The sequence below is a fragment of the Schistocerca serialis genome, chromosome 8 (genome assembly GCF_023864345.2).
Source record: "Schistocerca serialis cubense isolate TAMUIC-IGC-003099 chromosome 8, iqSchSeri2.2, whole genome shotgun sequence".
NCBI classification, from domain to species: domain Eukaryota; kingdom Metazoa; phylum Arthropoda; class Insecta; order Orthoptera; family Acrididae; genus Schistocerca; species Schistocerca serialis.
This window is the reverse complement of record NC_064645.1, coordinates 74,039,916-74,112,004: the sequence shown is the minus strand read 5'-3', so window position 1 is coordinate 74,112,004 and position 72,089 is coordinate 74,039,916.

Below are 72,089 nucleotides of genomic sequence, written 5' to 3'. Positions count from 1 at the left end.
GTTTTAAATTCAACCCAAGGCCTGTGGAGACGGTCTGTTCATAAAGAAGTTTAAGACATTACCATCGCTCTTCACCTACCCGGTCAAATGTCAGCGACGAAAGACTCTTCGACAGACCGTATTCGAGACAACTACCTTCATGTCATTAAGCCTTGACCTGCGTTATGTACAAGGATGCCCATCACATCTGCATGAGACATATTTTTATCTGTAAAACGAAATGTGCTGGGCGGTACCGAAGAGAAAGGTAGGGACGCTTCTTTTACGGTCGCCATCTAACGTTAGAATCGTAAAGCGCGGAAGTGTTGATACGTCGACGGCGACGGCGATGTCAAGGCGTGGCCGCCGCCACCCTGGCGGATCTATCAGCGCCGCCGAGGACATTTGTGGCCGCGTAAAACAGGGCCGGGCGGCGGCAGTTGGCGGCACCGAGTGGGGGCGGCGCTTCTTGCAGCAGCGGCAGCGGCGGCGGCGGCGGCGGGGCGAAGGCGTCCCATTCTGCGGCGCGCGCCGCGAGCCGACGTTAATTTATCAGAGCAATAATTCTCCAAGGAGGCCGACTTTATTCGCCTCGCGGGAAGGCAGGCCGGCGGACGGGCGGCGTCATTAATTACGTCGGGCGGTGATAAGCCGGTGTGACGGCGACGCGGCGCGTGTTTTATGCAGCGGGCGGCGCGGCGCGGCGCGGCCTCCCCAGGCGTCCGGCTGTCGCGGCGTTTGTTGTGAGCGTGTTTTATGCAGTGCGGCGGGCGGGCGGAGTCCGCTGCGGCGCCGCGCGGCGCCGGGCCGGCCTTCCGGAGCGTCCGCCTCCGGTGCGTTGTCTCACCCACTGCCACCCGGACTACTGCCTTATCAGCCGCTGTGGGTCGCCTGCTGTCTTCCTGAGTGCAGAGATTTTACACATCCTCATCTAGCACTTAATTAATATCCCACCCTTATAGTGTAGCCCCGAGACCTATGCAAGGATTAGACAGGATACAGTAGAGTCCCGATAGTTCGAGGTGAACGGGACCGGAACCTCCTCGAACTATCGAAAACTAGGACTATCGAAATTTAAATGGGAAAAAGAAATACAGGGTGTTACAAAAAGGTACGGCCATACTTTCAGGAAACATTCCTCACACACAAAGAAAGAAAATATGTTATGTGGACATGTTAGAGCTCATTTTATTACTTCTCTTCAAATCACATTACTCATGGAATGGAAACACACAGTAACAGAACATACCAGCGTCACTTCAAACACTTGGTTACGGGAAATGTTCAAAATGTCCTCCGTTAGCGAGGATACATGCATCCACCCTCCGTCGCATGGAAGCCCTGATGCTCTGGTACAGCCCTGGAGAATGGCGTATCGTATCACAGCCGTCCACAATACGAGCACGAAGAGTCTTTACATTTGGTACCGGGGTTGCGTAGACAAGAGCTTTCAAATGCCCCCATAAATAAAGGTCAAGAGAGTTGAGGTAGCCGGCTGGAGTTGCCTAGCGGTTCTAGGCGCTACAGTCTTGAGTTTTGTGAGTAAAACATTGTTTTCCAGATTTTTGTTAAGCTGGAAGAGAACACATTTGTTTAGGTCCGAGTATCCTGTTCTAAGGGTACTATGGGTATGTGGGAGCACTTGTTAATGCTCATTCCGTTGGCGGAAATAGCTATCTGCTCCCGGAAACGACAGTTGCGTGGTGGAATGCTCGGGGTCACTAGCAGGATTTAAATATCTTGCAAGTCTTCTGCATACCTTTACAGTTACTCGCACCCCATAAACAGTTCCATGCTCGCACAACCTGACAAAGGAACGTATGCTTTATCGTGTGTTGCCTTCGACCTTTTCGATGTACTACCCCTCTGTCTTGAGATTAGCGTAAGAGGAAAGGTGATTCAAGAAATTGTGACATTTTGCAATAAGCAATAGGCAATAATTAAAAAAAACACACAGTTCGTGGCTCACCTAACGAATAAGTTCATATTTAAAAATGATTCTAACGTTCTATTTCTGTTTAATGTATAGCTTAATTCCTCCGTATAGGAGGACGTAATTAAATGGGTTCCATCAAAAGATAACTTCTACCCACTTCCGGATGGATAAAGCATGAATGTGTGCTTGTTCTCGACATGGAGCTAACCATTTCGAATCCTATTCGTGGGAAGAGAGAAGGGAGGTGGGGGGGGGAGGGGGGGGGGGAGGGGGGGTAGCGGTTACAGCGTCAATATGTTACCGGCACGGGAAAGAGCATTGATGAAATATAGTTTTGGTCACCTACAGTTTACATCAACCCAAATACCTCCACACAATTCCAACAGGTAAAAGTAAACGTATCAGTCACATAGATGTGACCACCACATGCAATAACCGCTCACAGTTAGGAGAAGTCATCACTAGCTGTAGAGGGTGTATAACGGGTGTGGTGAGGAGGGGGCCGGAGGGGAGGGGGGGGGTTAGAAACAGTGTAGTCGTTATTATCGTAATGCGGAAACGGAGTTATTTATCTGATGTCGAAAAAGGCATGATCATTATTGGCCTTTGGGCCAAGAGGCGGTGGTACTTCCGAATTTAACCACTCGCCTACTTCCACCCCTTATGCCTCTTCACACCCTGGCAATCTTCTGATTAAATTACACAGTGGTTGATCGTCCTCATCCGCTAAATCTTCAGTCTCTGTGTCTGGCATACTTTCCCGTAGAATTTTCCTCCATGACTTAGAAATTGTGTCTGACTTTATTTCGCTCCAAGATTCGCTAATCCAGTACACGACGTCCTTCAAAGTCACTTTCTTCAAAGCTCCTACAATGCTTTCGTTGTCTTTGGAATGCAGGACTGACTTCGCCGTTGATTTTTTTTTAGACATTCCAGAGCGCCCTGAATGAGACAGGTAAGGTTTGGTGGGAAAAACAAGGTGCGGATACCGTCGCACTGCAGTTCTCCTGCACTTGGATGTGAGGACGCATTACCCACGAGCAAAATTGCTTTGCATGGAAGTCCCCTTTTTTTAAAAAATTCTTGCAGTCAGGTACAAATGACTTAAAAAACCAGCTCTTGAAGATTTCCTGATTCATCCAGGCATTATTCTGATGTGTATAGACAACCGGAAGAGCTGAGATGGATACATTCTTGAATGCTCTTGGTTTGGCAGACTTCCCAATCACAATTAGTTTTAGTTTGTGGTTTCCAGTTGCATTTGAAGCTACCATAACTGTGAGCCACTCTTTGCTTTTTTTGTGCCCAGGGGCACTTTTTTCTTTACAAGAAGCAAGTGTTCTCGCTGGTAACATTATAAAATTTAGCCCAGTTTCTTCATAGTTATATATTTCTTCATTAGACAAATTTTCGTCAGTTATGATTTTTTTAAACTCGGCGATAAATTTTGAAACGGCCTGAGCGTCACCAGAGAGTTTTTCTCCGTTTACGCCTAGTTGACGCACTCCATACCTCTTCTTCCACTAGTCGAGCCAGCCCACACTAGCGGCGAAATTGTCATGCCGGCCGTTGTGGCCGAGCGGATCTGGGCGCGTCAGTTTGGAACCGCGCTGCTGCTGCAGTCACAGGTTCGAATCCTGCCTCGGGCATGGATGTTTGTGATATCCTTAGGTTAGTTAGGTTTAAGTAGTTCTAAGTCTAGGGGACTGATGACCTCAGATGTTAAGTCTAATAGTCCTTAGAGCCATTCTGAAATTGTCGTCTCCTTTCTGCAGATGGTTTCTGAAAAACAAAGCTTTTTCTTGCAAGATTGGGCCAGAAATCGGAGCACCCTTCTGTCTCTGTTGAGTTAACCACATGAACAATGCCTCATTTGTTTTTTCGAAGTCTGACATCTTTATACTTCTTCGACTGAGAAATTCGTGTGAGCATTTCTGTGAAGAAAACTGTTCCAATTTAAGTCGGTTTCTTCGCCAGCCACCAGCAGTAACTACACCGACGCCATATTCGACAGCAAGTTTTTTATTGTTTCTCCTTTGTGAAGTCGTCTTAGTGCTTCTAATTTTAGATGCAAAGGCAGAAATTTCCTCTTTTTTGTTACAGCACTCATCTTTGTAAAGTCTACAACGGAACACACAGTCAACAAACAAAACGACGCACAACACTGCCCAGTACAGGTACTGGGAACTTTAGCAGCGTATGAACTCCCCAGTTTTGATCGGTAGCAGCCGGCAGCAGTCGGGGTATTTCGCGCCATACTGACAACACACGTTCGTGCAACAGGGCAGCGAGCTAATCGTCGGTGTTGATTACATTGTTGTCTGCTTTGTCACTGAGCTGTAGTCTCCCTATCTATCTTTTGCAATGATGTTTTCATTATTTATCATGTCAGTAAAAAAAAAGAAACTAGATCGTTGCAACCTTTTTTTTTTTTTAAAAAAAAGAGGCTTGGATTATTGGAAACTCTAACTATCGCGAATCGAAGTATCGAGAATCTACTGTAATACACTGGCGAGCAAAACTAAAGACGAAAGTAATTTTCGCATGACGTTTCACGCCCAAGAAACATTAGCTCGATGGAATCTACGAGGCGTGTTTTTTAAGTAAGTACCATTTTGAAATTAAAAAAAAGACATGCTAAGATATCTCAGTAATTTTATTTTTACATGAAAGCCTGTACCTTAATCGACTTTTCTACATAATTTCCGTCAATATTGAGGCACTTGTAATAATGTTGTACCAGTTTTTGAATACTCTCCTCACAGAAGTCTGCCGACTGACTTGTTAACCACTGTATCACAGAAAAGAAGTATTGCTTATGGAATTTCTGCCTCGTAATGAGGCAATCAGTGCAGCAGCTTATTGTAAGATATTGCACAATCTGCGCCGTTCAATTCTGAACAAAAGACGTGGCAAGTTGAGCAAGGGCATCGTTTTGCTACAAGACAATGGCCGTCCGCATGTGGCGAATCAGACCGAAGATCTCATCTTATCTTTTCGATGGGAAACTCTAGCTCATCCTCCGTACAGCCCCGATCTTGCGCCAGTGACTACCATCTGTTCCTGCACTTGAAGAAACACCTGGGCAGTCAGCGCCTTCAAGACGACGACGGAGTCAAAACAGTGGTGATGCAGTGGTTGAAAAGTCAGGCGGCAAACTTCTATGAGGAGGGTATTCAAAAACTGGTACAGCGTTATGACAAGTGCCTGAATATTGACGGAAATTATGTAGAGAAGTATATTAAGGTACAGACTTTCATGTAAAAATAAAATTATTGAGATATCTTAGAAAGTCTTTTTTAATTTCAAAACAGTACTTACTTAAAAAAAAACACGCCTGGGTCAACATACAGGGTGACCCACCTGACACTACTGTTGTCTTTTACACAATCCGAGGTTTATTCCTGGCTTTCAAAACCACGCACGAGACACAATGAATTGAGAAAAGTCTTGCGACAGCTGTGTTCACACATACAGATGCTGCCGGTGCATCGGCGGAGCACTCACGTGATTAACGTGAAAGGGTTTCCGAAGTGATTATGGCTGCACGACGGGAAATAACAGACTTTGGGCGCGGAATGGTGGGTAGGATATTGATGTATGGGACGTTCCGTTTTCGATATCGTTAGGGAATTCTACATACCGAGATCCGCAGTGTCAAGAGCGTGCCGAGAACACCAAACTTCAGGCATTGCCTCTCACCACGGGCAACGCAGTGGCCGATGGCCTTCACTTAACGACAAAAAACAGCAGTGTTTAAACAGAGTCGTGAGTGCTAACAGACAAGCAACTCTGCGCGAAATAACCGCAGAACGAAGAACATGTCCGTTAGGTCAGTGCGGTGAAATTTAGAGTTAACGGACTATGGTAGCGGACGATCCACGCGAGTGCCTTTGCTGCGGCGCCTCTCCTGGACTCGTGCCGACTCTAGACGACTGGAAAACCGTGACCTGGTCAGAACTGATGGTGGGGTTCAGGCGTGGCGCACACCCCACGAAGACGCGGACTCAGTTTATCAATAATGCACTGAGCTGGTGGTGGCTCCACAATAGAGAGGGCAGTGTTTAAATGGATCAGTGACTGGAAGTGCTTGTGTTCGTCTACGTGGAGACCATTTGCTGCCATTCATGGGCTTCATGTCTCGAAACAGCCGTGGAATTTTTATGCATGACCATGCGCCGATTCAGCGAGCCACATCTGTTCGTGATTGCTTTGAAGAACGTTCTGGGAAGTTCGATCGAATGATTTGGCCACCCAAATCGCCCAACTGGAATCCCATTGAACATTTGAGGAACATAATTGTCAGGACAGTTCGTGCCAAAATCATGCACTCACAACATTTTCGCAATAATTTACGGCCTTACGGACACCTCGGCTCACTACTTCCACAGAGGACTTGTAGAGACCATCCCATGTCAAGCCACTGCACTACGCCGGGCAAAAGGAGGACCGCCACCATATTGCGAGGTATTCCATGACTTTTCTCATCTCATTCTAATCATATTCTCTCGTTCGCTACGCGAAGACTATTAATCCCACAGCAAAACGAACAGTTAAATTTTCTACCGGGATACGTTTTCACTAGAGTCGGCAGTTTTCAAGTTACTGCAGAAAATCATACAAAGTGAACTTAAAACACCCCCACCCCCACCCTCTCACACTCATCCCCCAACGGATATGATTTCTAGTATGTTGTTCATGGCACACCCCACCGCCACTGTACAAGTATTTGAGATTGCGCGAATTATTTCCCATATTCGACTTTTCTGGTCTTCATTAAATGACCTTATTACGTCAGCGGCTTAGTCGAGCACTTACAAATTGTAAAATTGACGTTTATACAAATTTTACGTAACAACTTGTAAATTTTTTGGGGGCATAAAAGAAACAATTACATCGCTTTATTCGTCAAGCTTTCTGACTACGAAACTACTGTGCTTGAGAGGGTTAAGCGTGGATCGAGCTGTCGACATAATTAATTTTAGCGTAACATTTACGAAAGTCGTTTTTATATCATTACCCACACGAGCACGTTTAAATTATTAATGTTAACAAATAGCCGACTATGCTGATGGCGTAACAGCCCCGTCAATAGAGGCCAAAAATGTCCAACATTGCGAATAGCTCGTCTGGCCGAAATTTTTATATAGTGACAGGAGGGAAGCCGAACAATATACTAGAAATACTGACCAGTTGAAGAATGAGTGTAAAGGATGGAGATGCATTTGCACTACACTATTGTTGACTTTTCTTGAATAACTCGAAAATTGTTGCCTCCAACGAAAACATACCCCAGTATAAAAATTAACTACATTAAATTTCATACAAAAAGGTCCTATTCATTTTCTCTGTGGGACTATTAATTTACGTGTAGCGAGGGAAAGAATATGAAAATTTCGTGAGTTATTTTGGAAGGCAAGAAATAACACTGTGGATTCCATGAAACGACAGCCGTAAGGGCAGTTGACCCACTCTCTACACAGAAAGAAATCCTGCAACATAGTACACAAGGTAACCAAGGAAATAGTCAATGAGACGAACATAAATGACATTATTATTCATAGACAATAATTACATGAAATAATCGTGATTTATCCCCTGGAAATGACAAAAGCGGGACAGGTTTGTTAAAAGAGTATGTGTTAGTGCGTTCCATTCCTTCATTAGCGCGATTGACAACTTACGGATAGTCCTTGGTGCATGTTGGACATGCTGCAGCACGCCTCCCTAGCGCACCTACCACGTCTTAGATGGGATTTAAGCCGGGGGAACTGTCAGGGCAGCTTATTTTGCAAATATCCTCTCGTCCAACGTGCACTGTTCGATGCGGTAGCGCATTACCATCCATAGAAATGAAGTCACAGCCGAAGTACTCTGGAGACAATAAGGTTGACCACTGATGTTTGGAGGTTAGTAAGCTGATACAACATTATGTCTCCCCACGCTGTTACGCATCCCTACCCCATAACATCAAGACCAGAAAAACCATCATGCCATGTACTGTGCGGTTGGTCCCGGCGGAGGTTCGAGTCCTCCCTCGGGCATGAGTGTGTGTGTGTTTGTCCTTAGAATAATTTAGGTTAAGTAGTGTGTAAGCTTAGGGACTGATGACCTTAGCAGTTAAGTCCCATAAGATTTCACACATTTGAACATTTGAAAACCGTTATGCACCAGAACGCTGGTAGTACACTCATGTGGCGAGAGGTGGTAACATGTAACGCACCCAGGAACACTGTCGGACGTGATGATTTTGGTTGGCCTGTACCGGCCTTCAAATCTCTGAACACGGTACGCTCACGGGTCAACGTTATTGTGTAATTGTGATTCTTCTCAACGTGCTTCTCTTCAGGAGTGAATTGTGTCATGACTTCATTTTCATAGATGACAGTGCGCAGGTGGAGGAGCCCGAGAAACGAGAAGATATTCGGTGGATGGACTCTATTTCCCGTTACCCCACTCAGAGTCCATCGAGCAAGTGTGGGATAAGTTGAGGAGAGTTAGAATTATATTAAAACGTTCAGCTGCTGACGCACGTTGATATATATCAACGGGGACAGATGAAAATGTGGCCCCGACCGGAACTCGAAACCGGAATCTCCCGCTTACATGGCAGACGTTCTGTCCATCTGAGCCAATGACGGCACAGAGGATAGTGCGATTGCAGGGACTATCTCGCGCACGCCTCCCGCGAGACCCACATTCTCATCTTGTATATCCACACACTACGTTCGTAGTGTCCCACCCCAACACACTCATTACTCGTGGAAGACATTCTTACCAAGTCCCGCAAAAGTTCGGGGAATATGTGTGCATTTGCACAGAAGAAGAAGGTCATGGCCAATATAGCCAGAACTATATATTTATATGGATATGGTGTCTGTTCTTTCGGACATGACCGAAAGAACAGACACCACATCCATATAGGTATGAAGTTGAGAAGTTCTGCAGCACGTCCACATGTACAAACGACCAGCCAGCAGCTGTCAAACTCACTGGTGGTGAAATGGAACGCCCTACCACGACGGCTCCTTACTAACCTTGTGTTCAGAATGGGAGCAAATTGGAAAGCGTGAAATGTTTGCTGTGGTGATCGCATACGCTGTTTACAGCATTCTCCCAACGTTCTGCAACATCCAGGGGGTAACTCAGGATGTTTCCAGTGTCATTATAGTTTATGAATAACAATGACACTTATGTTCACCTCTTTAAGTATTTGTTTCGGTTACCTTAACGTATTACAGTCTAGCAGTTCTTTGTATGTAGGGTTCAATTTTCATCGCGCTTTGTTACCTGGCACTGGCACGCCATGCAAAAGTCATTTTCTGAACTGGGTTGTTTTGGATATCAGCCTCACGCAAACACAATTAGTTTCTTTTTATATTTACCCAGACATGTTTCGACACCAATGTGTCATCTTCTGTGGGTCAAATTTTTATTTTTTAAAATTACATCCCTAACTGAATTGTATCATTATACATCGATTTTAGACCTCGCTTTCGCCGTTTTTTTTATTTTTGTTTGTTTGTTGGCAGCATGTCATCTGCAAATTTTTTCGTCCTGTTTCGTGTCTTAATCATCTGCTATTTAGAGCATTGTTTTCACTCAGTTTCTCACAAATTTTCGCTCACTACTTCACCTCACATGCACTTACACAAACTGTGGCGAAATGTGATCAGAGCAGACACTTTTGAAAACACACTCTGTCACACTGAGTGTGTTGTCAGAAGTGTCTGCTCAGATCACATTTCACCACATTTTGTGTGAGTGCATATGAGGTGAAGTAGTGAGCGAAAAGTTGTGAAAAACTGCGTGAAAACAATGCTCTAAATAGCAGTTAATTGAGACACCAACCAGGGACACGAAACAGGACGAAAAATTTTGCAGATGACATGCTGTAAAAAAAAAAAAAGAAAAAAAAAGAAAAAGACTAAAGTGAGCTTTAAAATCGATGTATAATAATACAATTCAGTTATCTATGTAATTTTAAGAAATAAAAATTTAATCCGCGGAAGATGACACAATGGTTTCGAAACATGTCTGGGTAAATATCAAAATAAACCAATTGTGTTTCCATAAAGCTGATTTCCTAAACAACACAGTTTTTAAGTCGCAAACACGGAAGAACGAAAAGATGAGCTTCAAACCTTTGTAAAATGAGAAAAGTCATTTTCGTCCTTACGTTTTGCGTATCAACGTATTTACAGCCAAATGGAATGGAATGCTGTATGGCTATATGTGACTTATAGGAAAGGTGTAACGGCGTGAAGTCAAGCGCCGGCACGCATGTTGGGAACGATAGAGACGAGATGGCTGTGAGATCACCCAGCCGCAAGCTGTTCGGACCTCCCTCCAGGACGAAAACGCTATAGCAGCGGTCCCTATGTGAAGAGGACAAAGCGCCGCGACCGACGGGTCACGGTTCAGATAAATATCAGTTTCAAGACCAGCTACTTTGATACCAGCGTCAACGTTTGGCACTTCGATAGCAGTTCCGGGAAGATTTTTGTCAGTTAGAGATCAGCAGTCACTGCAAAGACTGATTATATTGTATGTCGCCCTTTGCTTGTGACACTTCTGTGTAATTGCCAATGTCAAGTATTGCATTTGATTAATTGTAATAAAACTCATTAACAGGAGTTGTTTGATTGTTTGTCTAGCAAACCGAGTATGCAGGCTTCCTAGACACTAGAAAAGGATGGGAACATTTTAGGTTAGTTGCTACCGTAACTGTTAATAACATCAACTGAAAGTACTGGTTTTCTGTTGATATTCACAATTTGTCGTATTTACACAGCGTATTTCCAACGTTTAAACATCAATCATTTGGTGAATTTATATGAATTAATAAGACATGAATGTGTCGAGTATATGACATTGGTAATTGCAGCGTGTTTGCTCCACGTCTACACGCAGCTCATTCTAACCCACGTGCTGCTTCCCTGGGCTGGCAGATCTGGCTCATAGCACCCAGTCACTTCACCGTCTTTCCTCGGATGAAGAAAACATTGTGTGACAGGCATGTCATGAGTGACGACGAGGTGATTTTCTCCTTGGAACGTTTCCTCAACCGTCAAAATGTAGCCATATACGCACAGAATATTTTTCTGATCCTTTGTCAGTGCCAAAAATGTGTTGCATTAAATAGTGAAGATGTAGAGAAAGACTAAATACGATTGTTTGGCTTCATGTTAGCTTGATCTATGACAAGACGATAACTACTGTTAGAGGGAGTAGCAGACGGCAAAACAGAGATTGGAATTTATTCAAAATAAATCGAGAACTTTCGGTGTAAGTGCTACTCTTCAGCGCAGATGCTGGCATAGCAGAGGTAGTAGTTGCATGCCATATGATCTACAAGATTACTGCTGCCAGTTACAATTAATTTAATATCTACTACACGATTCAAATGTCTCCATGTCCATTATCACATGAATTTACGTGAATTAATAAGACATATTCATCTTTTGTGCATGACTTTCACAATAATAAGGTTCCGGGGTCAACTGACGTAAAGTTTTAATTGTCAGCTCGAAATAAATCAAGATGTAACGGTGAACCGTGTTAACGCTTTTAGTGCTACTCCTCGTACCCACACTTCAACGTGACACTTTTCCCCACCCACGCAGGATTAGGAGGACACCTTCGATGTGGAATTCTACAGTTTGGATATTAAGGAAACGCTCCAACGTGAAAATCGTCTCATCGTCATTATGGACACCCTTTCCTTGCAATGGTTTCTTCAATCGAAGAGAGACAAAGTGGCACTGGTTGTAACCGTAAGAGGACATGTAGAATGGGAGAGGTTTAAAAATGGCTCTGAGCACTATGTGACTTCACTTCTGAGGTCATCAGTCGCCTAGAACTTAGAATTAATTAAACCTAACTAACCTAAGGACATCACACACATCCATGCCCGAGGCAAGATACGAACCTGCGACCGTAGCGGTCACGCGGTTTCAGACTGAAGCGCCTTTAACCGCACGGCCACACCGGCCGGCAATGGGAGAGGGGGAAAGTGTCTTTCTCCTGTGTGGAATCACCTGGGCAGTTCTTGTAGACATGAGTATTACCTTGGATGACTTCCCTAGTCCACAGATCGTGGTCGTGCGGTAACGTTCTCGCTTCCCGCGCCCGGGTTCCCGGGTTCGATTCTCAGCGGGGTTAGGGATTCTCTCTGCCTTGTGATGACTGGGTGTTGTGTGATGTCCTTAGGTTAGTTAGGTTTCAGTTGATCTAAGTTCTAGGGGACTAATGACCATAGATGTTAAGTCCCATAGTGCTCAGAGCCATTTGAGCCATTTTTTTTTTTATATAACTTCCCTTGACAGCCTCCCGTAACATCTTCAAGACAGATCGGTAGTATGCTTGTGTAACGATTTGTCCCTTAGGAGTATGGGGACCTAACATCTGAGGTCATCAGTCCCCTAGAACTTGGAACTACTTAAACCTAACTAACCTAAGGACATCACACACATCCAAGCCCGAGGCAGGATTCGAACCTGTGACAATCAAAAAACACAGTTGCTGTGCCCTACGACGGTAGTGTCCTCGTCTTCTATGACGGTGTTTGTACGGCTTGTTTTGATTCTCCCTCCCGGAGTCATAGTGCTACACCCAGCACTAGTCCATGATGATAAGGAGGTTAAAGAAGTCATCTGTGTAGGCCGGACAGAGTGGCAACATTTTCGCTGCTGTCTCATTTCGGCGGGTTTTTTGCTGAGAGCAGTCGTAGAATCAGGAGGTCCGAGACTGTTTCCATTTGTTTGGTTGAGATTAAAGGGACCAGACTGCTGTTTCCATTTGGTTTTTAGCGCTATATGCCAGAAACGTTATTAGGACAGCCTGTGGCAACACAGTGCTCTGTAGTAAAGGATTGGCTCGGCTGTCGTAGGTTCGTGTGACGCGTATGTTTAGTGCACTGATAGTCCACGGTCCTGGGTCCTGGTAATGTGACCAATACAGGAGATGCCATTGCTGCAAGAAATACGATAGACATCCGCCTTACGCATACCAAGATCATCCTTAACGGAGCGTAGAAGAATCTTAATCTTAGATGGAGGTTGGAAAACACATTTCACATCACATTTCCGGAAAACATCACCTATAGTTTTGGAAATCCACCTTCGGTAATGCAGATAGGCCGAAGTCCTTGGCAGCAATTCGTCACTAACATCACTCTCCCGGTGCACGGTTCGTCGATAGCGCAACGCACGTCTGGTATGTCTTTCACTATGTCCATTCCGACGGAAAGTGACCGTAAGGTGGTTAACTCAGACTCACGGTCTGAAATGACCTGACCTCGTGAACCAAGGTACGAACTACCCCTTCACGCTGAACCAGGTGGTGACAGATGTCAGCCTGTAGGTATGGGTAAGTGAGTGTAGCCTTCCTACAAACAGCATATCCAAATGTGTCGTCAACCTTTTTCTTGACCATCCCTTTATTCAGGTGGATTCAAATTCAGATGTTCTAAAAATTCGTCCAAAATCGCACTGCCATGAAGCCAAACAACGAAACTATCGTCTAAAAATCTGAATAAAACACGTAGTTTTCAAAGCCACCGCTTCCAACGCACGTTTCCCGAACTCTTCCATAAACAAATTTGCAATAACAGATGACAACGGACTTCCCATCGCAACCTCATCTGTCTGCTCATAGTATTCGTCACTGAATAAAAAGGGGCAACCGATTCGTTAACAACACGAAACCTAGCCTCAATTACCCGTAACGAATGAGACAGGGGACCGCGAATGAAGAGAGTGACCGCATCAAAAGCCGTGTCTTATAAAAAAGATATTTGAATGTCAGGTTCGTCCTAACTCATTACCTCTAATCGACGTAAGACATCGGCCTAGTTCTTAATGTGATGTTCACACCGACCAATTACTGGATTCAACAGAGAAGCAAGGTGTTGTGCTACACGATATGTCGGAGCACCAATGTCACTGACTACCCCAGTTTCTCTGCAAACCGAGGTTTTAAATTCACTTGCTCAGCGCTTAATTCCTGCAGTTTTGCCTTGAAAAAGACGGGTTGGTTACTTGTGGAAATGTCAGCCGTCGTTGACGACATCACCTGGCGGTTTCTCGCAAGTTATCTGAACAGTGTACAGTCCGGGAGAAACTCAGGCCCACAGTGATTAAAACGGATCCGTGATTGATCTTCACCTTTTTACACCGTCACCTCGATGACACATATCTTTGTGCATCAGGGTTGCTACTTCCATTCCGATTACCGATTGTTCACAAAGAGATAGCCTACAACTTAATTCTTCGTCTTTCAGGTTTGACTACAACATAACCACTGTCTTGTCTGATGGTATGTTCTTGCCAGAGGTTTATATCAGCTGATAATACACTGTTCCACCGTTGCTCCCTTTAATACAGACAGAACGAACTGTAACACGATGCTCTAGTTTGGTAACGGGTTGTGCCATTTCATTTTAGCTCCTGAAGCGTCGAACTTCAGGGGTTGGATAAACACACGGAAACACCACGAGTATTGCAGTCTTGAGCATAAAAGCGGATGCTTGAAACTTCTTTATTTAAATGAGTGTGTCTGTACTTAAATTGCAGAATGACTGAGAAGATGAAACTTCTACGTTATTTGATTCTGAAACAGCTGAGTAAATCTGAACGTACTGAGCCTACTTTATCTTTCCTTTTTCTTATCATGTCAACATTGACCCACAATATTCTAGCGCAATGCAATCTGATTGCTCAAAAAAATAACAACCTGACTTCAAATAATTAATTCAAAAGAATGGCCGTGACTTAAAAGAAATCTTAAGAATAATCTATACATTTCATTAGCCACTTACCTCACGAAAATCTTCATTACGCGAACTACTGCAATACAACGAGTGTCAATACTGCCAGCTAAATAAAAGGTTCTAACTACTACAGCCACTAAGTACTAGTAGGCATGTGGTTAGCGAAGGAAAGATTTTGTTGCAAAGAAATTAATATATTTTTCACCTTAATAATGTGACATCCAGTTCAAACACGAATATAAATCGTCATTGACGTCTAGTACAAAAGTAATATGAATAATATTGAATAATGAATTGGATACGAATAAAATTGAATAATGAATAATATTGAATCTCCAAGTCGAACATGTATAGATCGTTAGCCTAAGCTAACACTTCAGACCTCTACCCGCCATCAATGCTGACTTCTCTCATCTAACACCAATCACTGCTGGTTGTTCACCTCCAACTGCCCAACAGTACTTCCATCACTGCTGGCGACTAACTTCCACATGCCCAACACTACTGGCGATTAACTTCCAACAACGAGTCCAGCCAGCCACAGACTCTCTTACAACGAAAGCGCAGTCAGAGATCCAATGCAAAGCGCTACACAGTGTTGCCAATACAGAAGCAGCCCACTTACACGCTATCCAGGCGTGCAAGTGGCGCTAATATATCTGACCACGAACGGCACCTGTGCAGTGCCCTCAGTAGGTTGCAACTATCAGTTGTGGTAAGAATAGTTTTCTGTGTAGTTGTGAGTGAATTATGCCGGAGCTAGGTGAATCCGAGCGTGAGCAAATTGATGGTGCTCGTATGATGGATGCTTCCGTAACCAAAGGAGACGAAATGTTTGGTATTTCAAGAGGCACCGCATCGAAAATTTATACTGCATATAGTGAATGTTGGAAGTCATCATCCGCAAAGTCACAACGCGGACGAAAGTGTGTATTAAGCCATCGTAACGCACGGTCACTGAAGCGGTTTGAGACGGAAAATAAGCGGACAACAGCTGTAAAAGTAACTGCAGAAATGAGTGTTGTACTCGCGAACCCTGTCAGCACCAAAACAACACGAACTGAACTCCATAACCATGGAATCGCAGGCCTATTGAAACTCCGAACGACTGGGCTCCTGTTCATGGAGCTCACACCGTCCAAGTGGTTTGGTGAGCACGAGGATGAGCTGTCTCGTCACCACCAGAGTCGCCATAGCACAATACTCTTGAGCCTCTGTGGCCTACACTGTGTGATCGCTATTCATCTCCATCATCGTTACCTGAGCTTGTCACCATTTTACAGGAAGAATGGTGTGACACTCGATCGAAAACCGTACAGCACCTGCACCTGTGTATTCCGAGACGACTGGAAGCTGTTCCGAATGCCAACGCGTTTCGTACATCGTATGAGGCAAGGTAATGTGTCCTGTTTTTGGTGTTCACATCTTCTTGTGCACCCACTGTACATTAATGTTGCGCAGGGATTTCAGTGTGTTGCAAGACTACAATTTCTTACATACAAACAAAAAAAAAAAAAATTAATTAAGCAATTTTACCTTTTGTAATTAAAATTTTGTGACTACCTCTCGTACAGGATGAACATCAACTCTACCAGCCGCAAGGCAATTTCTGACTAGTTACACATAAGGGAGCGGTGGTCTCTGGCAATTGGTTGAAGAGTAACAACGGTTATTACCATTATTTCAGAGCAAATATTTTCACGCTAGCGCAAAAGCGTTTAGCACGCAATCACAATGAAGTACCCTATGTGTTCAAAAGCCACTGGACATTGCCATAAACATACTTTTTTCATATTAGGTGCATTGTGCTGCCACCTACTGCCAGATAATATCAGCGACCCCAGTAGTCATTATACATCGTGAGGGAGCAGAATGGGGGTCTCCGCGGAAATCACGGACTTCCAATGTGGTCAGCTGATTGGGTATCACATGTGTCATACGTCTGTACACGAGATTTCCACACTCCTAAATATCCCTAGGTCCACTGTTTCCGATGTGACAGTGAAGTGGAAACGTAAAGGGACACTTACAGCACGAAAGCGTACAGGCCAACCTCGTCTGTTGACCGACAGAGACCGCCGACAGTTGAAGACGGTCGTAATGTGTAATAGGCAGATATCTGTCCAGATCATCACACAGGAAGTACTATGAGAGTTACGCGGGAGGTGCGAAAACTTATATTTCATGGTCGCGCCACTGCTCGTCATCCACACATCACGCCGGTAAATGCCAAACGACACTTCCCTTGGTGTAAGGAGCGTAAACACTGGACGATTGAACAGTGTGTAAGTAGGCTGTTTATGTTTTCTCTATGTAAGTAGGCTGTTTATGTTTTCTTATTGGCAACGTTACGTAGCGCTCAATATGAAAATCACTGGCTGTGCTGTGTGCAGTCTGTGGCTGCTTTGCATTGTTGTAATACTCGCCATTGTAGTGTCAGGCAGCTGGCTGTGAACAGCGCGTAGCGTTGCGCAGTTGGAGGTGAGCCGCCAGCAGTGGTGGATGTGGGGAGAGAGATGGCGGAGTTTTGTAATTTGTCATGAACTGATATATATATTATGACTTGTGATGATATTAAGGTAAATACATTGTTTGCTCTCTATTAATATCTTTCATTTGCTAACTATCCCTATCAGTAGTTAATGCCTTCAGTAGTTTGAATCTTTTATTTAGCTGGCAGTAGTGGCGCTCGCTGTATTGCAGTAGCTTGAGCAGCGAAGATTTTTGTGAGGTAAGTGATTTGTGAAAGGTATAGTTTAATGTTAGTCAGGGCCATTCTTTTGTAGGGAATTTTGAAAGTCAGATTGCGTTGCGCTAACAAAAACATTGTGTGTCAGTTTAAGCACAGTCTTTTGTAATTGTTCAAAAAGGGGACGTTTCAAGTGGAAAAGCGTTGTATGGAGTGACGAATACGGTACACGATGTGGAGATCCGATGGCAGGGTATGGGTGTAGCGAGTGATGGGTGAACGTCCTCTGCCAGCGTGTGTAGTGTCAACAGTAAAATTCGGAGGCGGTGGTGTTATGATGTGGTACTGTTTTTCATGGAAAGGGCTTGCACTACTTGTTGTTTTGCGTGGCACTATCACAGCACAGGCCTACACATACTTTAAGCACCTTCTTGCTTCCTATATGTGAAGTCGGGGATGGCGATTGCACCTTTCAACACTATCGAGCACCTGTTTATAATCCATAGCCTGTGGCGGAGTGGTTACACAACACTAACATAACTATAATGGACTGGCCTGCACAGAGTCCTGACCTGAATCGTATACTTCCACTATCCCAGGAATACGTTCCATCAGATGCTGGAAAGTTTCTTGTGGAATGGCAACCCATTCTTCAAGGAGTGCTGCACTGAGGAGAGGTATCGATAGCGGTCGGTGAGGCTTGGCACAAAGTCGGTGTTGCAAAACATCCAAAAGCTGCATAAAGTATCTTTGGAATGTTTTGTAACGCCGACTTTGTGACAGGCCTCACCGACCGACATCGATACCTCTCCTCAGTGCAGCACTCCGTGAAGAATGTGCTGCGATTCCCCAAGAAAGTTTCCAGCACCTGATAGAACGTGTGCCTGCGAGAGTGGAAGCTGTCATCAAGGCTAAGGGTGGGTCAACACCATATTTAATTCCAACATTACCGATGGAGGGTGCCACGAACTTGTAAGTCATTTTCAGCCAGGTGTCCGGACACTTTTGATCACACACTGTATAACAGAAAACAGAGAGTAACGCAGTAGCCCTCGTACAAAACAAACAACTCTGTGATTTAATATCACAGCGGGAACAGTTGAGCATAGCGTCATTGTGGCACTTTTTCGTTACATTTAACGAACACCAAACATGAGGTGCATATCGGCCAATTCTCCATTAGTAAACCGTCCCATAGCTTTAGCGCACAATTAGCACTTATATGAATGAGTGGTGTCTGCTCTTTCTATCTTCGCTGCGGATGCACAAACACGTCCGATTTCCTGTGGGAATCTCAGAGGAGCGAACATGGAGTCAATGGACAGGGACTGCCGATAGGTGGCGCTTGATGGGAAAGTGCATCGGCTGGGAGGCGTGCCGGGGTAGTCCGCACAGTTGAGATAACGCTTCGTCCCGGATGGCACAGTGGTTAACGCACCTGCCTAGTAAGTAGGAGATCCCGTGTTCGAGACTCGGTGCGGTACACGTTTTCACTCGTCGCCGCTTATTGGGCATAATGTCCCGCTGCAGCTGACAGCAGTGATCCCCTTCGATTTACAGTTAACAGTATCGGCGCAATATACACTGTCGGCAAAATAAACTCAAAAAAGAGCTTAATAGTACTGAATTCGAAGAGTGAAGAGGGTGTTATATTTATCGTCAAAAGGTACCGCTAGTGATTGTAACAAGTTCCTTGTCAAATAGGACACACAGTGCATATCGCCGGTATTTGCGCTGTCGTGGAGACGAATATGGGACTACGAAGTGGAACGAACTTGTTCACGAGCAATACGAGAGCAAGAGTATTTTACAATAAAATACTCAGAAAATATTGGTGAAAAACATTCGAAATTTTGTTGGTTGATTTCGAATTCACTATCACCCCGATCACTCTTCTTTGCAATTTCTGTGGCATCCAGGTGGCCTGGATACTAGTTTTGGTACCAATGACAAACTTTCACTGCGAAGAGATTTTTTTTGTATGTGTGTTTCGTGAGAGGTCTTTCGAATAGATACCACTGCGGTAATCGTTAACGGCTTTACGCATTGAGTTTCTGAGAGTCAGGCGCGCTTTGCCTAGTATCTTTCTATGTGTAGCACTGTGCTTTGTTTCACACCTATTTCGCTGTACTCGTTGTTTCTTTAGTATTGGTCTTACATAATGAACCATTGTACTCTGTATGTATCTGTACGAAGTTTAGCCAACTGTTGTTCTAAACTTGAGGTGCTGTTCCACTAAATGGTTGTCAGCTTAGATTTACTCAGTTTGATAAGATAGGACAGTCTATTTGTTTACTTCAGAAAACATGCACGCTTTTCCAGTTGTTTCAATTATACTTTGTAGTAGTTTGTACGTTATTAATCATTCTTGCTACTACTCCCTCAGATATCTTGATAACTATTACAACGTGGACATGCTCAAAGAGGTGACATCTGTTTAATGTCATTAGACGTCTTGAGAGCTCATCCGAATTATTCGTTCTCTTTCTTCGGACAAAACATTTAGTGAAGTTTTGCAGACTGTCTTGACACGCAAACCGCTTGCATAACGTTAACTATCTCAACCGATAGTTGGATGACTAAAGACTCCTCCAGCAATAATAGTATGACTGGGAAAAAAATTTGTGATAAGGTCTTACGGGACCAAACTGCTTAGATCATCGGTCCCTAAGCCTACACACTACTTAATCTAACTTAAACTAAATTACGCTATGGACGACACACACATCCATGCAGTATGACTAGGGAACAAACAAACTAATTAATAGAGGTACACTTTAAATTTTTAGATTATGTGTCTGGTAGTCGATAGTAGGACCCAACTGTACCTTCATGATACCTCCCCCCCCCCTCTCCGCCCTTGGTACAGAGCACGTAGACGGTGCGTCGTCTAATTTAAAAGCATCTAATTCATCTTCCTATCCAGTGCAGTTCATCTCGTCAGCGATATTTGACACTGCTAACAAGGGAACCTCCCCATCGCACCCCCCTCAGATTTAGTTATAAGTTGGCACAGTGGATAGACCTTGAAAAACTGAACACAGATCAATCGAAAAAACCGGAAGAAGTTGTGTGGAACCATGAAAAAACTTAGTAAAATATACAAACTGAGTAGTCCATGCCAAGATAGGCAACATCAAGGACAGTCGGTGTCACGGAGCGCCGTGGTCTGGTGGTTAGCGAGAGCAGCTACCAAACGAGAGGTCCTAGGTTCCAGTCATCCCCGCGTGAAAATTTTAAATTTTAAATTTCAGTTTATGTGACAAACTCTTATGTTTTCATCACTTTTTTCGAAGTGATTATCACATCCACAAGAAAACCTAAATCGGACAAGGTAGAAGAATCATTTTACCCATTCGCTAAGTGTACAAGTTAGGTGGGTCGACAACATATTCCTGTCATGTGACGCACATGCCGTCACCAATGTCGTATAGAATATATCAGATGTTTTCCTGTGGAGGAATCAGTTGAACTATGACCTTGCGATCAAATGTTTTCCGTTCCCATTGAAAAGGCACGTCCTTTCGTCTACTAACCGCACGGTTTTGCGGTGTGGTCGCAAAACACAGACACTAAACTTCTTACAGTGAACAGAGACGTCAATGAACGAACGGACAGATCATAACTTTGCGAAAATAAAGAAAGTAAAATTTTGAGAAGAGGCACGACTAGAACCGAGGACCTCTCATACCGCAGCTACTCACGCTAACCACCAGACCACGGCGCTCCGTGACACCGACTGTCCTTGATGTTGCCTATCTTCGCATGGACTACTGAGTTTGTATATTTTACTAATTTTTTTCATAGTTCCACACAACTTCTTCCTGTTTTCTCGATTGATCTGTGTCCAGTTTTTCAAGGCCTATCCACTGTGCCAACTTATAACTAAATCCGAGGGGGGGGGGGGGGGTGCAATGGGGAGGTTCCCTTGTAAGTATAAATATCATTATGAGGTGAATTTCATATTATTAATAATTATTAACTTGAATATTATTAATACAGGGTTTTTCAAAATGAATATACGCGTTTTACGGCTTTATAGCATTTATTACGCTCAACTCACAATTGTAAATAATAGACAAAATGAAAGAGCAACTCAAACCGTTTTGTCTGTATACCTGTGCACAAAGGGAAGAGTATGAAACGACCGACAGTGACTGAAGAACGTGTTGAACGAGTGAGAGTCTTTCACACGTAGCCCCAAGAAATCATTTCGGAAGTCTCGTCGTGAATTACCAGCTTCAGTGGAGACTTTCTTATCTTTATGTGTCATAACAGGTAAAATAAATGCATAAATAAATAAATAAATAAATAACCATGGCCTGTGTCTCAGGTGGAAGAAATTGAACAACACAACATTATTTGAGGGCAAAATGGTGTGCCACCTCACTGGCATAACTCAGTATGCGACTGGTTAAACGACTTGTAGCCGATTGCTGGATTCGCCGCAAGGGGCCGGATGACAGAGCATTTTATGCATAACCTCCACGTACACATAGGATCTGACGCGATTACGTGTATGTGCCTCACATACCAGTCGATATATCCGACATTAGAAACAGTGTTATTGCAACAGTTACTCCTGACACATTGATCAAGGTTTCGGAGCAACTCGCCCATCGACTCGCTGTGTGATCGGTGTTCACACTGAATGATTGTAAGGAAAACTGTTTGTCTTTCTCTTTCATTAGGTGTATTATTTATAATTGCAAGGTGAATGTAATATGTGCTACAAAGCCTTAAAACTCGTATATTTTCAATTTGAAACACCCATTATATTAATATTGTATACTCTCTCGTGTATATATAAAATACTCCTTTTTGCTTTCGCAGCACTGTTGTTATTCCTTAGCTGAACAGTAGATACTCCTTCTTGCTTTCGCAGCACTGTTGTTTTTCCTTAGCTTAACTGTAGATCTTCAACTCCTGCTGTTTTATTTTTCGAGTCACTGTTTACATCAAGACTAAGCAGTGTGACATGAGACGCCACTATTTCGTCAGTATCACTGTGGCTTCACGCTCTGTTCAGTGTTACAAATCAACTGATACTTCTCCTTTGCAAGACTATTCGTATCAAAATTTGACCCAAAGTGTTGTAACTTGTGTGATCGTAAACTGAGCTTACAGCCCAATCGTGAAGGAACACCCATCCTCTATCTAAATACCTAGTTGTTCGGCACGTACTTAATCCAAACTTTCCTCTTTATTGTTCCTCTTCTTTTTACAACGCTTTCGGCGATAGTAGTTGGACCACTCTTTTTCTTATTGCAATAATATACTTTCCATATTTGTTGTAATTTTTTACAGGCGGCATGCACAGTGGCGAATTCCCTATTCTTCATTTCTAGGTCATTAGTGGTTAGTCCCCGTTTACCTGATATCGCGTGTTATCTAAAAGTAAAACCATACGCACCTCTTCTGCTTATCTCATGTTCCTTGATAGCCACTGTCTGTATGACCAAGTAATTACCCCTGGGATCTTATCAGAATCTATTGTTTGTTTTCCTCAAACACACCGGGGGCTTCACACTAATGCATGTAGCCAGTGGGACCCACTTCTGGCTCCCTTAATAGTGTTACTTTTCCATTTCTACATTACTGTAATAGTCTGCAGTCTTATGTCTGTGGTCACTCACTTAAGATATGCACACATGATATTAAGAAAAAAGCTTTTCTGGTATTTAATTCAAATATACCTAGCGAGCATGACAAATCATTACATCATTTTTAACTGATGTTGCATTTGACTTTTCTCTTTCAGTTTCTTATGACTTTCTTGCAGTGATTTCAGTAAACATTTTTCTGCACTACCTCATTACAGTATATTTCTAATGACCGTAACTATAGTTACTTATAATGGACTCTAAACCTATTATAGTAGATACTTCATTATGAAAGATGTTTCAGGTTTAGGGATACATTTACCTGTTAGGTTTAGAAAGTACTGAACACCCCAATAAATTACAACAGGCAACTTCGGTTCATTTTTTATTATTTTGAAACCTAAATTTGCCTTTTTTATGTATATGTCTCTAACTGGCATGTTCTCCGAAGAATATCGTTTGTCTTCTGTATTAAAATGTAGTAAACACATATTGCAATTAAGCTTGATTGTTTTATGTTTTGTACTCTGCATAGATAGCCGTCTTACCGATTTCAACGATAGAGAGATATTTATGTTATTAAAACATGAGGAATTTTTATGCCTAACTTTAGTTTCTTTTGAGACTTATAATGCATACACAATGTATTTATGACCGAAGGGATGTATATCCTCTGATATCGCAATTTTTTGTTTAAATTTAAAAATACATTACTTACGGTTTGGTATGCTAAGTGTTCCAATTTTTCGTCAACATTAAAGCAAACGTTTTTATACTCGGATTTCACAGCTCTCTGAGGATCCGTAGGCCTCTCACATCATACAGATGCAACAGTACAAATGCCAACGCGCTCTAACTCTCCGGTAGTTTCATATCAGAGAGAATTCTGTGGGTTAGACCGCCGGACTTGACAGGTCGGCAGCCACGCATCTATCTGCAGAGGTCACAGACAATCAGAAGGATGGCGCTATTGAATAGTTGAAGCGTAGAGAGAGAATGTCACCTGATGGCCAGCGGAAGACTCCAGTCCTGCCGATCAGCTGATCACAAAGCAGTAGCAATTTAGTTCAGAGACGTGGGCTTACGGAGAAAAACTTCTAACAAATACGTTGCCTATTAGTCAATTTTGGCGTGTGTCTGGTAAAATTTAGTGTGAAAATGATTGGTAAATCACTATTAATGCAAGAAGAATAAATTACTTGCTCTGAATGGCTGTTACATGCTACGATGTGCCAGCTGAGGAAGACTCACCTTTCGGTGTTACACACGTTCGTAGCTGATCTGAAAGGACAGACTTGGAAGAAGTACGGATATACTGTTTTCTGTGTGAGACGAGTATTATTGTTCTCTTAGCCAGAGCTATGTAACATATTCGAAGTGTAATTACGTGTTCTTATGGTCTGAGAGTGGTTTTCGTTTGTACCAGTGCGCAGTATTAAGTACAAGTCTATTTATGAAGTAGCGATAAGCTTAAGGAGTTTCAATATTTTCCTGCGTATAGGCCATCTGAGGACCACGTTCTAGTTTCTGTTATTCATTCGATGTACTTTTCTTTTCTTCCAGTACGCTTCCATCTATTCGATATGTTTCTTCTTTCTGTCTTCATACCATTTTGAACCAGTGTGGTTAGCTACCCTGCCTTTGAATCCTTCCCTTTTCAATACTTTTTCCCGAAAGAGTTCTCTGTTGGTTATATCTTTTGTTTTTATATTCTTTACTTTTCAATTCTTTTTTTACTTCGTTGGCCTGGATTGTTCTGGACTTCTTATCCACAAATATTTGAAAATCATCTTAGTTAATCTACTATCTTGCATTCGGAATATATGTCCACAAAACATGAGTCTCCTTTTTCTCATTACGTTTGAAATATTTTCGATATTTTGGTGTATTTCAGCATTACTTCGTAATTTCCAATCTCCTGCTGTGTTTAGTGATCCTAATATTACCCTCATAATTCGCCTTTCCAGTGCTTCTAATTTATGTAAATTATAGTTTAATGCCAGACATTCGTTTGCATGTAGGCATTCTGGCTTCACTACTTTGTTGTTATACCACATTTTTACATTTTTGGAGAGGTACTTTTTACTGTCGGGGTCTTTGATGATACCATATGCCTCTCCTTCTTATGCAACCTTTGTTGCAGAGTTTTCCAAAACATTTTCTTAAATTCTACATCGATTATAGATATCTGACCTTTTTACCCACTCCATTTGTCCAACATCTGCTTTCAAGAATCTTAGAGAATCCTTACGTTTGTTATAAATTTCGTTTTTTGTGCAGTAATTCTTAAGCCAGTTCTGCTATTTTATTTGTGTTATAGCAGATGCCACATCTCGGAATGTATATCAAAATCATTTGCAAATGCAAGACGGGTGATTTGGATATTTTTGCTTACTCTTACTAACCTCATAGGCGAGATATTAAGTGAAATAAGTTTTTCGTTCAAAACTCTCACATTTTTCTCTAACACACTATAAAAAGAGTTGATGATAGGCCGCCACCTTCTCGTACACCTGTTTTCATTTTGACAGGCTGTGAATTTTAGTTAACAGACTCTATCTGTAAGTGTTTTACGGATTAGGTTTGCCAGTTTAGACCCCGCTAATAACGGTCTCAAGCCCGGGGCCCCAACTAGCAAGTGACGGGGAAGGAGGAGGGGGAGGAGTGACAACATCGTTAAAAAGCCTGGCTCTATCTGGCTCCGGATGGTACTATCCTGTGAGTACCCCTGCCTGGGGCTACAGATGAAACCCGGCCTACGGTCTCGAAGGTGAAAGAGGAAGTCTGGCTTAATTCCGAACGGTGGAGTAAACGGAAGAGCCTAGTGGAGTGAAACACGAAAAAGGAGTTAAGTTTCAGACTAACTTATCTTGAAATTCAATTCCTTACTTTTTATGAAATACAGTTTCAATTGCAGTTTTAATTTATTATATATCTGACTTGAGTTCCTTAACTCTATAGGGACCCCTAGTATCTGTTGGATAATTACTTCCTCCGTGCTCTTAGTTCGCCATCCTCGCTGTGTGGACATCCAATTACACATGGGCCAAAGAATGATAGTGTTAAGAACCCGACCGTTCTCCATAGCTAGCACTTGCAATGCTCATTATGAATTAACAGTACGATAGCTACAAATGATGATTCTGCAGCTGGATTTACAGCGAATACCAAAGCAGTTAAACTAGAGGATTACAGACGGCGACACATTAACAACAATTGCAGTGGGAATGGAATAAATTAATTTTAATCGAACATTGGCAAGTTAAATTTCGCAGCCGGAATCCAAAACAGGTAACGTGAAATTCTCGTTTGGTGAAAACGGGCGCTACAAGCGATGAATTGAAAACCATCTGCTTTACTGTGAATTAGCAGAAATTCTAATTAGCACTTGTTTTACACATCCTGAAAAATATATTTTGCGGGAGATTAAGTGAACTTATATGTAGGTGCATGGTGTTTCCTCCGATTCTATTTTTGGATTAATAAAGTGATTCTCAATGATAGTGCGTCGCTTCTACGTGTTATCTGCATTCTTGAAACTACTGAAAGAAAAGTGTAATCATTTGTATTATATCTTAACGGTGTTTTTTTATTGAAATGCTATGTTTCTCATGTTACGTTATCAAAATTAATAATTGAGACATCATTTTAAATATTTCGTTCACCACTAATGAGCAAAAGTATGCACACAGTTTCAAGGTGTTATTCTCGCTAAAAAAATTTATTTTGATAATACTGTTATAGAAACAATGTGTTGCAGTGTTTGGATTCTTTATGCAAGCGTAGTCTATAACGCGATTTCGGTCATACACGTTGATGTAAAAGCTGTAGAAGGTGCCGTCTATTGACAATTTAATTTTACTTTTATGTTTGGGGTTGGTTACATTCTTCATTTAATCGTTTAAGTACTACAAGAATTACTGAATTACGTCAGAGTTAATCGTCACGACGGAGTGCCTCCAACCAGAGGGCGTTTCTCGTCATTCGAACATATCAGAGACCGTAGAAGAAATGCCACACACAGTTACGAACAAAGATAACTTCGTGAATCTTCAGGTTTTCGCTTCCGAGCGGGGTAGCCGCGACTTGCCACGGTTCGCGCGGCTTCCCCCGTCGGAGGTTCGAGTCCTCCCTCGGGCATGGGTGTGTGTGTTGTCCTTAGCGTAAGTTAGTTTAAGTTACATTAAGTAGTGTGTAAGCCTAGGTACCGATGACCTCAGCAGTATGGTCTCATAGGAACTTACCAAAAATTTTCAATTTCCATGTTTTGGCTGGGCAGTGACTGGCCCATTAAATTTCGGGTGTACAGCCGTCTAAATTCCACTTTGTGTACTAATCTCCCTCTCCCCCTCCCCCCTCCTTCATAATTGTCCACATTATTCTTTCATGAAATTTGAGAAGAGGAAAGGTTACAAAAGACTTTCTAGTTTACTTGGCTTCTCATGTAGAGTTGGCTCCAGTTCTTCTTGTCTAGGGATCTCATTCTTCCAGCTGAAAATCTCATATATATTAGGTCCTCACGATTTGACAGGTCTAATTAAATTTGAAGACTATTGTCCCAGAATTTTTGTTATTACGTAGATATATTTCCTCACATATTAGTATGTCATTCAGTCTTTTGATTTTTCACATTACAAAGCTGAAATTACATTGTTCGCACAAATTACAAAAACACATCCGATTATATCAGAGGCATCCTTACGACTCTTGCACTCTGCGGTAATATCCATATTCCAAAAGGTTTACAGTTTTTCTTAACAAATCAGTTTCTACTAGTTTCTGTTTCATTATTATTTTCGATTATTATTTCATAAATGAATCCAGAAATAAACATTGTAACCAAAACAGTACTGCGTAATTAATAATACGAATTTTAAGTGTGCCAATAATTCGTAATTTCAAATGTTTCTAAAGAAATAATTTTAACAGTACATTCAGAACTAGTACTTATCGATTATAACGTCGAGAGTAAAACATTTTATAAAGTAATTCATTTTCATAAATTTTAGCTTGAAATATAACATATTGTGTGTAAAATCATATAAAAGTTTTCAGAAAAGCACTTGAGATAATATTGTCTTGTCCAAAACTGAAAAATAATACTGGTATCGACAACTACTGTTGAGGAATAATATTTCTAGAGGAGGATATCCCGTGACAGTTATATTCCGGCTACATACAGCGCAGTCAGGTTCAGGGTTTCAGGGTAAACTGAAAGACGGACGCTCCAGCTATTCTTTTTTCTTTGTGTGTGTGGGTGAGTGTGTGTGTGTGTGTGTGTGTGTGTGTGTGTGCGTGCGTGCGTGCGTGTGAGTGGATGGTTGTGACGAAGTGCCACAAACTTAGTGACTGGAGTTCCTTTGTGGATGATCGAAGCGTAGCTCTCTCGTCATTGCAATCTTGATAAGGGCTTCGTGTCTTCTGGCCCTTGAAGCGTGTAGGTGAAAGGTGAGGTGGGTAGTTACCGTGGGACTAGCTACTGATTCAAAGTACTCCAGGTGTTATGACATCTACATCTACATATATACTCCGCAATCCACCATACGGTGCGTGGCGGAGGGTACCTAGTACAACAACTAGCATCTTCTCTCCCTGTTCCACTCCCAAACAGAACGAGGGAAAAATGACAGCCTATATGCCTCTGTACGAGCCCTAATCTCTCTTATCTTCGTGGTATTTCCACGAAATTTAAGTTGGCGGCAGTAAAATTGTACTGCAGTCAGCCTCAAATGCTGATTCTCTAAATTTCCTCAGTAGCGATTCAAGAAAAGAACACCTCCTTTCCTCTAGAGACTGCCACCCGAGTTCCTGAAGCATTTCCGTAACACTCCCGTGATGATCAAACCTACCAGTAAAAAATGTAGCTGCCCACCTCTGAATTGCTTCTATGTCCTCCCTCAATCCGACCTGATAGGGAACCCAAACGCTCGAGCAGTCGAGCAGTCGTATTAGTGTTTTATAAGCGGTCTCCTTTACAGATGAACCACATCTTCCCAAAATTCTACCAATGAACCGAAGACGACTATCCGTCTTCCCCACAATTGCCATTAAATGCTTGTCCCACTTCTTATCGCTCTGCAATGTTACGGCCAAATATTTAATCGACGTGACTGTGTCAAGCGCTACACAACTAATGGAGTATTCAAATATTACCGGATTCTGTTACCTATTCATCTGCATTAATTTACATTTATCTATATCTAGAGTTAGCTGCCATTCTTGACACAAATCACAAATTGGGTCCAAGTCATCTTGTATCCTCCTACAGTCACTCAACGACGACACCTTTCCGTACACCACAGTATCATCGGCAAACAGCCGCACATTGCTATTCACCCTATCCAAAAGATCATTTATGTAGATGGAAAATAACAGCGGACCTACCACACTTCCCTGGGGAACCCCAGATGATACCCTCACCTCCGATGAACACTCACCATCGAGGACAACGTACCGGGTTCTATTACTTAAGATGTCTTCGAGCCACTCACATACTTGGGAATTAATCCTGTACCTTAGTTAGGAGTCTGAAGTGGGGCACCGAGTCAAACGCTTTCCGGAAGTCAAGGCATGTGGCATCCGTCTGATACCCTTCATCTGTGGTTCGCAACATAGCATGTGGAAAAGGGGCGAGTTGCGTTTCGCAGGAGCGATGCTTTCTAAAGCCGTGCTGATGCATGGACAGCAACTTCTCTGTCTCAAGGAAATTCATTATATTCGAACTGAGAATATGTTCAAGAATCCTGCAACAAACCGATGTTAAGGATATTGGTCTGTAATTTTGAGGATCCGTCCTTCTACCCTTCTTATATACAGGCGTGACCTGCCCTTTTATCCAGTCGCTGGGAACTTTGCGTTGGGCAAGAGATTTGCGATGAATGCAAGCTAAGTAAGGAGCCAATGCAGTAGAGAACTCTTTGTAAAACCGAATGGAAACCCATCAGGACCTGGCGATTTATTTATTTTCGACCCATTCAGATGCTTCACAACCCCAGGGATGTCTATCACTATGTCATCCATACGGGAATCTGTACGAGGCTCAAACGGCGGTATGTTTGTACGATCCTCCTGCGTGACGGATTTCTCAAATGCTAAATATAAAATTTCAAATTTCGTTTTGCTTTCTTCCGTTGCCAGGCCAGACTGGTCAGTGAGTGACTGGATAGATGCCTTCGACGCGCTTACCGATTTTACGTAAGACCAGAATTTCCTTGGGTTTTCGGAAAGATCTTTGCTGAGGTATGTCGGTGGTAGTGGTTGAATGCTTCGCGCATCGCTTTTTTCAAAGCAGCACGAATCTCTACTAACTTTTGCCTGTTCTCATTCTCCTGATGTTACTTGTACCGCGAGTGCAACTGCCTTTGCTTCCTGATAAGTCTCCGAATTGTGCTGTTAAACCACGGTGGGTCTTTCCCGTCCGTAACCCCCATATTCGGCACTTACTTTTCCAATAAGTGATTTACAATGTGTTTAAAATTTGCCCATAAATCTTCTACGTCCATCGTACCGAAAGTAAATGAAGTCGATTCATTTACTAAGTGGGATGCTAACAACTACTTATCTTCTCTTCCTAGTAAGAATACTCTCCTAGCCTTCGTGACCGACTTTTTAACTTTCGTAACCATAGTCGTAATGACAACATCATGATCACTAATCCCTGTCTCAACACTGACACCGTCGATGAGGTCTGGTCTGTTCGTGGCTACCAGATCTAAAATATTTCCATTACGCGTGGCTGTCGATTTAGCTGCTCAAGACAGTTTTCGGATAATGTGTTCAAAAGTAATTCACACGGCAGCTTGTCTGTACCACCTGTAATGAATGCATAGACATCCCAGTCTATACTAGGTAGGTTGAACTCGCCTCCGACTAATATAGCATGATCCGGGTACTTCTGCGATACAGAATGTAGACTGCCTTTGAATGATTCTAGAACTGTCACGGTGGAACCTGGTGGCCTGTAATAACACCCCACAATTAACTTTATTTCTCCTAGCACTGTTAAACGTGTCCAGATGGCTTCACAATCACACTCTACTTCGACCTCAGTAGACACAATATTTTTGTCAACTGCAATGAAGACACCACGTCCTACGGTGTCTAATCTGTCTCTCTGATACACGTTCCAACCCTTACTAAAAATTTCAAAACTTCCTATCTCAGGGTTCAGCCAGGTCTCAGTCCCGAGATTAATTTTCGCGCCACACGCTTCATGGAGGGCAGTAAATTCAGGAACTTTATTCCGAACACTCTGAAAATTTACTGCTAATATCTTGATAGCTGAAGTGTCTTTACACTGAGCGTCCTGATTTCCCTGCCTGCACTTCGACTGGTGAGTGTTCATCAGCACACCTCGCACTACTGCCTAGCCTAAAAAACCTCCATGTGCACGCCACAAGTATTCTGCTAACCGAGTAGCCGCTCCTTTGTGTAGTGCACCCCTGACCTATCTAGGGGGTGTCCTACAATTCACCACCCAACAGCGCAAGTCTAGAAATCTGCAGCCAAGACCGTTACAGAGTCGACGAAGCCTCTGGTTGAGACCCTCCACTCGGCTCCAAACCAAAGGACCCCGAACAACTCTGGGAACGATGCTGCAAATAGAGAGCTCTGCTTGCACCTCGCGTGCGAGGCCAGCGGTCTTCACCAAATCCGCCAGCCGCCTGTACGAACTGAGGATCGCCTCAGAACCCAAGCGACAGGCACTATTGGTGCTGACGTGAGCATCTACTTGCAGACGACTGCACCCCGTACGGTCGATAGGCGCAGGCAAGGCCACCTCCACATCTTGGATGAGGCCGCCCGGCAGACAAACCGAGTGCACGTTGGATTTATTTCCAGTCCTGTACGCTATTTCCGTAAGGGGCTCCATCACCCGCCTAACATTGGAGCTCCCAATAAACAGCAACCCTTTGCTCCTGTGTGCGTGCTCGGGCCCTGCTGATGGAGCGGCAACCTGCCCACTGACAGGATGAACGGGCGAGGCCAGCCGGCCAGCCTCCACATTGGCCCTCCGTCTCGAGCGACGCGAACGCGTTGCAGTCCGCCACTCACCCTGAGGTGAGGGCTTCCCCAAAGCGTCGGGTACACTAGAAGGTGCCTCGGCGGCTGAGTCAGAAGACGCAGCAAGCGACACCTGGGGTATCTCAAGCCACGCGCCAGACCCTCCGCCGTCGCTGCACCTCGAGGCAGCAGCCTGAAGGCGGCTGACCGTGGCCAAAAACACGCTCAGGTACTCGCGAATCGTAGTCAGTTCCTCCTGCGCCAGCACACCCTATCCATCCTACTGCTAATATCTAATGAATGCGAATTTATACTCTACGGCTATCAATAAGCAATATTACTCCTCTCAAATACGAGAATACGCACGGATTTTATGTATTTAAATATGCAAGCGTACAAACACTCGGAAAGAAATTAAGAATCAAACTACAAAACAAATATAAAAGCTAAATATGCGACTCGCTACTGCACTGCTGCTGCACTGATACTTTCCCAGCGGCTGCGACATGGGTCGTAGGGCTTTTATTTTTTCGATGAGCTTGTGTTTGCGTTGATAATGGCTTACTGGATGGTTGGTTAGATAAGCTCTTCATGTGCGTCATGGTTGGCCACCTGGGTGCCCCAAGAATGAGTCGAAGACATCGATTTTGGAAAGTCTGGGTGGTACTCAAATTAGAGGAGCTGATTGGCCCCCTGGTTGAACAACCACATAAAATAGCTTGGAAGACTGTGTAAGGTGGCAGAATAATGGTCAGATTCGCACGTTACGTGAGACCTTTACAAATCGCAATGAGAAAGTGAAGACGACACCTAACATGAATCGACATTTATGAGAACATTTGCCTATCAATATGTAATGCAAAAAGGGATGGTAGTCAACTGACGGTAATTAACATACCATTATTATACAATGCATGTCTTGGAGCAGAAGGCAGAACAGGGAATGCGAGTCGAGTCGCTTTTAGTTTTGAAAAGCCAGCTCCACAACAGTGTAGCGAAACCGCGGTGCAGGAGTTACGCCGGCGACCACTTAAAGGGGTGTCAGGAAACACGACAGCGACCCCAGGCAAGGTGATCCAAGCTGTAGGGCCGCTTGTAGCGAGGACATCGGTACAAGGGCAGAGAAGAAGCTTTAGAAAACTGTGTTTCGGAATTCCAACGGGAGACGAACAAAAGCAAGTGACGCATTTTCATCCAGCGAGTGCGACACACGGAAAGATCAATGTACTTTAGGCGTCTAGAACGGGTACAAAACGCTCGACTGGCGGGAACTCACTAGGAAGGAAAGAACTACTGAAGTTTTGACACAGTTTGATAGAAGGGACGTTGCGATTGGAAGAGGGTGTTTCTACAAAATGAGAGGAACGCTCCTATTGACCGAAAAAAGCCGTGACGTGAAAAAGGAACTCAAGTGGAGGGAGGTAGTTCTGCCACGAGTAGGACAAGAGAGAAATGTAGTGTGGAGACTCTTCTCTGAACTGGCGTCAAGTGCAGAACGGAGCGCTTAACGCTCTGTACGACGCAGAGAAGAAATTAGTGTGGACACAGCGTTCACAGTGGCTGCACTCCAGCTATAATTAACTGTATCAACGTTTAGCTCCAACTGTGGAGAAACGAACCAGCCAAATTAGTTAACTGTTCTTGCGAGAACTGAGAGGGCACTATAATATGGACGCTGCTCCAACCATGAGCGTGTATATCGCCACATAATAAGACTACGGCTGATTACATGTTTTCTCGCATAACGAGAAACATAGGGAAAGTTTCTGCTGGAAAGTTCAACAAAGTCCAGATTAGTTTTGTAGGAATTTAAGTGGGAGAGAGCGGCCTTGCAGACAGCAGCACGTCACAGCTTGAGGTAAATATCGCGTGCAGAGGTGTAAACATTGTTGGTTCACCCGCTTGCGTCCACTGTAAACTCAAGCGGCCTTGGGTAATCATGCGCTCAAATTTGTCAGTTGACTAACCACTCACTGTAGACTTGATTGTCATTCTAAATAGTACCGAACTTTCAACCGGAATCGGACGATTTTCGTAGTACTGACCAACATCATAACGTATGTGAAGGAGCAATTTTGTAAAGAAACGTCCAATTAATTCATATTATTGTGCTTAGGATTAATGTAAAGAAACTTCCAATGAAACTTTCCAAATATTGTTCTTAAGATTATTGTTCTCTCAGAGAGTTAATATTTAACATTGTTCTACATAAACTTATTTCACTTTTTGATGAAGGAAAGTTGCGTTATCCATTGCTCTGTTTTTATGTTGCCGAGTTGAAAACTGTGTTAAAAGCTGTAATTTGTTGAAAAAAATTGCGACATTAAACTTGTCATTTCACCTCACACAGTTGTCCTCAATTCAAGAATAAGCAAGCACAAAGAAAACCCCACACCCTTACAATATCACAGACCACAGTAACTCACAGTAGCATGCCCCGAGTAATTTGTCTGTCTTTATTTATTAACTTGGTGACGGTACTTAACTGAATATGAATGTTTCCGGGGTGCGTGCACATATGCAACGCATTCGGCTTGACACAGTGCAACAGCGAACACTTCGGCCTAGTGGTTCGTTGACTGCTGGATGGGATTGCAATCTGAGCAGTACGTCGGAGTGTGCTGGAGTCGGGAGCGCCTTTCCACGTTGTCTGCTCTCTTTTGAGGGGAAACATTTGTCACTTGTAGAAAGCTAGGGCCTTAAGAAGCAAACTCTAACCTCGGGTAGGTCCTCTCTGAATTTCTCGAACCCGATCGCGACTCTATGGTCGTTGGTAGGAGAATGTGCAGCTGGCATAAAGATGAGTGACGTCAGACCGCACTGAAATGAATGCTTTTTGGTAGTTGGTGGAGAGTTTCACGTTGTCATTTGTGAAGACACGCTATTTTTGTTGAGATTTTTTGCTTGGGGGGGGAGGGGGGGCGGGGTGTCAGGTTCGTAAGTTTGCGACTGGCGACAGGCAACTTTTGACGGCAATGAATAGGTTGGGCATGAGTGAGCACCGCAAGAGGAGCACTGTAGTGTCCTGATAAAGATGGGGGTAAGATTAAAGACTGAAACGTCCCCTTAGAAAAATTATACATAACTGTGCTTAAGCTGAGACACAATATTTTTAGCGCAACGCAATCTGACTTTCAATAATCCCTACAAAAGAATGGCCCTGACTAACATTAACCTATACCTTTCACAAATCACTTACCTCACAAAAATCTTCGTTCTCGAACTACTGCAATACAGTGAGCGCCACTACTGCCAGATAAGATTTTGATAGAGAACAAACAATGTATTTACCTTAATAGTGTTCAAAAGTCATAATATATATACCAGTTCATGACATCCAGTCTTACAAATGTACTGTCTCTGATGGACACACGTCCAGATCATCCGCTCTCAAAACTCAGCCATTTCTCTCCCCACATCCACCACTGCTGGCGGCTCATCTCCAACTGCGCAACGCTATGCGCTGTTAACATCCAGCTGCCCAACACTACAATAGCCAACAACAATGCAAACCAGCCACAGACTGCACACAGCACAGCGAGTGATTTTCATACAGAGCGCTACGTAGCGTTACCAATAAAAAAACCTAAAAGGCTACTTACATAGCCCCCCATGCTCCCCACACAAAATTTTAGAAATTGTTTTGGGCAATGGCCAATAATGATTTGATAAAATTTTTCATAATTACAATAACAAAGCTATCAAATGCACACACTTATTGATACAATGTTGGTCAAAAGCAAAAATTTTCTCACAGTCCATAAATACAGTCCTGATCATTCGTCACAGTAAAACTGCAGTGTCTTTTTTTTTTCTCAAAGTCTGAGCAGTAAAAGAGAGTGCACACGGAAGTAATGGATTTCCATGCAGTCTTAAAGAAGCAGTGTTGTCCTTCCAACGAAAAGACAGTGCTGACTCTTGACATGCAGACAGGTAATGGGCCACAACAGAACAAACCCACAGCAGAGTCAGTCGAAGTTTTGAAGAATATTGGTAGGTAGGTCATCACAGAGCAGACTCACTGTAGTCCTGGTAGAGAGTAGGCTATTGGTGGGCCACCAGAGGTGCAGATCCACTGCAGTCCTTGTAGAAATAATGGTGTTGGTGAGTCATCAAAGGTGTAGACCCACTGTAGTCCTTGTAGAGATGGCTAGCAGCCATCCGTTGCGGCTGTGCAGGTGCACAATTACCGTAGAAGAGTCATGTGGACAATATAGCAAGTCCATGAGACACCACTTGTGCACTAAAATATTTTTTTTGAAATGTCCTTAGAATCAGCAATGCTGTTATCCAGTCCCTTGCTGAATTATTAACACACGTGCAAACATTATTAGTAGCTACATCTCACATATTGTCCATATACTATGACCAACAGGAATGTGTGCAGTGAAATGTAACTTACAAGTTACTTAATTTGATGAACTGGTGTCAATTACAATTTTATAACATAAGAACACAATAACAAAGGTACAAAATACATCATTAAGAAATGTAACAAACAGATAACATTTGTAGTAATAGGGACTTTACAGAAGAATAGAAATAAACATATACATCAGTGTTACAGGAATTACGACATTAAATACATAAAAGATGAGAATAACTTTTGAAACATCAACTTCAACATGAGCATTAAAACAAAACAAAATAAATACTGTCTAAACATCTTTACAAAGTAAATAACATATTATCAGAAAAATTCTACAAAGTAACTCTCATCAGATAAACACATAAAGACAGGAAGAACACAAATACCCATGGGTACACAAACACACAGTGAGATAACACAAGGTGAGGATGGGGTTTGTTTTACTGCAGTACTTTGCAAACAAAACTTTCTTTACTTCTCGGAGATCTCCCTTCATTCTTCACTATTTCCAAAAAGTCCTATCTATACCTGCTTTCTGTACTTTTTTCGTATAACTTCTCAATGCATTTCTTCCAATTAATCGCAACTCATTCTCTTATATAGTCTAGCCCCTCTTAAGCTAGCTTAAATCTACTGAGCTCTGATGCATAAAGTAAGGGACGAGGCAATGCAGCAGCACAAAACAATTAATACAAACAGCAATGACACAAAAAATGCAAATTGGCAAAGCAAGCAGCAGTATATCCAAATTAGCAAAGTAAATCTAATATTACAACTAATATAAGGCAATGTGCAACAAACAAGAACAATAAATCAGTAGTAAATCTGGCTTAACAGAGTAATACAAAGTGAAATTTAGTAGCACTATGCCCGGAAAACAGCAGCAGCAAATGCAATAACTAATATCTAAACATGACAAAGCTGAAGCAGAAAAAATAGTACACTAAAGACAACAATGAAGATAAGGAAAATGTCTATTCACATTTTAATATCTATGTCATTAAAGTGGTGCACCACAACTTATTCTACTGTAAAAATTACCAAGTACTTGAAAAGAAAGTTATGTATGCAGTTAGTCCCTTCTTATCGTTCTTTCCTTTCCAAGTGCTCCTTTCTTTAGAAGAATGTGGATCATAAAATTATTATCTAACAGATCTGTTGACAGAAAGTGTTCACATTAGCAAATGCATTTAATTTTATTTTAGAAAACCAATGATGCAACACACCTGGAAAACAGATATCAAATAAAATAAGCAACTATGTACAGAGTAAAGCATAAAAATATCATTCAGTAGTCATGAAGCATTTCATAAGTTAGTAGAAATAATCTCAATTCTCGTAGAAAGACACTTGTCATAATCAGGTATGCAGATGTACGAATATTTCCCATCAATTCATAAGCATTCCAGTAAGTAGCACAAAGTACGACTAATCATATGTTTCGAAGTAATGAGCGTGTCGATGCTTTATACAAAGGAATGTCAATAGCGAGGTTAATGGCCTTTTTTTTTCTCCACCTAATGGCTGCTTCTCCAGGCGGCTGGCACAGCTGGCCGCTCAGGACGCATTACGTCAAGGTCACTTGGCTTTCTTACCGAAATATTTACGACAGCAGTTTGTGCTACAGTGACAGTCTCATATAAAAAATTTCACAGGTCGAGAATTTGCGTTACAAATGTGTAGAAACAAAATCCTATAAAAATAACAGTGTCCAAAAAATTTTCGACAGCATTGTAATACATTCACGCATGTACACACATTTCGTAATTCTCAAAGTACGATTCTTGGTTTCCAACATCTTTTTCCACAAATCAGAGTCCCTAACCACTACTCATTATTCCTTACCTTATTATACATATAGATATTCATTGGCATTTCTTCAATATTTCATCATAAGAAATACGTAGCATAATCCAATTCCTCAAATACGGTAGCATCATCTTATTGATCATAAACATACCTCAACAGCATAATACACATCGTCGTCATAATAATATCATACCATCTCAGTCATTCTCAAAATCATCATAGCTTCCTCCAATAATTTCAAAACCTAAAAAAATTCTCTTCTCATTTCAATAGTGTCATCTACCTCAAACGTACTTTAAAATCATGAGCCCATACCAAATACATCATTCAAAGCTCTCATAGTATCACAATGGTTCCGAAAAAATATGAACAGTTCACTAAGTACAGACGAAATACAATTTCATAAGTGTAAAGTTACCCAATTGTGTAATAGGGTAAATATCTGTTACTGATGTAGTAAAAAAAAAATATTTGTTTCTCTATTAAATAATCAGATAGCTGTGTAATTCTGTGTTAGAGGAATATGGTACCGATGTGTAAAGTTGTATAAGGAAATACCATATTAGCTAGGGCTCCTTGTGCTTGCCAAACACATGGTACACAAAGTAAGCGTGTATCCCCTGAGGATTAATGTTATTATACCCTCAGGTGTTACAGATAACAGAAATGGAATGAAATGTATCACGGAAAACTTTCTTTGTCATTCAAAGATCTTTAAAAATAAATGTTTTAAGTACAAAATTAATCACTCAAATACGTGTACTGCCGCGCTAAATTGTGCGTCTTGTTGTAACATAATATCTGTCATAACTTGAGGGAAAAAAATGTGCCAAGTGTCGTAATAATCGTCGTCCATAAGCAAAGTTCTGTAGAAGTCAATGTACTTACCTCGTAATAAACGAAGTGAATTGCTATGCGTGTAGATATCGTAGTTGTTATGCTTATTGCCGTGATGAAGTAAGTACTGTACTGTAAGGTATTGTTGTGCTACAGAAAAGGCTGTCTCATTGTAGCTATACCACAAAAGTTACTACTAAAACATGTTTTACTTTCCAGAAGAATTCAGAAAAACTGTGCAGATATAAAACAGATACAGCGCAAAAGCAATAATATAAATCGTGACACTAATTAGTAGCGGCGTGATATAATCGTGTAGCTGTCAAATAAACTAACCACTGTGTCATCTGATATCTCTCAGGAAGTACTTTAAATCCAGAATGTATTTTCAAGTAAACCAAAATGTTGCATTAAAATCTCATTAGCAGTACCGGTACATGTTCTAAGTACGTGAGCCTTATGGTCGTTACGTGATCGTGCAACTAACAAGCAAGAATGTACAGACACAATAACACTGTGTCGTCTGTTCACTATAACAATGCATTCGTAATTTCTGTTTAAATAAGTTCTCTTAGTTCTTGACTGGATATTTAACTTCAAACATTGTTGCATGTTAACAGTTTCTAAGCCTGACAAAGCACACTAGTAACTTGAAGTGATAACTTGTATGGCAAAGACAAAGTTAAAAAGCAGATTATCTCTCAATAAACGGTTTTACATGTGAAATGCGGTGCAATCCTTTACTCTTCTTAGTATGCAGAGTTTCAACTTCAACGCAGTTATCATATGGTATACGTTGGATTCTGTAAGGTACATTGTAAATCAGAAAGAATTTGTGACTCAAGTGTTTCTTCTTATGTGACAATGAATGAGCTATAATGAGAGCTTTCTGACCAATATACACTCCTGGAAATTGAAATAAGAACACCGTGAATTCATTGTCCCAGGAAGGGGAAACTTTATTGACACATTCCTGGGGTCAGATACATCACATGATCACACTGACAGAACCACAGGCACATAGACACAGGCAACAGAGCATGCACAATGTCGGCACTAGTACAGTGTATGTCCACCTTTCGCAGCAATGCAGGCTGCTATTCTCCCATGGAGACGATCGTAAAGATGCTGGATGTAGTCCTGTGGAACGGCTTGCCATGCCATTTCCACCTGGCGCCTCAGTTGGACCAGCGTTCGTGCCGGACGTGCAGACCGCGTGAGACGACGCTTCATCCAGTCCCAAACATGCTCAATGGGGGACAGATCCGGAGATCTAGCTGGCCAGGGTAGTTGACTTACACCTTCCAGAGCACGTTGGGTGGCACGGGATACATGCGGACGTGCATTGTCCTGTTGGAACAGCAAGTTCCCTTGCCGGTCTAGGAATGGTGGAACGAGGGGTTCGATGACGGTTTGGATGTACCGTGCACTATTCAGTGTCCCCTCGACGATCACCAGTGGTGTACGGCCAGTGTAGGAGATCGCTCCCCACACCAAGATGCCGGGTGTTGGCCCTGCGTGCCTCGGTCGTATGCAGTCCTGATTGTGGCGCTCACCTGCACGGCGCCAAACACGCATACGACCATCATTGGCATCAAGGCAGAAGCGACTCTCATCGCTGAAGATGACACGTCTCCATTCGTCCCTCCATTCACGCCTGTCGCGACACCACTGGAGGCGGGCTGCACGATGTTGGGGCGTGAGCGGAAGACGGCCTAACGGTGTGCGGGACCGTAGCCCAGCTTCATGGAGACGGTTGCGAATGGTCCTCGCCGATACCCCAGGAGCAACAGTGTCCCTACTTTGCTGGGAAGTGGCGGTGCGGTCCCCTACGGCACTGCGTAGGATCCTACGGTCTTGGCGTGCATCCGTGCGTCGTTGCGGTCCGGTCCCAGGTCGACGGGCACGTGCACCTTCCGCCGACCACTGGCGACAACATCGATGTACTGTGGAGACCCCACACCCCACGTGTTGAGCAATTCGGCGGTACGTCCACCCGGCCTCCCGCATGCCCACTATACGCCCTCGCTCAAAGTCCGTCAACTGCACATACGGTTCACGTCCACGCTGTCGCAGCATGCTACCAGTGTTAAAGACTGCGATGGAGCTCCGTATGCCACGGCAAACTGGCTGACACTGACGGCGGCGGTGCACAAATGCTGCGCAGCTAGCGCCATTCGACGGCCAACACCGCGGTTCCTGGTGTGTCCGCTGTGCCGTGCGTGTGATCATTGCTTGTACAGCCCTCTCGCAGTGTCCGGAGCAAGTATGGTGAGTCTGACACACCGGTGTCAATGTGTTCTTTTTTCCATTTCCAGGAGTGTATAATGTCTTTGCATTTGCTTTACCGTGTAGTTTTCTCCTTTTGTCTGCTGCAGATTTTATATTTTTAATAGCCAAATCAATTATGTCTTTGTGTCGAAGTTTACGTGTATTCGGGAAAGGTACAAGCTCTCTGATTCTGTTCGGTGGTTCTTCATTCTTCAGTACAAGAAAATGTGGTAAAGCAGTGGAGTCATGAGGCATTTCATTCAGCACGTTTTGAAATAGGTGTAAATATCTGTCCCAATGCTGATGCTTTCTGTGACAATAAAGTCTGCAAAGCTTATTGATTTCTTTCATAATCCGTTCAGACGGGTTACAATGTGGTGAGTACAATGAAATAAAAACAGGTTTGATTTTATGGTTCCGAAGCATGCGTGACGAAACAGCAGATCTGAATTGCGATCCGTTATCTGAAATGACTTATCTAACGTGTCCACCTTCACGTAAGACATTTTTAACAAAGGTGCTGGATACAGACCGTCCAGTGGCTTTACGTAACGGAGTGAAAGAAACAAATTTTCAAGTAAGTTCAACAGCGACTAGAATGTACGAAAATCCATTCGATGTTCTGACAAGGGGTCCCAAGAGATCAACAGCAGCAAATCCTTTTAATTTAGAAGGAATGATAGGAAACAACAGAGCACGATGTGAGATAGTAGATGGTTTCGCCTTTTGACAAACTTTACAAATAGACAAGACTCTTCGAATTCACTTTTCCATATTGTTAAAATAACAAGTCGTTCGAAGAATATGATAACATTTTCGTGGACCAAAATGTGCGTAGCTGAAATGAATGTACCAAATGAGCTTATTAACAAAATCGTCTGAAATGCATAGTTCAAATGGTTCAAATGGCTCTGAGCACTATGCGACTCAACTTCTGAGGTCATCAGTCACCTAGAACTTAGAACTAATTAAACCTAACTAACCTAAGGACATCACACACATCCACGCCCGAGGCAGGATTCGAACCTGCGACCGTAGCGGTCACGCAGTTCCAGACTGAAGCGCCTTTAACCGCACGGCCACACCGGCCGGCCGAAATGCATAGTACCCATAGGTTGTCATGAACAGTGCAGCGTTTGAAGAGTATGTTGTTTCTTACCAGATAATAATGCCGAATCTGAGTGTGCGTCTTTTCATGCCATTTACTTTTGATGTCTTTCCAAATCTGATCTTTATCGTGTTCATCATCAATATCCTTTAAAGGTGTGGTGATGAAGTTTTCAAAGGCGACTTTCTGAATGTAAAGAATACTGAAATTTTTCTCGAGGTTGCCTTCTGTGTTACTTTTCTCAAGCCTAGCCGGTGTGCGTGACAGTGCGTCCGCAACAATGTTCTCCTTGCCGGGAATGTAGACTATTGTGAAGTGGAATTCTTGCAGAAACAATGCCCAACGTTTTAACCTGTCATGATTTAATTTTAAAGACAAAAGAAATTGTAATGCACGATGATCACTGTATACTTTTACGTGCTTACCAGAAAGAAAGAAACGGGATTTGTTAAATGTCCAAACGATAGCTAAAGCTTCTAATTCAGTAACGGAATAATTTTTTTCAGATTTTGTTAGCACTCGGCTAGCAAAAGCAATGGTTTTCTGAACAGTAGTGTCATTTTCTGTGGCTTCTTGAAATAAATGGGCACCAAGACCGACTTTAAAGAAACCGTTCCAAGGCAGAAATCTTGTGACAGATCTGGATGAGCTAGTATTGGCGCGTCAAGTAGCGATTCTTTCAAAGAATTGAATTCCAACTGTGCTTGTTCGTCCCAGTTCCAAATCGCTTTTTTTCCAGTGAGGGAACAAAGTTTTGGTGTAACTAGAATTTGAATATTCAGGAAACGACGGTAAAAATTTACGAGACCTAGAAAACTGCAGACTTGTTTTTTTGTGGATGGAACTGGAATGGCTCTGATTGCTTCTAACTTTTCAGGATCCGGCTGAATGGCTTCAGAAGAATTAATATGTCCCAAAAACCTCACCTTTGACCTACCGAATTCACACTTTTCCAAGTTAACTGTAATTCCAGATTCCGCAAAAATACGTAACAAACTGTTGAGGATGCGATCATGTTGTTCCCATGAGGCTTCTGCTATTAGAATATCATCCACATATAAGGTGATGTGACGTTTTAATAAATCAAGAATACGGAATTTAGTCCGTGAATGAACGCTGCCGAAGAAATCTTCAAACCGAAAGGAAGTTTCCGAAATAGATAACAAACGCCGAAACAAAGAAAAGCTGTGTATTTTCTACATTCTGGACGAAGTTCGATCTGATAAAAGCTGGATCTGAGATCAATGGAAGACAACACTTTTACAGCGTTAAAATTTTGAAGAAGTTCTTCCATCGTTTGCGGCCTGTCTGTTTCAGGAATAATGATAGTATTGATTTGTCTCGAATCTATGACAAGTATGATCGATCCATTTATCTTCTCAACAATATGTAATGGATTTTTGTATGAGCTTACTGCAGGATCAATAATGCCCTCGTCAAGCATAGATTGTATTTCTGTTCTAACACGGTCCCTATAATGTGCTGGAATTACGTATGGTCTAACACAAAATTTAGTATGCACACGAACACGAAATTGGTATTGAAATCCCTTGATTGTTCTTGTATTGTGAATAAAAACTGTGGAATATGCTTGAAAAATCTCAAAAACGTCCTGCCTATCTGTGTCATTACAATTCTCAATTGCTTGAATTTTATTCTGAATTAACTCATTAGTTTCAAATATGCCGTCGATATCATCCCTGTCAGTACTTGCAGAGTGACTGTTAGTGCCTAGTTCCGTAGAAAATTCCGAACTGTTGTCTAACAGAAGGTAAAACCGATCAATTTCCTCGTCATGGTTTGAGAGCCAATCTTCAAATTTCAAAGCTATTGACTTACCTTCTTTCTCCAAACTTTTTTCAGCATCGTGAAAATTTAAGATTGCTTTGCATTCATTCAAAAAGTCTACTCCCAATATAATTTCCGTCGACAATAATGGAACAATAAGGAAGTTCATAGAGAAGCTGTGGCTCTGACAAAAGAATTTTAAGTTGGTTTGTTGGCGTACATCTACACTTTTTCCAACGATCGCACCTTGTAATTTAATCTTACGTAACGGAAGTGTGGGGCAATCGTTCGATTTGTTGCATTTGCTAAAGTCTGTTTCACTAATTACTGAAATGGGACTGCCAGAGTCAAGTACTGCCGTAAATTTTACGTCATTTACTGTAATGTGAATCACAGGATATGCAATGTTTATGTTTATGTTTTACGTCGAGTTCCTGGAGTAAGATGTCCATAATGTGTTCAATTTTTACGTAATTACTAGCTACAGCAGCTGCGTCGTCAGTTTCATAAGTACGTATTGTGGCTGCCAGCGGTATGAGTCATTTCCTATAGTCTCTTTGTTGGCGCGCGTCGTTATTGGGATTTGGAGACCTAACTTCTACAGATTCACCTTGTCAAGAGCTCCCTGCCCTGTTTGAATCCCGCCAGTTCTGATGCAATTCAGGTCTGTCGTTACGATCATATCGTCTGTCGTCATGTCAGTAGATTCCATAGTTTCTTTCTTGTCGGTCACGTGGTGGAGAATTTCTCCCTGAATCGTAACTGCGCACTGAACCGTTGCGTCTGAAGTTATTCTGTCTCCCTTGATAATAATTATTTTGGTTTCCATATTGTCTGTTTCTCTGATTGTCTCTGTGATAGTCACTACCGTGGAGAGGTGATCTTTCCCTGTAATTATTACTACTCTGCCAACGGTTGTCATATGGGTGGTGTCTGTTTTGATCACGATTTACGTTGGATGAATAGCCTTGTCGTGACCATTTACTATTTCAGTAATTGCGGAATTATGACGGATGTGACCTGTAATTGTTGTGCTCCTGTATTCGCGTTCCGCGATTGTCAGTGTCAATTTCCAATTCTTGTAACAGTCCCTGAAAAGCTTCAATGTCGTCTTTGTAACGTCCTGCCAAAATAATGTGTCGTAAATGTTCAGGCAATTTGATTAAGCAAAATGGTTCAAATGGCTCTGAGCACTATGGGACTCAACTGCTGTGGTCATAAGTCCCCTAGAACTTAGAACTACTTAAACCTAACTAACCTAAGGACAGCACACAACACCCAGCCATCACGAGGCAGAGAAAATCCCTGAGCCCGCCGGGAATCGAACCCGGGAACCCGGGCGTGGGAAGCGAGAACGCTACCGGACGACCACGAGATGCGGGCTGATTAAGCAAATGCGGATGAGTTCTGAGGGGCTGTATGGGTTTGACAGGTACTGATTCTTGTGCAACATGTCTTCAAAATATTTCACAAGACTGGAAAATTCAGATTGTTCGAAATATATCATCATTATGATGCTATGTTTTACTCGGTTTTGTGTAGCTTGAGACCAATATGCTGAGAGGAAGGCATGATAAAATTCTCCTTCACTGTAGCAATCGTGAATGACTGATCGCATTCTTACACCTGGTTCATTCTCTAAGTAGCCACACATAAATTCTAATCTACGCTCTAATGACCAGTTGGGAGGAAAACAATGAGAGAATTGATGAAGCCATGCTTGTGGATGAATGTCGTTGCCAGAATTCTTAAATGTTTTGAATATACGTGTAGTAATGAACAGCTTGTCGGCCCCTCGTGGTCTCGCGGTAGCGTTGCTGCTTTCCGAGCACAGGGTCCTGGGTTCGATTCCTGGTGAGGTCAGGAATTTTTCCTGCCTCGCGATGACTGGGTGTTGTTGTGTCGTCTTCATCATCATCATTCATTCCCATTACGGTCGGAGGAAGGCGACGACAAACCACCTCCATTTGGACCTTGCCTGGCAAAGCAGTGCGGGTCTCCCTTATCGTTCCCCTACCCTGTAGAAGCATGGGACTTGGTTTCGATTTTTTTTTCAATGAACAGCTTATAGTCAAAATCATCATGTCGGCGAGTCGCATGTCGGTCATTGTTACGTCGTGTCGCCAGTTCCATTTCAAAATTCGGTGCACCTTGCCAATTTCTTTTATAATTTTCGAAATGCGCTGTGTTATTATTTTGTGGCTGTTCCGTATTTCTATGTGCCTCTTCCCGTATTGGAGGGCGAGTGTCCTCTTAAATATGTAATTGTTGTATCAATTTGTGCTAACTGATCTTGTACTTCCCGGATTTCTATTTTGTGTTGTGTATTAATTTGATTCTGATTTTGTTTGAATTTCATAATTTGTTCATACTCTTCTGTGTAAGTGAAGGCTACAGGTGTTGTGTCACTCAGATCATCAACCACCTTTGTAGATAAGTTAGTGAACTGATCCGAAAGTTCGTCTACTTTCTCCGATAGTCAACTTATTTCCTCAGTGTGTTTTTCTGAGCCAAGTTTCGGATTGTCCATTTGTGTTGAAATTGTATCTACTGCGTCCTTTAAGTTTTCCGGAGTTTTTGCAAGTTGCGTAACCGAATCGGTAGATGCAACTGAGTCAATTTTAGCTTGCAAGCTGTCGTGGTTTTCATGAACAATAGTTTGCAGTTCCTTTATGGCTACTTCGTGATTCTGTAATGCATTTTCATGACGCGAAAAAATAGGTTGGAAATGCTCACAAATTAGTGTTTTTAGGTCATTACAGACTTTTTGACATTTCGATTCGATATTATGTAACTCGGTAGTTAAATCTTCACGTGTTTGTTCAAGTGTGGTGTCTAACTTTTGAAGATTTTGTTCCATTGCGTCTAACTGTTGCTGTGTTTGTCTCTGGTGTTGTTCCATTGTGTCTAACTTTTGAACATTTTGTTCCATTGTGTCTAACTTTTGAAGATTTTGTTCCATTGTGTCTAACTGTTGCTGTGTTTGTCTCTGATTTTGTTTCATTTGTTGCATTAATTGCAATAATAATGTATTAGTGTCTGGAATCTGTTCCTCTGTGCTTTCCGGCAGTGCATTTGCACCGGCAACATTCACATTTTGACGTGCAGAAAATGTGTCTTTACTTATTTGAGAAAACGGTGAAGACGCTAAACCCGAATCTACAGTATTTACAAGATTGTGTCCTGTCATTTCGGATTCCTGAGGAGAATTGTTGCCGACCGATCGATCGATAATGCTTCCCTGTTCAAAATAAGCTCTGAGCACTATGGGACTTAACATCTATGGCCATCAGTCCCCTAGAACTTAGAACTACTTAAACCCAACTAACCTCAGGACATCACACACATACATGCCCGAGGCAGGATTCGAACCTGCGACCGTAGCGGTCATGCGTTTCCAGACTGAAGCGCCTAGAACCGCATGGGCAAACCGGTCGGCTTTCCCTGTTCACTAATTGTTTCACTGTCTACACCATTATTTGCAGCCCGTTCCATTTCCATATGCACAATTACCAAATTACTAGTTAGAAAATTAGTTAATTCATTACAAGGTGGCGCTAACACACTGCTTTCGTCTTCACTGTCATTTGTCAGTTGACTTTGGAGCCTAATATTACGTTTTTCACACGCTATTATTGTCATAATATTTCACACGACAGCACAGAAAAGAACAATTTGAAGAGCAAAATAAGAAAACACATTAACATAGCACTGAAAATAATAACTAGTTAATTGCAAGCGCAGCTGCGAAATACTTGGTGCAAATCTACATGCATGCCACAACTGTTTTACTGTACAACAATGAAGAACTACAAGTACAAAGGAAATTCTCTCTATAATTACGCGCTAGCAATAAACAATAGTTACACTCCAGAATGAGATTTTCACTCTGCAGCGGAGTGTGCGCTGATATGAAACTTCCTGGCAGATTACAACTGTGTGCCCGACCGAGACTCGATTTCGGGACCTTTGTCTTACGCGGGCAAGTGCTCTACCATCTGAGCTACCGAAGCACGACTCACGCCCGGTACTCACAGCTTTAGTTCTGGCAGTATCTCGTCTCCTACCTTCCAAACTTTACAGAAGCTCTTCTGCTAACCTTGCAGAACTAGGACTCCTCAAAGAAAGGATACTGCGGAGACAGGGCTTAGCCGCAGCCTGAGGGATGTTTCCAGAATGAGATTTTCACTCTTTAATAGTTACACTAATTACACAAACTACAAGAAAAAAAATCAGAAGATTGAAGTGAGGTATCCTTGGCTAAGGGTCGACATATGAAACGTCCCCTTAGAAAAATTATACATGACTGTGCTTAAACTGACACACAATATTTTTAGCGCAACGCAGTGTGACTTTCAATAACCCTACAAAAGAATGACCCTGACTAACATTAACCTATACCTTTCACAAATCACTTACCTCACAAAAATCTTCGTTCCTCGAACTACTGCAATACAGCGAGCGCCACTACTGCCAGCTAAATAAAAGATTCAAACTACTGAAGGTACTAACTACTGATAGGCATAGTTAGCAAATGCAAGATTTTGATAGAGAACAAACAATGTATTTACCTTAATAGTGTTCAAAAGTCATAATATATATACCAGTTCATGACATCCAGTCTTACAAATGTACTGTCTCTGATGGACACACGTCCAGGTCATCCGCTCTCAAAACTCAGCCATTTCCCTCCCCATTTCCGTCACTGCTGGCTGCTCACCTCCAACTGCGCAACGCTACGCGCTGTTAACATCCAGCTGCCCAACACTACAATAGCCAACAACAATGCAAGCCAGCCGCAGACTGCACACAGCACAGCCAGTGATTTTCATACAGAGCACTACGTTGCGTTACCAACAAAAAAACCTACACAGCCTACTTACAAGACAGTTCGCATCGGATTCGGGTCGCGACGCCGTAATGTCCTGACGGACTGGGCGTAGCAGCGCGGTAGAAACTGCCGCAACTTCGAGTACCGCAAACGTGCTGACGACTCTGTCTTTGCAGAGCGGCCAGAACGTCTACAGCGTGCAGCTCAGTCATACATGCCGCACGCATCAATCGAAGCACCGGCAGAGTGGGTTTCATATCACTCTTAGGGAATCCAGGACGATCGCCTGTTTCATCTCTTTTTGCACCAGTATTTGATGAGTGGACTTGAAGTTTTAGTCACCAACTTCCTGTCATTGTTCCGATAGGGACTTACAGGATTAAATAGTGACAGTTATCGTTGAAAATTCTTAAGAGGGCAAGAAGTAATTTAAGTAATAGAGGAGTTACATTGCTTTCCATTTAACGTTCATTGAGGTTTGGATAGGTATGATTGTTACAAGTTATTGGTTAAAATGGTTCAAATGGCTCTAAGCCCTATGGGACTTAACATCTGAGGTCATCAGTCCCCTAGACTTAGAAACTACTTAAACCTCACTAGCCTAAGGTCATCACAAACATCCATGCCCTAGGCGGGATTCGAACCTGCGACCGTAGTAGCAGCGCGGTTCCCAACTGAAGCGCCTAGAACCGCTCGGCCACAACGGCCGGCAGTTATTGGTTACTCGTTTCATATGTAGATCCCGTAAATGTGTTTATGAATAAAGGCGAATATTGAATTTAATCATTGCTTCTGTTTTATCCTCTCACTTACTTTAACTTGTAGCCTTTTCATTTGTGTCCAGGAAGATACTGGTAATCAGCTCAAAATCTTCGCCAACACACTTCTCCAGTTAGATAGCGTTAGTGAAAGTGAAATTTTGTGCGAAGTTTTCTGTTTTAAGCGCTATAACTAGGGCCGTAATTTTCGCATTGTGTATTTAACTACACGCATAACATTTTAGAGGTTAGTTCGTAAATAGGTGTCCTGCACACATTTAGTTTTGCAGGATTAAGAGAAATTCTACACCGTGGTGATTTTCAAACAGAAATTTGTTTCATTTGTTCACTTGTTTACTAGATTAGAATTAGAATCGGAATGTAAATAGCTCTTACCAGCCATTTAACTTATTAAGTCTCTGAGTTACATTTTACGGGAAATAGACGTGTTACACTGTTCCTAAGACGGCAAAAGAGGCGACGAAGTGATTAAGACAATGCCTCGTCTTGGGGACTTTAGTTTCCCAGATTTTGGCTTTATGTGCTTTCCTTACATCATTTAATGCAACCCTCGCGGTTATTTTTTTGGGAAAGATACACTCGATTTCCTGCTGTCTATTCCTGTCGTGTGTTTTACCCTCAATGATCACGCTGTCGACCTGATGACGTTTCTCCAACTATATTTTCGTCTTTGCCTGCTTACAAGTCGCTGCATCCTTATAAATACTGTTTTTTAAAGCTACATAATTTGATACCAATATAAAGACATGACGGTGGTTAATCACTGCTAGTTAAAATTTGAAAGCAGATTACCGGTCACAACTTTTCAAGTTGCTTGAATTATTTTATATTGATACGTATTTTGAAGTATAGCCCTCTCATTAGACAAAAATGGCAGTAAAAAAACTGTGACTGGTACCTGTCTCTAAAAATCTCGTTTATAGAGTTTAACAAGCAGTCACAGTCGAATAAAATGTATACTGCGTTAAATTGTAATACATTAACAATGTACCGACAAACATCGTTAATATTTTATACCCAAACCTGTGAGACTAAAAACAAATGTAAATAAGTCAACTGACTTCTTTCACCATAATCACAAACAGGATTTCAACTATAAGCCATGAATTACACACCCATGAATGACGTACATGGTGTATTCCATTTTACACAACACACATATATTTCAATCTAGTAAAGGCACCGGTAGTTGACATTTTCTAAAATAAGAAAATCATTTCATTGAGAGTTATTGAGTGTGGTAACATCTACAACATAACTTGGGAACCGCCATTCTTTCAGCAGTCGTTTCGAATTGTACGCGTCAGTTTGTAACAACGTGTTTGAATTTATTTGTTTTTGTTGACTGTGTTATTCAAATCCATAGGGACGTAAGTTTTTTGGTATGGCAAGACAAGCCTAAAACACTGTTATTCTTCGTGTATATTTTATTAGATACATCCCAAATTAAGTACAGTCAATAAATTTGTGAACTGTTTAAGTGTTTAGGTTATACAATGCGTAGGAATTCGCTCTTTGTTTTCAGTAGTTGACACGTGTCTACTATTTATTTATATTGTCTACGTGGCCTGCTTTCTCACGAGCATAGGTCTAAGGATGCTGTATTAAATTTATTGTAACATGCACTGATTCAGTAGCTGACACCCTATTCCATGTCAGCTACTGGTGTTCACGTAATGTGGATTTGTGACTTAAAGTTTCTATAATATATACTTCATTATAATGCCCCCAGTGAAAGGGAAGTTTTCAGTTACCCAAAGAAAAAAATGCAGCATGCCGTCAATGCTGTTCTTAGAGGAGTGCTTGTTTCTATAGCAGTAAAATCTTTCTTAGTTCGTCAAAGTGTACAAAACCAGAGGATAGGCGTCGAGAAATCGTCGGATGGGTGCAGACACAGTGCTTACCAAAGAAGAGGAGGACATACTACTACACTGGATTGTTACTATGGCTAAGGCCGGAATCCCCATAGCATAGCCGGGACTTTTCAATAGCGTGCAGCACCGAACTGAACTAATGAAGCGGAAAAATCCCCTTGTGCGTAACAATTCACTGAAAACTTGGTATCATGCTTGTCTTAAGCGACGTGCAACTAATGGCATTAGAATGGCTGAAAAGGGCTGGAGTAAAGAAGGAAGATGTAAAGAGATGGTTTCTTGAGATAGATGAATATTTCACACAAAACAATTTTACAACAGTTTTTGGCGGACCTGTAACAAATTGTGGGCCTGAGAAGAGAGAAGAAGACTACCTGAACGAATCACGATTAAAAAGAATGTCTAACGGTTTTGGTAATTGGAAATAGAAAAAAAGCGATTTATTACCTTCGTTGACAGTGTTTAAATATAACAGAATACCACAGGAATTAGAAGAGCTTGTGACAAAACGTTCGTGAAAAGAGAAATCTTAAACTCGTTCTTTGACAGGTCCGCTATTCTTTGAATTTTCAACAATTTTTTTCCATCTTTTCCTTCTAGAAAAGAAAATACCAGTGCCAGTAATTGTGTTTATTGATGGTAATGCATCACATCTCACCTTACCCACTATTACGTTTTGTAATGTTCATTGTGTTTCCACGCACCTTCTTCAGCCTATACACGTTGCTGGCTTCCATGTTTTAAAGGGAACTGGAAAGGCAAGATGCGCCGGCCGCGATGGCCGAGCGGTTCTAGTCGCTGCAGTCCGGAACCGCGCGACTGATACGGTCGCAGTTTCGAATCCTGCATCGGGCATGGATGTGTGTGATGTCCTTAGGTTAGATAGGTTTAAATAAAAATGGCTCTGAGCACTATGGGACTCAACTGCTGAGGTCATTAGTCCCCTAGAACTTAGAACTAGTTAAACCTAACTAACCTAAGGACATCACAAACATCCATGCCCGAGGCAGGATTCGAACCTGCGACCGTAGCGGTCTGGCGGTTCCAGACTGCAGCGCCTTTAACCGCACGGCCACTTCGGCCGGCAGGTTTAAATAGTTCTAAGTTCTAGGGGACTGACGACCTCAGATGTTAAGTCCCATAGTGCTCAGAGCCATTTGAACCGTTTGAAAGACAAGGTGCATCAGTGGAGAGTGGAGCGCTTGGAACAACCAGGTCTTAAGAAGATCGATTTGCACCCGTGCTAGAACAAACTTTGGATGACCTCATTAAATCTTCCATCCTGCAGCATGGATTCAGGAGAGCGGACTTGTTCTATGGAATCCACTGGCTGAAGATTGTTCAAAAATCAGTGAGTGGTGTTGTTACACCTTATACTTACAGATCTACCACATCTAAAGAACTAATTTTCAGAGTCGGAATAGAGTTTCTTGAAAAATACGTTGAAAATGGTAATATTTCTAGCTTCGAGTTTTCTAATGGTATGTTGGAAAGAAACAGGAACGATAGGATGGGAATGCCGGAGGATGGCATAGGTTATCGTCAATCAGAAAATCCCCAGCAATCAGTAATAATCTTTATTAAATTTGAAGAAATATTCTGCTTAAATGATGCTTCTTCTTGTAAAGTGATGAGCTCAGTTGGACGTCTGGAATTGTTAAAGTCCTCTAAAATATTAAAGTCCAGTCACTGTGCTTCCAAGTGATGCCTACGATGCCTAAGCAGCCTGAGTCTCGGAGACGACGGACGAACACTGCAGCTTGTAGACGGTACCTGGGGACTGTATACGACTCGGCGCACTGAAGAGAACTGTACGCCGTAGCTCAGTGCTCTGGTATTCAACGAGGCATCGACCAATCCCTCTCCACACATGGGATGACCCTGGGTTGGCAGCTGCGGCCTTGGTATTATTCGTACCGCCAACCAATACAGCTGCTGCGCTGCAACTGCTTCGATAGCGCCTCATCGGGTGCTGAGGTACTATCTGGGGTCGTGAGTACCGTCACGACAATGACAAGTCTTTGTTCTTGCTTTGGAAGAAAATTAAAAATGATTGTGATGGTTCCGTTGTTTCTCAGCCTGCTGATGATGTTGATCAACAAACCACAGCGAGGAAGATCAAAATGAAGAAGTAGAAGGAAGAAGAACAACTGGCATTCCAGACCAGAAAAAGAACACAGAAGAAATAGAAAATAGAAAAGTGGGAGACATAATTTGAATGGCAGACCAAATCCGAAATTAGGACACAGGAGAGACAGGCGTAAGACACCAGTGTGTTACACCAAAAAATTTAATTAAAAATCCTGATATCCTTAGTATACGTCAGGTGCATTCGAAAAAATTAAATACACGAAACGAGCCACAAAAGAGGAATCATCCCAATTCCGTAGATGTGATGCACGTCTACAGAGAGATAAATAATTTTAGAAAAATTGGATGATTTATTCTGGAGAAAAGCGTCATAAATGCAGCAACTCAATAATGCGTTGGTCCATGTCTGGTAATTATGCAAGCGGTTATTCGGCTTGATACAGCATGACAAAGTAGTAGGTCGTCCTGAGGGACATCATGCCAAATTCTGTCCAAATAGAGCGTTAGATTGTCAAAATTACTAGTTGATTAGAGCCCCCCCCCAGGCCATAATGCTGTAAACGTCCTCAACTGAAAAAGAGATCGGGCGACTTTGCTGGTCAAGTTAAGGTTTGACAGGTACGGGGACAAGCGGCAGACACTCTCACCGTATCCGAGCGATTACTATCTTTCTGAAATATAAGCCCAGGATGCCTTGCCATGAAGGGCAACAAAGCGGATCGGAGAATATCGTCGACATGCCGCATTGCTCTAAGGTTGCCACGGATGATAATGAAGGTGTTCTGCAATGAAAATAAATGACGTAGTTCGAACTTGTTACTGGATAAATTCTCTCTCCTCATTGGACGATCGCCTCAAAATCCTCCGGAAACAGTAGTCGACGTTGATGAATTAAAAATGACGAAAAAATTGCCCGTATGAGACATTACATTGAGGGAGTACACAAACGAAGGTAGACGTTCTACCTGTTACAAGTGATTTGATGAAAAATATATTAACGTGTTGTATCCCATGCATGACTCAGCTTGCATCTGTGACTGGCTTTTAATTTTAGAAACCCGTAAATGGATACTGAGAGTAGCTTAGTCCAAAAAACATTTAATTTATTGAAGGAGCTGCCGTACTAATTTGGTACGTCTTTTCTTTCAGACGTTTTTCCTGTTATCACTCCTGCTTGTGGGCCCTTATGACGGGCGACAGGCAGGCTGGTATACAACCTCTGTCTGGGGCGTCTCCAGATACCTGTTTGGCCAGGAATCTCATTCACTGGAGTAGAATTGTCTTCACTGATTAGGTCCTCTTCGAACTGAGCCCCGATGACCAGCGATCTCTGCATACGCTGTGGACAGTGTTGGGATAAAAACCTCACTGTCGTCTGCCTTACTGACCGACAACCAGGAGTACTCGTCTTCAGTATCATTTCTTTTCATACCAGAGCCCCTTTGTTGCCATCCTTTGTTGCACCCTTACAGCACAGCAACAGGTCCATAGTGTTCTACATCTTGTTTACTTCCGGTCTTACATTTCAACAATATAACGCCCACCCTGTCATTGCGAGAATTTCTGCTGCTTCTCTTCGTACTTGCTAAATCCTACCTTGGCCAGCAAGGTCTTTGGGTCCCTCCCCAGTTGAGAATGTCTGGGGTATTATGGTCAGGGCCCTGCAATCAGCCTGGAATTTTGACGATCCCACTTGAGAATTGGATAGAATTTGGCAGGATATCCATCAGCAGGACATCCAACAACTCTGTCAATGAACACCAAGTTGAATAACTGCTTACATAAGGGTCAGACGAGGAGCAACACGTTATTGAACTGCTCAGTTTGTAAATTTCTTGAATGAATCGTCCAGTTTTCCTGAAGTTGTGATCATTTGTTTGTCTGCACGGATTTGCGTCCCATTCGGATAATTCCTTCGTGGTGCGTCTTGTTTTGTCTTCTAATGTATTAGGAACAAGCCAGGAGACAAACTAATCTATTCACCATTTATGTGTGAATTTTTTGTCCACGGAATACAGAAAAGCCACGGACAAGAAGATGAAGAGGAAAACTTCCGAGAGTTGTGATGTTCAGCCAGTGGCAGTGATATCGTGAGACGAACGAAGAAGCCTAAAATCTGAGAGAGCAAAAGCACGAAAACTAAAGAAAGAACAATCTGAAATTGCTAAGAAACTCAAGAAGTAAACTAAAGCAGAAAATCGCAGAAAGGGGAAAGTGCACAAGAAAAGAACAATTTCAGTGTCCTCGGATTCCCAGTAAGAATGGGTTTAGTGAGGCAGCAGTGTGGATGGTATTATTATGTTCCCTGATAGTGAATCACACAAAGCTGATGACGAGGAGGAGGAAGATTCCTGTAAAACAATTCTAATGGAAAAATACACAGCAAGCAGAGAAAAATATGAAGAGACTGTTTAGTAACGGTTACAATATCTTTGTTTTTTCTGCAAAAAAACTAATAATTTTGCGTTTTTCAGAGTGATTTGACGATGCTAAAATAGAAGTAATGTCCCTACAATCTTGGAACACTCAAAAGAAACTTTTTCAGGACCACTCACGAATATAGCTAATGAACATTTGAAATATCAATACCAGAACAGAATTGATTGTGGTACGTGAAGTGTCACCTATTTTCAAAATAACACAATTTTTGTTTAGCCCCAACTACTGAATAATTTACATGTCAACTACTGAAAATTTTGACGTCGGCTGGTGTCGTCTACTAATGAACGCACTTATAATTTGGTTTATGTTGTCATTTACTTTTTAATGTTCTGTAACACTGTGAGTTACAATATATAGGACTTCAAAAGGACTAAAGAGCCTGAAGATTAATTATGTTTGCACCAATCATTCACTTGCGGTTCTAAACCTCAAGTAAATATAGTTTTATTTCTTCAGATGTCAACTGCCATTGCCTTTACCTTAGTTACTCAGTAGAAAAACTTACCAAGCAATCCAGGAAAAGCAAAGGTCATTTCTTTAAACATAGTGAACTTATACAACAGTATACCCTTCAAAAAGCCATACATATAATTAAATAATATTTACTTAAGTACCAAACCAGGTCAACACCTGCAGTAACTGAATAATATATTTACTAGATACTGTTCTCTACCACAACAATTTCGGATTCAGTGTAAAAAATTCATAATAATTTGCAGACTATTCATGTTGCAATGGAACACCAGAAGAACAGAAACTTATATGTATGTACATGACGATAAATGATACGAAACAGACCCTAACATTAATGTGCATAAACCAACAAACACGGATACTGCCATTGGTTAAATCTAATCCCCCTTGCGTGCCAACTCACACAAACAAGCTGCAATCGGAGCTGTCATATTCAGAGCACAGAAACTATCACTGACAACTGCATACTGCGATACACCATGAAATCAATTGCCCGCACCAAAGGATGTCATGAGTGTGAAGTAGAAGCGATTTTACATCATATAACGCGAAACAGCAGCGGGGAAACTGGCAGTACCCCCACCCACGATTTCATACAAGAATCTAGATGCAAAACAAAACCGTATTTACTCATCATTTCAGACAAATCGGCTAAACTGTTTGAAAAGTACAGGTTTCAGTACTACTTTTACCATCTGCAGCACCTGAAAGAAAAAAGTGGCGGATGACATCTCACAAAGAGTTGAGAATCTTAGCAAGTCAGGTACTTATACAATGATACGCACTCACGCTACAAATAGGGGCTACTATCACACTATCATGAGTAACATCAAATAATTAACACTTATATTCTCTCTTACTCTAAGATATTTTGTATATTATCATCAAATATGTGTCATCATAGTGTACAAAATATGTTACTAAGTGACAGATAACACCATGATCTACACAATAATTAACTCGTATCTCTGTATTGAAAGAAGCACTCGCAAATATTAGTATGTTGCCATATTTACAAATTAATTTTTTTAACATTATTACGATTTATTGTGGTAATCATTCTTGATATATGAAATTAACCAACTAACTGAAATTGAGTGAAGCTAGGCTTTGACAGCCATCTTTTTCCTACTGACCACTGGATGTGTCTGTGACACTATGTTATGTGATGTGTCAAGAAAGAGCCAGACAGTCACAGAAATGTGATAAAATTGAACTCGCCACATAAGGCAGTCGTTTCGAATGAGCAGAGAAGTTATAATTAACATATTTACGATAGTGACAGACCAGGAATCAAAGGAAACGCTCTACTTTTCTCTTCCAGCAGGAAACTACTGGGCGAAACTGCTACTTCGAGATCCATGTACATTTATTTCAAATGTTATTGTGTTTCCATTTTTGCCTCTTGGTGAGGTTGTATCTGAAATCTCGTTACAGTATAAAGTAATTTATGGGGAGATGGCTTTACATTAGATTTCGTAGGCATGTGGTTTTAGAGAGGAGGGATATATCAGAAAAATCAAATTTTGCTGCCCACCTTGTCAACCTGGGCATGGCTCTCCCGGTCTGACCTTGCAGCTGAAGCTACTACAAACAGGGAATAACTGTGTATTTTTGGATCTCCTCGGGGAAAGGAAATACTTTGCTATAAGAGGCCCCCCATGCAACCCTCTTCGTCGACAGGCAGCAACGGTAAACATACATTTCTCGGAATCTTCTAAAAGCCACGTGGATAGCAAAATTAAGGTGCTTTCAGTGGTTCAAAAAAGAACACGCAACACTCCGTAAATACGGCTCTATATAGTGCAGTATGATAACTCATTAAGTGAGAACAAAACTCATAGCCTAGGAAACAAGTCATTTTTCCAGTAGCCACTGACAGTACATGCGCCTCTGACATTATTAACACTAAAGCAAGTTACATGTGTTTCTGTAAGAAGCTGTGATAAGTTTTTGTAACTCAATTTGTAAGCTGTATCCCTTGTGATAGTAACAAATTTTCATACTTAACAAACATATAATTTCTTTTCGTAATGTGAGCAACGTTGGAAGAGGTAATTAAACACTCATAACGCGATATGTATCCATATTGTATTTCTTTTTTACTATTTGTTTTGATTTATGTTGTATACAAAAAGGAATATTATCAGTATTTTAGTCAGCGTCATCTACATGTGGATCCTTTTTTTGGGAATTAACATAATTACTGAATGTATTTTACTGTTTAAGAATGCCATTGTAATTTTATGAGAAGTAACTGCATTTTATTTTTCTTTCAATATTTTTTAAATGTGTAATATACGAATAACTATAATAAAGACGTCGCTATTTACTACTGACGTCACGTACACGGGTTAGCTGCATGGAAAGGTAAGCGGCAAGCTCAGTTTATCGGTTTGCTATCTTCAATATCCACGTGGTAATGTGTCCGATTTTATTTACGGAAAGTCATAATGAACTAGATATATTTGGTACGCAAATTTAAGTTTTACAAACTGAGATATTTGCTGTATGGTTTTAATTTGTATATAAATACCTGATTCTCATTTTTTTATTCTTGTACGCGCTGCAGATAGCTACACAGCATCAGAAATAGATCTTTATTAAACAGATTAAAAATTTACAACATATACTGTCCTTCCTCATGTCGGGAATAATTTAGGCAAGTTGACAGAAAATTGTGACTTTTGCAACTATGTGTATGGCGAATGGCGTAATTGTGGCATTCATCGACGCTATTACGGTTAAGGTAGCACCTTAAGTCAAATCAATGAAGACATAAGAATAAAATAATTGAATTGTTAAATGCTAGCCATGGGCACAATGAAAGTTTTCAAGCCCTCGGTACTGACCATTTGCTACAAAATTTAAATATGGAATAAAGCCGAAAAATTTGTGTAAACTAGTTTTCTATGTTGTCTCCATTTTAAAACTACTAGGAAATATGTCCGGAAGAAAAGGCATACTGCATTAATACGGCAGTTTCTACAGTATATTAGACATTTTTTTCGATTAATCAACAGCATTTGCTACAGTTAAAAGCCAAGCCACAGTCGCAAGCTGAGTGATGCATGGGAGGTCACACGTTAATGTGTTGTTCATCAAAACGCGCGCAACAGCTAGAACGTTTACACCAGTTTGGAAGTTCCCTCAACATAATGCCTCATATCGGTAATTTTCTCGCTATTCTTGTTTCACCACCCTTGCTACTGCTTCCGAAAGAGGATTTTGAGAGACCGTCCAATGAGGTGAGAGAATTTGCCCAGTCACAAGTTCGAGCTACGCTACCTGTTGCTCGTATTTCTTCCAGTTCCTCATGTTGACGCTCCAATTTCCTCTAAGAAGCTATTTTTACCAACGACAAAGGGGACACGCACGTCGAAGTGCGTTCTGGAGCGACTTTTTTTCATAAGGTAAGAGAGGCACAAAATCCTTTCTTCCGTCTCCATATTCTCCTCGGTTTCCCATCTTCTTTGATCAGCCTGAGGCGAAGCCAAAGCTCATTTCACTCCATTCGCCCAAAGTCTTTATACGGCGCCGGAACTCTTTGATGTAACGATGATGAAAAATTATAAAAGCTCCCTCTTCATTTATTCCGGGAGACTTTTCCGCCTACAGCAAACTTTCGTTCACTGCGAGAGAAAACTTTATTAGTTCCTCGACGTTCGAACAAAATAGGTCGTGCTAAACTACACATTATATTTTTGTTCAGTTAATGTAAGTAAGGAAAAATTGTTGTGTTGTATGAAAGTGACAAAGTTTATATTGCGTGTCATTTCTTTCCATTGACATTTTCAATTAGAAGCATCAAAGATAATTGGAAGTATTGCGATAGTAGCTGGTTTCTTCTTGAGAGAAATGAATCTCAGTAAGTCATCAAATGTTATTTTCAGGCCGACGACGATAGAGGTTACAGCCCAAACAGATACTGATGTGTGTATAAATATACATTTCCTCTCACATGCCTACACGATGCTAAGGTCAGAACGAACTTCGATTTGTTTGTCCGCTTTTTCGTTGGTGAAAATCACGTGTAAGATGTAGAGACTACTACACACATACATATATCTACAACTATAAATATACGCATTTTCTCACGCACCTAGAGGACGGTGAGTTCAAAAGAAACTTAGACGTGTTTGTTTGATTTTTCGTTGGTTAAAACCACATCTGAGAGGAAGAGAATAACAACATACTAAACTGGAATAACTACGAGAAACAACTCGGACAGACTGAATAACAACTATTACTGTGTAAATTTCCTCATATCATTTTACTGTCATTTTAAAATCTACTTACGAAGAAGCGGTTTTAGACAATAACGCTTGTATGAATCTGTTCGGCTCAAATACCTATATGCACTTGCTGTTAAGTATTAAAATTTCCATCATTATGCTCACAATAAATAAGTGTTCCATTTGTGTTGGATGTCAGTTGTGGTAAGGGGGAACGTATCTATTATTTTCTAGCAAGAATATGTGAGTTATGGGAATGACCTCTTTCGTCTTCACCGTGATATGACGCCGTACAATATGTCACCAGCATGGGCATCGACCTTCGAACGTTTCTTGTAAAGAAAAAGTTTTGCTTTATTAACTTTTTGGTAATTTTTTTCGAAAATCTCCTTCTTTTGTACGTTTCTACGTGGTAGCGCTTTACCATTGTCAAAGTTCGACGGAAACGTGGAGCATTCATCTTTGTAACAAGTCAATGCTTCGATGCACGTATTTTCATTTCTGTCACGATATACATTCGTCATTTTATCAGTGCAAGAAAGTTACATAAATAATTTGCGTAACAGAATGTGTAGTAAGACGCCAAAGGCTTTCTCACACCACAACATTTACAAAAATCGCGATGCATCTACCACCTACATGTAATGGCTTCAAATATGAAAGGAAATCTCACCTTCGTTTGTCTGCTTCGCAAGCAATACAAATATTTAGACCTAACGGACCATGTAGGGATAACTTGTTCATAGCAAAGTTAATAAAAAGAACTGTTTCAGATCAAGAATTCACAACCGAAATTTAAGGAAAGAAAATGCTACTCTTAGCCTCCGTTTCCAAAAAAGATTTCACGTTAATATAGAGAAAAATAGGTGACAAAACCAGTTAGTTTAGTGCCAGAAACATTACTAACAGAATAATTCAAGGGATTACATCAAATACAACGTCTAAAACGCAATTTAACGAGCAATATCTGGACACTCAAGATCATACCAACAGGGCTGTCCATTACTTTTTGTTTTTATTATGACTCAGTAAATATTTTAATTGTCCTGGAAATCATTAAGTTCACTTACAGTATGTGATGACAGTAACATGAACTGGGCAGATTCGCTTATGAGTTTGTAAGCTGGCTCGAAGTACTTTAAATATAACTTAGGCAGGATTAGGGTAACGATCTTAATATTTTGTCCAAAGAATCACGCTGTGTTGCTATTATTGATCATAACAATCTCAGTGCACCACTTTATATGAACAAAATGAATGGGCTGTTCATTAAACGGCACAACGAACTGCACCAGTCAGATCGTTTGGAAGTCTGCCCTCGTTAATTATTATTTATATAAGAGATTAGAAGCTACTTTTAAATTTTTCCTAGTATTATAAATGTGATATACGTTTAATTATGTTATTGCAGTTGGTGGTGTCATCTGAAATAAAGTAAAACGGTGTTGTTATTGTGCCTCAAAACGTAATTTTAGCACTACACTGATGCTCTAGAATCACACCAAAACTGTAATATAAATTTCCTTCTTATTTGGTTCGTCGAATATAGTGCTAAAATCAACCAGCCATGTGTGAGAAGTGGGGATGTTGCCGCAACTTAGGTACACATGACGTATTTTGTGCAAATTGTAGGTTATGGTTTCACTGGAGAGACTGTAGTAGGGAGAGAAGGATGATCAGAAGGGTTCTTCCACAAAATTTTGGGTAAAGTCAGAAAGACCGTAAAATGGAGGAACAGTAACTGAAGATTTGTGCCCTTCAGGAAGAGCTGGAAGAAGCGAGATTGACGACTGCTGAAGGTGAAAAAGAGAGAGCCCAAATTTTCTTACAAAATTCCAGTTCGGTTAAGAAACAGATTTCGCTTGCAGCCAGGTTTAGAGAAGGAAGAGTCTCATACAGATGGGGAGAGGTGTAGGTGCTGCAGAAAAATGCTAAGAAATTTACAAGGAACTCGGTTGAATATCTGAACGAGAAAATAAGTATTCTTCCGGTAGGTAGCACTCTTGGGAGGGGTGTACGGCAGCAGCAGAAGAAAAAATTAGTTGCAGAACACCAGGTATAAAGTTTTGTGAAACCAATTGCGAGTCTTAGCCAGATAAGTGCAACTTTAGTAGAATGTTTAGGGATTTCAAAATACAAAATCAATTGTTGACAGTAGTTCAGCCAACGGAGGTCTAAAACTTTCGAATGGGGAAAAATTTGTGTAGTCGCAAATTTTTTTACGGTGGTAGAAAGGAATACTATGAACAACAACTAAAATTCCTGACAGGTATGAGCGTGGAGGCCTGGGACTTTAATGGACACTTTTTTATGGTTTTCTGGAATAACTCGACAACGGCGCACTCTACCGAAAATGTTTCCTAGTACAAAGTGAATTGCGTTACTTGTCCTACGAAAAGTGTCGTATTCATTTTTTATCTAGGAATAATAGTTCCCATGTTGCAAAGCATGGAAGGGTCGTGAACTATTAAAAACAATATAAGCCATTTTTCATTTTTATAAAATTTTTTTTATGTCGCAGTCATAATCTGTTTCGGCCTACAGTGACCGCCTTCAGACACAATAGACGTCGTTTGGTGGCCAAATCTGCAAGCATTGTGTCGTGAAAAGGTAACTGTGTCAAGAATTAAAAACAGTGTTGTAATAGTATAAAATTAATGTTGAATTTTAAGTGAAGTGGATTAAGAACAAATATTAAATTTATGTACGCCATCTGAGTGCAGTAGAGCCGTATTAAGGGACAAATTGTGATATGATGGGCGTAACAGGATGTGGGAAAGGAGTAGGGGGGGGGGGGGGGGGAGGGTAACAGGTAATCGCGTGAGAAATGGGAGGTCGCTAGACTTTGGTCATGCTCTTCCCTGTTTCGTAGGTTTGAAGAACGAGCGGAAGAGTCCCCACTCCCTCTATCCCACTACGTCACAGGAAACAACTACAGAGTATTTTACAAACTTATGTCTACTCTTTCGCTGTTCCCTTATTAAACTCTCAGAGCGAGGACACGTCCAGGAGTGTTTATTTTCCTCTAGCTACTATAACTGCAATACAGGCCCGAGTTAGTAATAATACTGATGCATATGGACAGATTCTACGTATATCTCTGCGCACGGTTCTACACTGATAGAGGAGAAACTGAGTTTTAACCTTCTAGTACCCAGCTCCAATGTTGTTCTGGGAAAGCTGACTTCCTCCGCCACAACCCGAGCTCGTTTTTCAGTTTACAGAGAAACTGCATGCGCAATGAAAGACGTGTAGTGTTCGTGGTGGGGGAAGCTGCCTTTCCCTGAAGAAAGGTACAGCTGCCTTACGGGGAGACTGAAGACCAATTTTCACTGTAGCAGTGCAGAACATTGTGTAGAGATTTAAGTAGATGATGACCGCACGCGTTTCTTCTGTTGGTGTTATCAGTAATTCCGATCTGTGTTGCATGGAAGGTTTACGCACTTTTTGGAAAATAAGCACCAACTGGGCATGTCTGCGCACTTGTCACTCTGCAAGATTGACCAAGTTATGAATATGTTTAAAGTGTTCGTGCTAAAGTTGTGACTGGGTGTCAAATATTTTACATAAAATGTAAGGTTTTAATTGAAATGGTCTTAAATAAAGTGTCTTAACTAGAGTTGTTTGTTAAAGTTATGGTTAAATTCAGCCTCAGTGGCTTCTCTCAATTTTGGTGGAAAATCGAGGGCTACATTTAATGTTAATTGAAAGGGTCTCAAATAATGTGTCTTAACTAGAGTTGTTTGTTAAAGTTATTTATTAACTTGCTCATGATTTAAGTAATTAATGTCTCTCAAATAATCTTGCCCGAGTGGCGCTTGTCAATAAATGAGATCGTTTTGGTTAATTAATAAATCCCCTGGAATTGAAATGTTCACTTTATTGGGTCAGCCCGTCCACCCCCTTTAGATTTAAAGTTAAAAAAAAAAAACAGATGTTAAGTATTCCGTTCCACACATTATCATCAGCGAATATTATCACTAACATCATTTCACTCTAAATTCTAATCTCATTCCTGAATCTTTCTCTTGCTTCTCTCTATCGAACAGTAGAGTCGACAGCCTACATCTCCGTCTTCACTCAGTTTGGTCTGAGGTCTTTCTTTGACATCCGTGCTTACTTTTTCCTTTTGAGTCCTGTAGATATTGTATATTCCATCACATCAATAGATCACCTATGCCTGAGGTATAGGTAGGATTTTCGCATTAAGTACATAGCTGAGAGGCTATTTCAATACCGGCGAGCCTTGGCATTAGTGGCGATTTAAGGAGGGGAAAATCGGCTGAAGGGGTGACCTGAAGTTTGTGTGAGGGAGGGCACTGGACTAGGGTAGTCCATGCAGCTATAATAACCAAAATTCCACAGTGAAGTAATGGTTAGCACATCTCCCAAGTGAGCAGGAGACAGGGCTTTAAGTTACCGAACGAGGCACAAATTTTAATACATTTCTTCAGCTTCTATCATTATCGAAGGTAAAGTTGACAGCCGGCACGATAGCTCAGCGTGTTCGGTCAGAGGGTTTGCTGCCCTCTGTAATAAAAAAACTGAGTTAATCGATCAACAACGAACTTAAACGGATGTCTCACGACGTCTGCCCCGAGCAGATGCAACGAACAAAAGCGAACAAAATGAGATTTAACAAAAAAAAAAAAAAAGAAAAAAGGACCCGGGTTCGCTTCCCGCATGGGCCGGGGATTTTTTTTCGCTCAGGGACTGGGTGTTGTATTGTCTTCATCATCATTTCATCCCCTTCCGGCGCGCAGGGCAGGTCGCCCATTGTGGCGTCGAATGTAATAATACCTGCACCAAGGGGCCTCCCGGCCAATGACGCCAAACGCTCATTTCCATTTTCCACATAGGTTAAACCTAAATACCTAAGAACTACGAACGTCTTATCCCTTTCTAAAATGTCGAACCTCTCTTCCATGCCGAGAAACCGTACGAATGTGGACTGATTTCTTCTTTCCATTACCAAGCGCAACACCAGAACTCCCTATCTTGTGCTTTTAACTTTATACACCACTGGACATTAAAATTGCTACACCAAGAGGAAATACAGATGATAAATGGATATTCATTGGACAAATATATTATACTAGAAATGACATGTGACTACATTTTCACACAATTTGGGTGTTTAGATCCTGTGAAATTAGTACCCAGAACAACCACCTCTGGCCGTAATAACGGCCTTGATACGCCTGGGCATTGAGTCAAACAGAGTTTGGATGGCGTGTACAGGTACAGCTGCCCATGCAGCTTCAACACGATACCACAGTTCATGAAGAGTAGTGACTGGCGTATTGTGACGAACCAGTTGCTCAGCCACCATTGACCAGACGGTTTCAATTGGTGAGAGATCAGGAGAATGTGCTAACCAGGGCCGCAGTCGAACATTTTCTGTATCCAGAAAGGGCCGTACAGGACCTGCAACAGGCGGTCGAGAACTATTCTCCTGAAATGTAGGGTTTCGCAGGGATCGAATTAAGGGTAGAGCCACGGGTCGTAACACATCTGAAATATAACGTCCACTGTTCAAAGTGCAATCAATGCGAACAAGAGGTGACCGAAAAGTGTAACCAATGGCACCCCATAGCATCACGCCGGGTGATACGCCAGTATGGCGATGACGAATACACGCTTGTAATGTGCGTTCACCGCGATGTCGCCAAACACGGATGCGACCATCATGATGCTGTAAACAGACCCTGGATCCATCCGAAAAATGGACGTATTTCCAATCATGCACCCAGGTTGGTCTTTGAGTACACTATCGCAGGCGCTCCTGTCTGTGATGCGGCGTAAAGGGTAACCGCAGCCATGGTCTCCGAGCTGATAATCCATGCTGTTGCAAACGTCGTCGAACTGTTCGTGCAGATGTTTGTTGTCTTGCAAACGTCCTCATATGTTGACTCAGTGATCGAAACGTGGCTGCACGATCCGTTACAGCCATGCGGATAAGATGCTTGCGGCTATCGAGCGTACGGGGTGCAGTCGTCTGCAAGTAGTCGCTCACGTCGGCACCAATGATGCCTGTCGCTTGGGTTCTGAAGCGATCCTCAGTTCGTACAGGCGGCTGGCGGATTTGGTGAAGACCGCTGGCCTCGCACGCGGGGTGCTAGCAGAGCTCTCTATTTGTAGCATCGTTCCCAGAGTTGTTCGGGGTCCTTTGGTTTGGAGCCGAGTGGAGGGTCTCAACCAGAGGCTTCGTCGGCTCTGTGATGGTCTTGGCCGCAGATTTCTAGACTTACGCTATTGGGCGGTGAATTGTAGGACACCCCTAGATAGGTCAGGGTTGCACTACACAAAGGAAGCGGCTACTCGGGTAGCAGAATAATTGTGGCGTGCACATGGGTTTTTTTTAGGCTAGGCCGTAGTATGAGGTGTGCTGATGAACACTCACCAGTCGAAGTGCAGGCAGGGAAATCAGGACGCGCTCAGTGTAAAGACACTTCAGCTATCAAGATATTAGCAGTAAATTTTCAGAGTGTTCGGAATAAAGTTCCTGAATTTACAGCCCTCCATGAAGCGTGTGGCACGCAAATTATTCTCGGGACTTAGACCTGGCTGAACCCTGAGATAGGAAGTTCTGAAATATTTAGTGAGGGTTGGAACGTGTATCGGAAAGACAGATTAGACACTGTAGGAGGTGGTGTCTTCATTGCAGTTGACAAAAATATTGTGTCTACTGAGGTCGAAGTAGAGTGTGATTGTGAAGTTATCTGGACACGTTTAACAGAGCCAGGAGAAATAAAGTTAATTGTTGGGACTTATTACCGGCCACCAGGTTCCACCATGACAGTTCTAGAATCATTCAAAGGCAGTCTACACTCTGTATCGCAGAAGTAGCCGGATCATGCTATATTAGTCGGAGGCGACTTCAACCTACCTAGTATAGACTGGGATGTCTATGGATTCATTACAGGTGGTACAGACAGGCCGTCGTGTGAATTACTTTTGAACACATTATCCGAAAACTGTCTTCAGCAGCTAAATCGACAGCCAACGCGTAATGGAAATATTTTAGATCTGGTAGCCACGAACAGACCAGACCTCATCGACGGTGTCAGTGTTGCGACAGGGTTTAGTGGTCATGATGTTGTCATTACGACTATGGTTACGAAAGTTAAAAAGTCGCTCAAGGAGGCTAGGAGAGTATTCTTACTAGGAAGAACAGATAAGCAGTTGTTAGCATCCCACTTAGTAAATGAATCGACTTCATTTACTTTCGTTACGATGGACGTAGAAGAGATATGGGAAAATTTTAAACACATTGTAAACCACGCATTGGAGAAGTATGTGCCGAAAAAGTGGGTTACGGACGGGAAAGACCCACCGTGGTTTAACAGCGCAATTCGGAGAATGCTCAGGAAGCAAATACAGTTGCACTCGCGGTACAAGAAAGATCGGGAGAATGAGGACAGGCAAAAGTTAGTAGAGATTCGTGCTGCTGTAAAAAGAGCGATGCGCGAAGTATTCAACCACTACCACCGTCATACCTTAGCAAAGGTCTTGCAGAAAACCCAAGGAAATTCTGGTCTTACGTAAAATCGGTAAGCGGGTCGAAGGCTTCCATCCAGTCATTCACTGATCAGTCTGGCCTGGCAACGGAAAACAGCAAAACGAAAGCTGAAATTTTATATTTAGCATTTGAGAAATCTTTCACGCAGGAGGATCGTACAAACATACCGCCGTTTGAGTCTCGTACAGATTCCCGTATGGAGGACATAGTGATAGACACCCCGGGGGTTGTGAAGCAGCTGAACTGGTTGCAAATAAATAAATCGCCAGGTCCTGATGGGTTTCCATTCGGTTTTACAGAGTGTACTCTACTGCATTGGCTCCTTACTTACCTTGCATTTGTCGCGAATCTCTTGCCCAACGTAAAGTCCGAGCGACTGGAAGAAAGCGCAGGTGACGCCTGTATATAAGAAGGGTAGAAGGACGGGTCCTCGAAATTAGAGACCAATATCCTTAACATCGGTTTGTTGCTGGATTCTCGAACATATTCTCAATTCGAATACAATGACTTTCCTTGAGACAGAGAAGTTGCCGTGCATGCATCAGCACGGCTTTAGAAAGCATCTCTCCTGCCAAACGCAAGTAGCCCTTTTTTCACATGATATCTTGCGAACCACAGATGAAGGGTATCAGACGGATGCCATATTCCTTGACCTCCGGAAAGCGTTTGACTCGGTGCCCCATTACAGACTCCTAACTAAGGTACGAGCATATGGGATTGGTTCCCAAATATGTGAGTGGCTCGAAGACTTCTTAAGTAATAGAAACCAGTACGTTGTCTTCGATGGTGAGTGTTCATCGGAGGTGAGGGTATCATCTGGAGTGCCCCAGGGAAGTGTGGTAGGTACGCTGTTGTTTTCTATCTACATAAATCTTTAGGATAGGGTGGATAGCAATGTGCGGCTGTTTGCTGTTGATGCTGTAATGTACGGTAAGGTGTCGTCGTCGAGTGACTGTAGGAGGATACAACATGATTTGGACAGGATTTGTGATTGGTGTAAAGAATGGCAGCTAAATCTAACTATAGATAAATGTAAATTAATGCAGATGAATAGGAAAAAGGATCCCGTAGTGTTTGAATGCTCCATTAGTAATGTAGCGCTTGACACAGTCACGTCGATTAAATATTTGAGGGTAACACTGCAGAGCGATATGAAGTGGGACAAGTACGTAATGGCAGTTGTGGGGAAGGCAGATAGTCGTCTTCGGTTCATTGGTAGAATTTTGGGAAGATGTGGTTCATCTGTAAAGGAGACCGCTTATAAAACACTAATACGACGTATTCTTGAGTACTGCTCGAGCGTTTGGGATCCCTATCAGGTCGGATTGATGGAGGACATAGAGGCAATTCAGAGGCGGGTTGCTAGATTTGTTACTGGTAGGTTTGACCATCACGCGAGTGTCACAGAAATGCTTCAGGAACTCGGGTGGGAGTTTCTGGAGGAAAGGAGGCGTTCTTTTCGTGAATCGCTGCTGAGGAAATTTAGAGAACCAGCATGTGAGGCTGACTGCAGTACAATTTTACTGCCGCCAACTTCTATTTCGCGGAAAGACCACAAAGATAAGGCTCGTACAGAGGCATACAGGCAGTCATTTTTCCCTCGTTCTGTTTGGGAGTGGAACTGGGTGAGAAGATGCTAGTTGTGGTACGAGGTACCCTCCGCCATGCACCGAATGGTGGATTGCGGAGTATGAAACTTCCTGGCAGATTAAAACTGTGTGCACCGACCGAGACTCGAACTCGGGACTTTTGCCTTTCGCGGGCAAGTGCTTCGGTAGCTCAGATGGTAGAGCACTTGCCCGCGAAAGGCAAAGGTCCTGAGTTCGAGTCTCGGTCGGTGCACACAGTTTTAATCTGCCAGGAAGTTCCATATAAGGGCACACTCCGCTGCAGAGTGAAAATCTCATTCTCGATTGCGGAGTATGTATGTAGATGTAGATGTAGATGCCTGGCATCTCGACTGCTAGTGATACGAGGCCGTTGGGATCCAGAACGGCGTTGCGTATTACCCTCCCGAACCCACCGATTCCATAATCCGCTATAGTTCAATTCTTTTATCTTGGCGGCTCGCGCACGCCCGCCCAGACGCGGGAGATTGCTGCGTTGCCAGTTGCACACGACGCACGCGCCAAGAGAAGCAGCGCCATTGTATAGCATAGTTACGTTTAGAGTGGAGCGCGCAGTTCATGAAGTAAAGCCACCACGGCCGCATTAACCCCTTCGCTGCTACAGAGACGTGCTCCCCGCATTCCGCGCTGTGCGCGATTTTGTCACTGCACTGCTCGCCTGTGCTGACACACGGTCTTCCGACTGCTTTGACACTCTTGTCATTCGATTCCACAAAAGCTATTTGGCCCAAAAATTAGATTTTTACACATCTTCTTGACTGATACCTTCCCACCATAAATAACTTAATTTTGTCTCGATGCTCAACGCAGTTATTATTCAGCATTAAATGTAGTAAACCAATGTACGATATTTTGAAGAGTTTGCAGAGGTAAAAGTCCATAGTGTATACTTTCCGTATGGTGATTTTCGTTGCCACAATGTTGAGAATGAAATGTGGACAAGATACCTAAATTTCATATAAAATTTACTGTATAACAATATCTCATTTAATTTAAGTACCACATAGGTGTCGTATGTAATACTGAGAAATATTCCGTCTTTCGCGACTGTAACAAAAGTTTTATTTACACCGGGCGCGTTTGGCTTTATTTTAAACAATTGAAACAAAATTAAGTCATTTATGGGGGGAAGGTATCAGTCAAGAAGATGTGTAAAAATCTTATTTTTGGGCCAAATAGTTTTTGTGAAATCGAATAAGTGTGTCAAAGCAGTGGGAACACCATGTGTCTGCACAGGCGAGCAGTGCAGTGATGACAAAATCGCGCACAGCGCGGAATACGGGGAGCACGTGTCTGCAGCAGTGAAAGCGTTAATGAAGAGACAAAGCACTAGAAATTTCACAAAATTGCATTCAAACGAATAAAATTCGTGAAATAAGATACTTCGATATTGTTTTTAAATGAAGAAAGTTTTGAGCACCGTCCAAGGATAGATCTTGTCACCTTCCGATTACCAACCCAACGCCTTAACAGTTACGCTAACGCAACACGTCCTACGATGTAACTCTATGAGGGCTCTAACATGTCACGCAAAATACTGACAAACACTGTTGGTATGACTATGAATTACTCACACTTCGTCGAAGTACGATAGAAAATAAACAATTACCGCTGTTCTTTATTGCGAAAAAGCGGTTCGTGAGATTGATACAAACTCCTTTCCTTGCTATCGCCCGAATTAGGAGTCTTATGGCTTGTTTGGTTTAATTAATTAATAGAATATGAAGCAATTGGTATAAAGAATGCTTTTTCCAAACTTTCTATAAAAGAAAGTCTGCTATCAAGACATTGCTTTTGTTCTGCAGGGCTATTACAAATGATTGAAGCGATTTCATAAATTAACTGTGGCTCCATTCATTGACATATGGTCACGACACACTACAGATACGTAGAAAAACTCATGAAGTTCTGTTCGGCTGAAGCCGCACTTCAGGTTTCTGTCGCCAGAGCCCTCGAGAGCGCAGTGAGACAAAATGGCGACAGGAGCCGAGAAAGCGTATGTCGTGCTTGAAATGCACTCACATCAGTCAGTCATAACAGTGCAACGAC